The 68,394-nt window shown below is 53.4% G+C and overlaps 8 protein-coding genes across 24 annotated transcripts in view; 6 read left to right on the forward strand and 2 right to left on the reverse strand.

Moving 5' to 3' along the window:
- Positions 1-1,243, forward strand: part of cert (ceramide transfer protein) — a 21,718-nt gene extending 20,475 nt beyond the window's left edge. For both annotated transcript variants that reach the window (XM_037224047.1, XM_037224048.1), the window contains one exon: positions 1-1,243. This exon is cut by the window's left edge and continues 362 nt beyond it. The gene's annotated coding sequence lies outside the window, so the exon portion shown is untranslated.
- A 4,740-nt stretch (positions 1,244-5,983) lies between these two features.
- LOC119100889 (uncharacterized) lies at positions 5,984-8,456 on the forward strand. Its single transcript, XM_037224083.1, has 3 exons — positions 5,984-6,053; positions 7,313-7,479; positions 7,832-8,456. Exons 1-3 carry the CDS (start codon positions 6,039-6,041, stop codon positions 7,950-7,952), a joined length of 303 nt encoding a protein of 100 aa, XP_037079978.1. The 5' UTR covers positions 5,984-6,038; the 3' UTR covers positions 7,953-8,456.
- A 137-nt stretch (positions 8,457-8,593) lies between these two features.
- On the reverse strand, positions 8,594-15,928 carry CycB (Cyclin B). Its single transcript, XM_037224060.1, has 7 exons — positions 15,698-15,928; positions 15,089-15,285; positions 14,643-14,832; positions 12,814-12,972; positions 11,643-12,001; positions 11,161-11,314; positions 8,594-9,550 (listed from the first exon to the last, which is right to left on the reverse strand). Exons 1-7 carry the CDS (start codon positions 15,734-15,736, stop codon positions 9,446-9,448), a joined length of 1,203 nt encoding a protein of 400 aa, XP_037079955.1. The 5' UTR covers positions 15,737-15,928; the 3' UTR covers positions 8,594-9,445.
- A 212-nt stretch (positions 15,929-16,140) lies between these two features.
- Positions 16,141-19,605, forward strand: c12.1 (spliceosome-associated protein CWC15). 2 transcript variants are annotated; one of them, XM_037224078.1, is made up of 2 exons: positions 16,141-16,401; positions 18,212-19,605. In XM_037224078.1, exon 2 carries the CDS (start codon positions 18,235-18,237, stop codon positions 18,877-18,879), a length of 645 nt encoding a protein of 214 aa, XP_037079973.1. In that variant the 5' UTR covers positions 16,141-16,401; positions 18,212-18,234; the 3' UTR covers positions 18,880-19,605. The 2 variants fall into 2 exon arrangements, with proteins under 2 accessions (XP_037079973.1, XP_037079974.1); XM_037224079.1 differs by having other exon boundaries at positions 16,141-16,340.
- Positions 19,606-20,439: 834 nt separating this feature from the next.
- Positions 20,440-31,809, forward strand: LOC119100595 (outer dense fiber protein 2). Its single transcript, XM_037223674.1, has 18 exons — positions 20,440-20,508; positions 20,838-20,891; positions 22,125-22,181; positions 22,731-22,907; positions 23,219-23,247; positions 23,584-23,683; positions 24,307-24,474; positions 25,481-25,714; positions 26,062-26,154; positions 26,348-26,461; positions 26,703-26,843; positions 27,126-27,246; positions 27,591-27,712; positions 27,894-28,094; positions 28,373-28,512; positions 29,235-29,304; positions 30,110-30,295; positions 30,547-31,809. Exons 1-18 carry the CDS (start codon positions 20,440-20,442, stop codon positions 30,751-30,753), a joined length of 2,283 nt encoding a protein of 760 aa, XP_037079569.1. The 3' UTR covers positions 30,754-31,809.
- Positions 31,810-33,828: 2,019 nt separating this feature from the next.
- Positions 33,829-45,797, reverse strand: LOC119100875 (protein SCAI). Of its 8 annotated transcripts, none has more exons than XM_037224053.1 (16): positions 45,494-45,551; positions 44,976-45,046; positions 43,455-43,565; positions 42,617-42,712; positions 41,934-42,020; positions 41,505-41,603; positions 40,974-41,073; positions 40,342-40,499; positions 39,921-40,014; positions 39,017-39,139; positions 38,618-38,723; positions 38,033-38,187; positions 36,821-36,998; positions 35,568-35,741; positions 34,418-34,518; positions 33,829-33,969 (listed from the first exon to the last, which is right to left on the reverse strand). In XM_037224053.1, exons 3-16 carry the CDS (start codon positions 43,547-43,549, stop codon positions 33,835-33,837), a joined length of 1,701 nt encoding a protein of 566 aa, XP_037079948.1. In that variant the 5' UTR covers positions 43,550-43,565; positions 44,976-45,046; positions 45,494-45,551; the 3' UTR covers positions 33,829-33,834. The 8 variants fall into 8 exon arrangements, with proteins under 8 accessions (XP_037079948.1, XP_037079949.1, XP_037079952.1 ...); XM_037224054.1 differs by having other exon boundaries at positions 45,011-45,046; positions 45,494-45,550; XM_037224057.1 differs by lacking the exons at positions 44,976-45,046; positions 45,494-45,551 and adding an exon at positions 45,726-45,797.
- A 28-nt stretch (positions 45,798-45,825) lies between these two features.
- On the forward strand, positions 45,826-51,260 carry LOC119100885 (guided entry of tail-anchored proteins factor 1). Of its 8 annotated transcripts, none has more exons than XM_037224077.1 (5): positions 45,826-45,833; positions 46,685-46,828; positions 47,169-47,337; positions 49,452-49,519; positions 50,122-51,260. In XM_037224077.1, exons 2-5 carry the CDS (start codon positions 46,763-46,765, stop codon positions 50,308-50,310), a joined length of 492 nt encoding a protein of 163 aa, XP_037079972.1. In that variant the 5' UTR covers positions 45,826-45,833; positions 46,685-46,762; the 3' UTR covers positions 50,311-51,260. The 8 variants fall into 8 exon arrangements, with proteins under 8 accessions (XP_037079972.1, XP_037079968.1, XP_037079970.1 ...); XM_037224073.1 differs by lacking the exon at positions 45,826-45,833 and adding an exon at positions 45,849-45,877; XM_037224075.1 differs by lacking the exon at positions 45,826-45,833 and adding an exon at positions 45,849-45,873.
- Positions 51,261-61,977: 10,717 nt separating this feature from the next.
- Positions 61,978-68,394, forward strand: part of LOC119100884 (uncharacterized) — a 16,393-nt gene continuing 9,976 nt past the window's right edge. Inside the window, exon 1 of the mRNA XM_037224069.1 lies at positions 61,978-62,037. Within this exon, the coding sequence (XP_037079964.1) occupies positions 62,032-62,037 (6 nt within the window). The 5' untranslated portion in view covers positions 61,978-62,031. The remainder of the gene's footprint in view (positions 62,038-68,394) is intronic.

Here is a 68,394-nt window from a genome sequence, read left to right on the forward strand (position 1 = left end):
CACGTGTGCGCCCGTGCGCACACGTGTGTGTATGTAGAGTCGGTTTCAGTGCGGCCGTGGATAATTAGGATGCTGCGTCGCGGTGTGTCCGGTGACCTGGGCTTTGCTGCGGTGCACTTGGGCGGTGGATGATGGCAATGACCCGGTGCAGCGTGCCTGCGCACTGCTGTGAAGCTCAGGTCCAGTGTGAGGCGGTCGACGGGATGCTGGGTAGCGGAGCGTGTCTCCGGGTCTGGTGTGACGACGCAGGTGGGGAGGTGGCTGGCTTCTCCCCGGACGACCCCCGCCGCCATCTTGGCGTGCCGTGTGTATGGCTGCGGTGACTCGCGCGTGCTTGTGTCGATGGGTCGGTATAGAGGGCGCCGGCATGCACCTCGCGAGGATGGGGCCGGCCCCGGTGTGCAGGGTACGGGTCTGGCAGATATGAGCGACGCCGGGCACGCTGTGCCGGTCCGCCGATGGCTGGATTGCTGTCCGACGACGGCGTCTCTTGATCAGGGCAGCAGTCCGCCAGGCTGGCCTGTGCTGGCCTGCTGGGCTCCTTCACCCTATGCCGTGGGCTGCTGGGCTCCTTCGCCCTATGCCGTGGGCTGCTGGGCTCCTTCCCCCTATGCCGTGGGCTGCTGGGCTCCTTCGCGCTATGCCGTGGCTTACTGGGTTCCTTCGCCCTATGCCGCGGGCCGAGGACGCCGCTGCCGAGTATCTCAAAGCCCGCTGTGTGGGCTCATACATATCCCGTGGGCTTAACCCACCTATGCACTCGTCGTGGCCGCTTCCCTAACAGGCAGAGTAGTGGCAGCCTCATTTGGCGAGGGTGGTATATATTTGTATACTGAAGACTGTTTGGGTGCTGTCTGCTACACTTTCGCGTGTGGTGTATGAACTCCATTGCAGAAGCTGCTTCCTACTTCCAGTACCACGTGTTCAACTCGTACAACTTCACTTCGTACATCTGTCCGCGCGGATCTTGCATCAAATATGCATTTGTATGGATCCCACTGCATTGTGCTCAGATGCGTTCGGATGTTAATCAGTTGTGACGTGAGCATTGGGGAACATGATTATGGTTATCGTGTTAACCGACGCATAATTGCGATTGTTGTGTTCGTTGTTTACCACTGTTGATATCAGTGATCTGACGGTTTAATAGTCATTTATTTTGTGTATTTCAACTTTGCTATCGTCGCGCACAGTTTAAGCATCATATTCTTCGTTATATGGGAAAATGAAGAATACGTTGGTCTCCAGCGCGTTTTCCTCACTAAGGTCATCTCGCTTCTCTCACTCGGGAAAGTAATGATCTTTTTTTCGACACCGTAGCAGCTGGAGGCGTGCTGTGGCAATGCCGGGTGCCTTCACTTTGGAAAGGCTCTCCGACGCGTCTGTTTGTCGGCCCGTAACCACGGGGCGTCGGCCGCGACCGAGCGCTTATCGCTCCTCTCCATTACCTCTCTCTTCGCGGCGCTTTCGGCGCCGGCGCTGGCCACGGCGCGGTGGAGTCGACCGGAGAAATCGACAGCTGGCGGGACGCCCCGGGTACCCGCACGCGCGCGCGCGCCGGCAGACGACTAAAGTGAAACGGGGCGGCCGGCGGCGAGTACGACGGATGGCGAGGCGGGCGCGAGCCACAACTGGTGTAGCGGCGGCACGTGGCGCGATGGTGACCCAGGGTCGCGACCTGAGCGGCCCAACAGGGTCGTGCCACGGAGTACGACCGCAGCGTGCCGAAAACCAATGCGGCTCGTGTTTGTGTGCCATTTGTTGGCTGCCGAGCCGCCGCGATGGCGTACTTGCGCAAGAGACTGTCGCTTTCGTTCAGAACAGATGGGTCTTCGTTCCGGTTTGCGCGGCATTGTTTGCTGCTCATTACCAGCGGGTCCTCGGACTCAGGAGCCTTTTTAAATAGTTGGCTCATCTCCCCGGAATGACTTGGCTGAGTGGTTTTTCAAAAATTAATTTTAAAGTTATAAGTTATTTATATAATTTCAAAAGCTAAGCTAATGGCGACTACGGATGACAATGCGTTCTCAGGTACAATGATTTTGCAGGCGGTACTGTATAAATTTTGAAGCATTTCCATCCGCACTAATTTATCAGGCGCGGTTTTGGTATAGCGCCGGCGTGTAAGCTTATGTAGCCTTCCGCTTCAAGTAGCAAGTGAAATCACAATTTCCTATTCGTGAAAAAGCTGCCGAATAAGGGCCGGAACCGGGTTCAGATCTCCAGCCCCGGCGTCGCGGTGATCGCGGGATCAACATTGCTGGCGGGTGAAAAGACGAGCGTGCCGATGTCAGGGCCAGCACGAGTCGACGCACGCGGCGTTCGCACGCGCCTCAGCTCAAACCAGGGATCCGCTAGTTTTGGGCAGGGCCATGGGCTGACGTCAAATCTCTGCAGCTGAAGTGGGTAGAACTGGGACCGGCCGCGCTGCGTGAACGAAAGCACCGCCTACGGGTTATTAAAGCAATTACAACTTTGGCTGACCCATTCGCGCGCCAGCAATGCAGGAGGTGTGTGTGTACGGACGTGTAAAACACTGAAACATTAAGTGGCCATTGTGAGTGTCGAGTCCATAATATTTAGGGGAGAGACATGTCTGACGTACAAGAGAGACATACATGAGACATGAGGCATGGACACTCGTAGCAATGATCACACAGGAATGTATCAAAGGCACACACAAAATACAAAAATGCAATCCACCAGCAAGCAATGTGTGGGAAAGCATACGGTTCGCATTTTTGTAACGTCTGCAAAGCTGACAGGAGCTCGATATTCGCATTCAGCAGGAATCACAACCTATTCAATGTCGCTCAAACCAGGCGCACAACCAGACCATGGCACGCCAACCAGCTAAACAGATTGTACCACGGATGTAGTAGTTTGGCATATAGGTTGTGAAGGGTTCAAATCGAATTACCCCCTCTAGTTTTTTGTCTATTTATTTTTGTCTATTTATTTTGTGTCTATTATATTTTACCCCCACTACCTTTTTCACACCATCCGATTCGTCTTTGCCCGACGAGTCCAAAGATGTGTGATTTGGCTTAGTGTATTGCATGCATAGGCTTGCATCTTCATCTGGAGTGAAAAACAATCTAAGACCAACGTCATATCACGAACCACCGAAGTACCGTGCTGTCATATTTGCACTAATGACGCGTCGTGCTACGCTCTGAGCAAACTCTCATCTGCGTGCTACGCTCTGAGCAAACTCTCATCTGCGTGCTACGCTCTGAGCAAACTCTCATCTGCGTCACAGTTCCACTGATGCTACGAAACCTCCAACTGCAAGTGATCCAACCAGGGAACGGGTCAAGTCAGGTCAAGCAATGGTCATATGTAATGTTTAGGGCGCGCCAACTGTGTGGCCATTTCGCGCCCGGGAAAGGTCAAGCCGTGTGTGATGGAAAGCGGAAACAAACAGCATAGTGTTCGACGCCCTATGACATTTGTCAACTAATGATGCTATTGCATACGCTTCTTAAGCATGTAACGATGTTGGATCATTCCTTTTTGTGATATGGGGCCGTTTTAACATCACGTCCTGCATCAAGGGAGCTTTGGTGGAGCGTAACCGAGGCGCAACAGGGGAGAGGTGCGGGGATGGGCGGCATAACGTGGCGCTCAGATGTAGCTGCAAATCGTGTTTAAGGTTTTTGTCGTAGAACTTTAAGCCCAGATACCGTTGGCTTCATTTTATCACAACACAACGCGACCGTCGCTGTTTTGCAGTTCTGACTCAGTTAGGGGCCAAACGGGTATTACCTTGTTGGGACGTAAGCACGGAGCGTAACGAGTGAAGCCGTGGGTTGGCCCAGTGCGACCGTCGCGCAAACAGGGGGTAGGGATGAAAGGTGCCCACACATGCGTAATGAATTCATCAAAGTCCTTTATTGGCTGCTTTTTTAGCCAATTTCTTTACTCGATGTCTTGTTTGCCACAGAGCATTGCAGAGTGAAAGCCACGGCCCCCAAGGATTTTTCAACGTCGACTCAGGCGCAGCCCAAGTGTAGGCACGTGATTGTAGGGGTGTGGGTGTGGGTCTGCTGCATTCCTTAGCCCACGCCTTGAAAATTGCGACTTCCCGAAATCACAGCATTCGGAATTCACTACATCGCTTTTCGACATCCGCTCACAGGCCCGTGGAAACCAGCCAATTTTGACCCTTTAGCGCCTGGGGCCCCATAGTATAGCAAATCAGACCCTCCAGCGCCTAGGACCCCATGGTGTAGCAAATCAGACCCTCCGGCGCCTAGGGCCCCATGGTATAGCAAATCAGACCCTCCAGTGCCTAGGACCCCATGATATAGCAAATCAGACCCTCCAGCGCCTGGGGCCCCATGGTATAGCAAATCAGACCCTCCAGCGCCAAGGACCCCATGGTATAGCAAATCAGACCCTTTAGAACTTAGGACCCCATGGTATAGCAAATCAGACCCTTTAGCGCCTGGGGCCCCATGATATAGCAAATCAGACCCTCCAGCGCCTAGGACCCCATGGTATAGCAAATCAGACCCTTTAGAGCTTAGGACCCCATTGTACAGCAAATCAGACCCTTTAGCACCTAGGACCCCATGGTGTAGCAAATCAGACCCTCCAGCGCCTAGGGCCCCATGGTATAGCAAATCAGACCCTCCAGTGCCTAGGACCCCATGATATAGCAAATCAGACCCTCCAGCGCCTGGGGCCCCATGGTGTAGCAAATCAGACCCTCCAGCGCCAAGGACCCCATGGTATAGCAAATCAGACCCTTTAGAACTTAGGACCCCATGGTACAGCAAATCAGACCCTTTAGCGCCTGGGGCCCTATGATATAGCAAATCAGACCCTCCAGCGCCTAGGACCCCATGGTATAGCAAATCAGACCCTTTAGAGCTTAGGACCCCATGGTATAGCAAATTAGACCCTTTGGCGCCTAGGACTCCATGGTATAGCAAATCGGACCCTTTAGCGCCTGGGACCCCATGGTATAGCGAATCAGACCCTCCAGCGCCTAGGACCCCATGGTATAGCAAATCAGACCCTTTAGAACTTAGGACCCCATGGTATAGCAAATCAGACCCTTTAGAACTTAGGACCCCATGGTATAGCAAATCAGACCCTTTAGCGCCTGGGGCCCCATGATACAGCAAATCAGACCCTCCAGCGCCGAGGACCCCATGGTATAGCAAATCAGACCCTTTAGAGCTTAGGACCCCATTGTATAGCAAATCAGACCCTTTAGCACCTAGGACTCCATGGTATAGCAAACCAGACCCTTTAGCGCCTGGGACCCAATGGTATAGCAAATCTAATCCGCCCCATGATTGCTTGCATGCATACGCAGTTTTAACGTCGACTGGACGGCTCATGACTGGGGCGCGTCAGATCGGGTCACTTTTTCCGAAAGTAGACACACAGTACATATTGTCAGAGCCTTTCAGTCGCTCAGGGACCATCAGGGGCCAATTAGTGAGTCTGAATCAAGCTGTGCTGCAGATGGTCTCGAATGTTCTGCCTGCTTCACTGGTCAGCTTTTCATGCGATTTATATACGTCGATAACTACTGTTTACATGGGACGTCTTCACGAACAGCATGCGATAAATAATGACTTGCAGTGCACGCAGAAAAACCGCTGCCGACGTTTAAAAATGAAGTTAACAGAAACGCGAGCATTGTAAGGCGTCGCCCATCGATGTGCGACGGCCACCAGAACCATAAATAGTGAGCTCTCGCTGCAAGCTTTCAAGTCATTGGCTGTGTAATTAGCTGAGGCCCCACACGCGGCGTTCATGTGTATGAAGTGGGGTTCTCGGGACCCCCACGCTCAGTGGTTCACAAACTGATACGCACTGTCACGCGGCTGCGGGCGCTGCTCCAAGCCGATGCTCATCGGTTCGTCTGGCTGCCGCCTCCTCGCCAGTTTCACTCCTTTGTGACGCCCTGGTCGAACACGGCGGCCAGCCAGCGTGCGTGGTGGCTGGCGCGCAGCCGGGCTATAAAACGGCTGGTCACGGCACGTTCTCACCACTGCGTGAACGGATCCGACGGCAACATGAACACGAAACTGGTGAGTGGCAGTGAGCATGTGCGGAGGCCCAGTCGTGTGTTGTCTTTTTGATCTGATGTCGGCAAGGTGGTGATGAGTGGCACACACATTTTGGACCGTAGTGGGCCTCCTAAGCCGTTAGGCTCAGACCGGGTTAACGTTAGTTCACGTCACCGTCCAACTGATCCAAATCAAGGTTGTCTAAAAAGTTATGTTAGGCGTTAAAAGTTATGTTAAGTTATGTTATGTTAAATGCTAAGTTATGTTAAAAGGTTATGTTAAGTGACACTGCGTCATGCTGTCTGCTGTTTACTTTTGACTCATGTGATCACAGTGCAGGTAAGACCTGTGTGTATTCCAGATATGTTAAGATGTTGCTAACTATGCGCGACAGCCAGCAGTGCCGATGGTAAGCGTGAGAGAGCGGTTTGACTTGTCCACGTGCCATGCGCTGCTTACCATTTATTGACTGCCCACTTGCCTTACTCGTTGATTATTGCTGTCTCTGTGTCTTGGCGGTATGACTAACGAAATGACGAGTGCAATGATCGTTCCCCTAACCATTCCGCCGAATTCCATCATCGGTTCATACTAGCAGGACCACGTGCTCCTGGGTGCAAACGCGCTCTTGCGTTGCATAGGACATTTCGCCGTTCATATGTGGGATTGGAAACGCTATGCTAACCAGTTGACATAATGCCATCATCGGAAGTGCGCTGCTAAGCCTGCTGTCGACATTCGGGAAGCGTGCTTGATGGTATCAGAACGATACGCGGTTGGCCGCTAACCAGCATTGCCCCCCTCCTCGATGGCGATCACGTCTGCGGCCCCGGCCCGCGGTAAACGCCAAGCAGGTGCCGACCGGCAGTGCGACAGCAGTGGACTTGAGACACATTTACACCATGTATGACCAAGTAGGGCCACCCTTTTCTCGCACGGAACTGCAATACGCAAAATGCCGTATAAAGGCTAGTTTCCACCCATCAAAACTATGGGGCAGTGTGGGGCAATGGGGCGCCGGTAGCGTAGTAGTCAAGCTGCGCGTCTGGGGAAACCAGAGGCACAGGATTCAATTCCAGGCCATACCCATCTTTTGTGCCGGGGTAAGCGGCAGGCGACGCCACATAGTTTCGGCAGCTGAGTGCGTCGTCAAACTCTGATGAGCCACACACTACCTACGACGCACTACTACACCAACCGCACGGCAGGCAGCAGCACGTTTCCGTGCCGTCCGGAGGCAGCCGCGGTCGCGCCTGACCGTCGTGCCCCTCTGGCGGCAGGTTGTGCTGAGCGTGCTGCTGGCGGTGACCGTCGCCATGCCGCGGTACGTGCTGGTACCGCTGGAGCAGCTGCAGCGGCTGGAGCCGGCGCCCCACGTGCGGGTGGCCCGCCAGGCAGTGCTGCCGGACGCTGAGAGCGAGCAGCTGGTGGCTGCCTCCGATGACAGGTCAGTTCCGACCAGTGGATGTCTCCAATCGATAAAGCTTTCCACGCTGGGATCAACTTTCAAGTTGGTTTCAAACGTCAATACATTTGCGTCTTCCGTTCATATTACATTTTGCTTTTGCATGAAACCACTCTTAACCCGGCGACCTGGCGAGAGGTCGTAATCCAATGAATCGCTTTCTGTAGCTATTTTGACGCTGTGTGTCTCGCATCACTTCGTTCGTGGCACGCTATTTGTACGCATCGACAACTCGGGTGACATTTTGACGTCATTAGCGTCAGACCGCTCGTGACGTGACACCGCAGCACGGCGTCAGCAGACGATACCTGCCTCAGACGAGCCCTGTGCACAGGTTCGTGCGCCAGTCGGAGCCCAGCTACGGCGGCCCCGACCAGGTCGACTACGGCGCGTACACGGGTGGCCAGGGCGCCTTCGGCTGGTACGCCGGGTACCCGGTCGGCGGCCGGCGCTAGAGCCCTTCCCCGTCCTCCACCTCCGACCACCAGCCCACCGCGTCGGCCTGACGGCGGGGCTGGGGCTGGGGCCGCGGCCGCGCGCCCCACCGCAGGGACGCGCGGCGCAGACCCGTGTCCGGCTCGCCCCGGACCTCAGCAGCGACGTTTGAGCGCCAACGCCGGGGCCGCCGGCCGCTCCGGCAGAACACGCGCAGCCCTGGCCGGGCCCCCGGCCGGCGGCCTGTGCCAGCGACGTCGTGTCCGACCTACCATGTCTTTCAATGCTTGTTATTGCCGTGAATGCATCTTGTTTCCGCCCGATTGTGATTTCAATCGCGAGAGGTGGCTTCTGACCGTCGCGCACAACAGGCGCCTTTAGAGCGCTCGGTTGTACCTTTCTGTTACGCATAGATGAGTACATCACGGTGATTCGTGGAGGCGCATTCAATGACACCAGATATGTCGGTATCGCCATGGGTCGCAACAGTCACCCAATATATGGTCACACGACTACTGCCCGAGCACCGAGCTACTACTTCAAAAGCGGTCCAAGATGCACATCCCACTTACGTTGACCCTGCACCAAAGCATTCCTTTCCCAGCGCACTGTCTCGAAGTCGAGGCGTTCTCACCCTCGCCAAGTGCATCGCAGATGCGGCAGTCGTCTACTACGTTTATTTCGCTTGGCTCTGGGCATATATACAGCATTATTGGTAACATGCAGCATGAAGGAAGCCGACAGAACACTAAAAAACTGTAGCGGAAACATCGCGCTACCGCAGTCGGAACCTCGAAAGTGGAATCGATCGATCAAAAGAAGCACTGCTTGCTCCTTACCGCTGTCGGATCAGCTTTCCACTGGCGAAACGGCGCCCCCGACAGCCGCCGCCGTTTCGCGCGCTGCTTTGTCACACAGGTGAGCAAACTAACTAAAAGGAAAGAAGAAGAGGCCTAGCCAACATTTATTGAGCTGTCAGCGAGCGAGAGGGCGCCACACCGCCGCGACGTCATAAAACAAGCGGCTTCTGCGCTCTTGTCGCCTCTGGCGGCGCCAGGACACAGCGACAACACGGAAGACAGGGCGAAAACGGGGCCAAACCGACCACCACATCGGGGACAAGCACCCACATACGGCGAGTATTCCAAATAATCTCTAAAAGTGTGACAATCTCTTAAAATCCTCCAAGGGTAGCAATGCCTGTGAAGCGGGTCGGGCGCAAAAGGTTGCCAAAAATTAAAACGGCTCATCACAAAGGTTCAAAGACTGCACCGAGGTGGCGCCGGCAGCAGTAGAAGCAGACAGAGCGACAGCGGGCAGGGTGGCGCGACGCAGCTAGACTCGACGGCTGGTTCGGAGCGGCGCCTCGATCCCCAGCCCCGTGATCACCGGTCCGGGCAGCTCGGGCAGCGTGGCTCGTCTCGACGACTCCCCCGGAGCGACGGCTCTATCCCCAGCCCCGTGATCACCGGTCCGGGCAGCTCGGGCAGCGCGGCTCGCCTCGACGGCTCACTCAGAGCGGCGCCTCGGCCGCCAGCTCCGTGATCACCGGTCCGGATAGCTCGGGTAGCGCGCTGATACACAGGAACTTCTTGTTGGCGTACTTCCGCGCCACGGCCTGCGAAGGCGCGCCAGGTCAGCAACAGACGACGCCGTGCCCGGCGCGCGGTCGTGGCGCGGGGTGTACCGGGACGGGGCAGGACGGACGGAGGGCGCAACGGTAGACACACGCCAAGGCATCCGAAACTTACTAATGCGCCGAAGAAAGCATGCCGTTCAATGGACACCTCATCCTGATCTGAAAATGGCCTCCTTACCGGGCCGTTAGTGGTTAAACGGAGTGTTCCATATGTCCACGGAGTCTTGCACTGGAATAGTCATCTTAAAGATCGTTTGGTGCAGCTCACAGCCCTGCCACTCCTTAATACCCAAACCCCTTCTAGTTTCTGAGCTACACACCCGCAAAGATGGGGAGACTATTTTGAGAGATTACTTCGATGTCACATTGGAATTCATCACGTCATAATAACCTTCGTCATTCAAATCCTGCCATTCCATAAGTCACTCGGCGACCAAGGCGAAGAAAATGCAATGGTAGAGTCGTTCATATCTGGCGTTCGCGGGCATGATTTCCAGAATATAGTATGGCCATCAATTGACTGTCAATCAACGCTGTGCAAGGTACGATGACGTGATCCAAGCAATGGCCTATTGAGCAGGATATTTACTAAACAGACAATTGTGCTGTCCCAGAACAGCTTTTTCCACTTAAAAGTACACCAATAGCAAGTAAGCTTATTTCATTATTTCCGATGCATGTTTCAAGATCTTTAAATGTGAAACATTCCCTTTAAGGCACCTTTACACTAGGGGCACATCGTCATTATTACGATAGCGCAAGTCCTAAACCCTTAACGTAGCATCAACATCGCAAATCTCGATGTACGCAACATAGAGGTTCAGGAAGATGACACGTTTACAAACGTTAGTTTGTGCCGGTACGTATTCCACAAGAGATTCAGTGCAAAAGTGAAAAGCGCCGCACGGATGCGAGCTAACTGGCAAGTGGGAGGTGTTCGCCCGACAGAGCATGACCACCTGTGCGCAGGTGTGCCTGTGCGGTGCATGCGCTGGTCACAGTTCACTGGTTTGATCCAGCGCATCTACGGCCCCAGGCCGCCGAGTGCTCACTGCTGCCACACGCCTGTACATCAGCCGCGCGAGAGACTCGGGACAGAAACACACCACCGTACAGCCGACTCACACACGGCTGTACATCAGCCGCGCGAGAGACTCGGACAGAAACACACCACCGTACAGCCCACTCACAGACGGCGACAAGCCGGCCAACCTGTGCGGCTTCTTGCATCGACAAATCCGTAATTGTGCGGTGGGCCAATAGGCCATCATAGCCAAAGCAAAGCCAAACAAGTAACTGATTTGAGTGGATATTGGTCGTCATACGTTGTGCATTACGCATGTGTCGTTTATGCGATATCATCTTGCTCGATTAAGGCGACAGCGTGTCGCATTCGAGATCCGTTTCGGAAAATGCGGCACCGGTCGTCCCCCAGGAACGATTGCCGAGGTCGCTATGGGTTGGGCAGCGTTGGGCTGCATGGGCGGTGGTTTGCAGACGGCACTTTAAGCCTTAGGAAATCGTACGCCATCGGCGGATTTTTGCACTTTCTAATATAAGATAGACGCAAGACTGCAACGGCCACTTACCACGCGCTTGGCACGGCTGTCCGCCAGCTTGTCGTTGGCCTTGAGCACCAAGTCGGCCAGCCGGCACATGGTCGGGCGCAGCCGGCTCTCGTCGTAGTACGAGTAGTGGGCCAGCGTCTGGGTCCAGCCCTCCGTGTCGTCGTCCTGCAGCACCCTGAGACGCGCACGCCACCGGGCGGCGGTCAGGGTCGGGCAGGCCGGCGACACGGCACCGCCCGCCGCACTGCCGACGTCACACACCAAACGTCCGCCCCGACCCCGCACCAGCCGCCGTCAGCCTCGCCGGCAGGACGGAGACTCGGCCTAGGCGAGCGGTCAGCTCAGTTGGGATGACGGTTTCGCGCGCAAACAGCGTCACTTAGCGTGCCCTAAGAATGCTATGATTGCACCCCAAGCGGTCTGCACGCCGCGGCGTGTGGCACGCGTCAATGGGACCGCCCAGCGCAGCGATCGACCGGGCCGGCCCGCCTTGGCACACGTACTTGAGCGAGAGGCAGAGCGCCGCGGCCGCCAGCTGCGAGACCTTGCAGTGCGCCAGGCCGTAGTCCTGCAGACTGAGCTCCATCAGGTACTTGGCCAGCGTGTGCTGCCGGTTGTCGACGAAGCCGGCCTTGCTGTTGCGGCGCAGGAAGTGCAGCGGCAGCGGCCGGCCCAAGTCGAAGCGCAGCGCCGTCAGGATCTGACGCTCCATCTGGCGCATCTGCTCCGTGTCGAACGACTTGTCGGCAATCACGACAAAGTCGTTGACCTCGGGCGCGTAGATCTCCTCGTACTTGCTGGCAATCCACATGGCGGTGACGCCCACCATCTGCAGCTGGCTAGGCGATATGGAAGTGTCCACCTGCGGCGACGGCCGGCCTGCTTAGCATGGGCAGCACGCACGTTCAGACAAGGCACAGTTGATGAATCCGGTTTTCGACCTAACGTAAAACAAGACGGACAAAGGAGCCCCTAGTGCCAGCACGCTACACATCGTGATATATGCCAGTTAAATGGTCTTTACAAAACTTAACAAAACCTGCAGAGCACAAGTCGCATCCGCTAATATGCGGTTGGACACGTACGTCGGGTTGCGTAACTTTTCTCATAGGAAGTCACAAAAACGCGTTAAAACAAAACCCAGTAAATATCAGGGTGGGTCCCAGGAATATGTCGCATCGGCAAAGACCAAAAACGTCCTCATTTCCTCTAGCGAAGAGCAGCGACGCCACCTGGGGGTGGCCACGGGTCTCTGGCCCTTCCTCCCCAAGATCAAGCGCAGTTGTTTACCACGATACTCTAATTGACCATGGTCTGGTAATCGGAAAATGTATGCTGGCTTTAAACCTCAAAGACCACCGTGGGCAGTGACATGCCGCGCATAACAGCGGCAGCCGAGAAGGTGTGTAAGGTACACAGCTGGGACAGTTGCCTTCGCCGCCAGACCACACAAACATTGAAAGCTCATCATAAATGCCAATGAAATACCATCGGCTTTTGTGGGGTTCGTAGTTTGTTTACCGTACGTACGTTCGTGAAGAGCAAGGACTCGCACTCCATACTCGCACACACATACTTTGCTTTTGATTACCGCACACGACTTTTTCTGCTCACGATTTGGCATTCAATATTTCGTCCGCTAACAGGAGCTGGCAAGAACCGCGCAATTCTTACCTGCAAAAATCTGTCGATGACGGCCACTGTCAGGTACAGGGTCTCATGAAGCAGCTTGAATTTGAGGTGGACCTGGACAAGCCAATCGACCAGGATCTCGCGCATCTTGCCGGTAATTTGACTGTTCCTCAGATGATTTTCGCTGATCCGGAACTTATCCTAGAACAAGCGTAATGAAAGCGGCATGACGACATTTCACCAGTTAACTGGCCTAGACAGAAGTGGAACTGAAGAACATGATAAAAGCGTCTGCCACATACGCGTCATCACCACACATACATACACTGTGCATACGCACGAGGCGCAAATTAGTCATCACCGCAGTCGCAAGCATCTGTAAACAATCCAGCGCGGCAGCCCTTCTCATGCTGGCAGCGGTGGACCAACTCCCGCACCGGGCCTTTTTCTCAAAGGACTGCTTCGATCGTTTTCAAACGAGATCTACTCACAGCACACCCTGGACTTGCAAGAATTCCACAGCAGCAAACGCTTTCTTATGGAGCCCAATGGAAGCCACACAGCAAATAACTCATTTCTCCATAGGCAGCACCACAAAGGGATTTCACGTGACCTAGTTGGAGGTCTGCACTGGGTCGGCCACGATCCATAGTTCCCGTCAGTACAATGTGGGCCAAGTCAGTCATCTCACTCCACAGGCATGCCGCCTTTGGATGGACGCTATATGACCCCGCAGTGGAAGCGCCCGAAATCGCATGCCACCGTAGAGCATGCTCATAAGAAACACCGACTAGGCATGTCACCAGTCAGTCTGGTAACGTTGTACCAGGCGCTCCATCACTGACGGTTATCCGCATCTAGGAAGGACAGCCATCAAATTGGATGCAGCTGTCGGACATTATTTGCCGTCCCCTGGTTAGCGAACCTCCTCAAAATCGGGCGCTCGCTCTAGCGGTCACATCCTCCGATTCAGCGGCGCCAAAACGGAACTCCGTGTGTCACTGGGGCCTTACGACGCACTCAACTGCTGAGGCTATATGGCCAAAACGGAACTTCAACGATTACACATCTCCTACCTGAAAGCGATTTACCATCGATTTTGACGCCGTCGGAACGCGGTTGTGCGATGTCGTGATACGCACGCCGCTGCAAACACCCATTCCGGCGCACTGGGGGTCTGGTAAATGCTTGTACCCTTCCGTGCCCAGCCACCCTGGTGGCTTGGTTTACGACACATGTCCCCTGTTGTCAGGCTCAGTCCGCGGTGACCAGGGGACACCTTGAGGAGAAAACGTCGGCGGTGACAAGGGAAGAAACCGGACGGCAAGCAGCCGGGAGCAAATCTCAAACACATGGCACGCAGCGAGCGGAGCGTGATGCCCAGAGTTGTGGCTATTCCTAGCTCTTGAAAGCTTGCGCGCGCAGGTAACCATACGTGGCCACGTCTGCCGCCCAAAGGCAAAACCCCATATGTTTATTTGTACCCATTTTGCATATTGGTGTCATTTGACTGATGTTCTCAAGCTGAATTTGATTCATTAGGCCCTAAGTTGATTTTTCACAAGCTTTTAGTTAAAGAAATAACTAAAAGTTTGTAAAAAAAAATCAACTTATGGCTTAAATAACTAAATTCAGCTTAAGAAAAATCAAGTGAGTTCAAAACATTCAAAATGGCGAAAAATACACATGAGGACTTGCCTTTGCGCGGCAAAAGTGCAACGAGCAACGAAGACGCTCCTTAGTTTCCCAGCGACAAAGGCGGGGCTTTGAATATTGAAAATGTCGGGGGGGGGGGGGGTCGGACCTCTTGCGCCCCGCAAGGCCCCGACTTCGCACGTAGTCGAGTACGACACGCCACATCATCCCATTACCTCTAGAAATCGCAGATACAGATAGATGTCTTTAATATAATCGGAGACCAGCTGAGGATTGTCTGCATCTTCAGCATCGATGTCATCCACTTCCAGCAGCTTGCTGGAGTAGGCATTCAGCTTCTCAATCTCCTCCGATGCCGAGAATGGCTTGCTGGGCTCAGGTTGAGGTGCAGCATCAGGTGCTTGCCTGTGGACATGCATGACATGTGATCTAGCTAACATAATATTTATTGGGTTGTAATAACGTCTTCAGTGGCTGATGTCATCTGTCAGTACATCCCTTCTCCAACTTAAATTGCCAACCCGAATGATGACACTCCGCCTGGAGCCAGGCTTTAACTCAACAACTGTCCACACATATTCATGTGGATACATCGGGTATCACGAAGCAACAGTGTACGGGTGCAGCATAGCAGATCTAGTGTATGCTATGCAGTACATACCTGATGGAGCTGGTGGCCTTTGATCGGACCAAAGGTTTCCTGCTTTGAGCGGCAATGGATCCTTTCTTCAGGCCATTATTCACAGACAGTCCCTTGACCCTATTACCAATTTCACCGAGGACAGCTCTTTGTTGGCCGTGCGTACTTCTGGTAGCAATGCCCTTTCTAGGCATTATCTGATTCTCACTATTCATGATCTGGAATAAAAACATTAAGAACGGCTCAACCACCTGAAAATGCAAAGCCCCACCTCCAGTAAAAGACAGGCACTTTTACAGCATAACTTGGATAAAAACAGCATTGGCCAAAATTAGTCATGAAATCGTTATTCAACCACATTGACCCCAAGGAAATACAAATTACGAGTATGCTAATATTCAGAGACTGATTGTCTGAATAAAACTGACAGTTCTTGCAACACACGTCAATGACAAAATTAGGACCCTGAAATGATGTCTCACGACGGGATTGAGCGAGGTTTACTGAATAGCAATGGAAGGAATTCGGTGTTGCTACTCCCTGTCCAGCGGATTGAAATCAATATACAAAGAAGCAACAATGAAAACAGAAAAATACTGCGGAGACGCTCACATTTAGGTTCGTACTTACGTTGTTTCCCACCGGGTTTGATCGCAGTGCGTGAGACATTTCGGGTGCTCGAGTAAAATCGTCTTTCAATGTCGTTCTCTCAAAATATTCACTTCTCCACAGCCTAAAAACGTCGTCGTCTCGTCGGAAGCGAGTGGTCTCAACGTAATCCCACTCTTCTCGCCCAAAAATAAAATATCACGAGGACATCGCACGGGCGGCAAGACAGCGATTGTTGGAGTTTAAAATTTAAATCCCCCGGTGCTGATGGTCTCCGATTGGTCAGGCCTGCTGCTGACCAGGCCTCAATAATTATATTTAGACATAGCCTCCACAAAAAATTATGATTTAGTCATTTAAATTGAGTACAAAACTTATCAAAATCGTAGAAATGAACTTTTCTCTCATATATAAGTTGTGAGTATCATTATATATCAAGCAATATGGCGCTCATGTAGTTCATTTCTGGCGCAAATAATACTTTGGCGCAGTGACCTCTCTTACAGCCAGAGCAATGTAACAACTAGGGCACAACCAGCTCAAGCACGTTGTTTTATTGCGTGAGCGGTGGGGAGGCGTGGATTGTATTCAGTGTTTGACGTGTAAGACGCAAAGTCATCTTCAGGCATACAGTTGCAACGAAGAAGTCCAGACAGTGCTACTGGTGGGGATACTGAATTGCTGATTGGGGTGCCTGTTGCACGTCTTTCGGTGTATTGGTCAAGGTAGGAGTCGTGCACGCTGGTGATTGGGGTGCAAACATCCAGTGACCTATGCCTGATTTCATAAGAGTTTGATGCCTGTTTATTAAGCAGTGCATCTGTCAAAGGAAGTGTATGCCCTTACAGATCATTTATTAAGGACTTGAAACAACATGTGTTCTGAGAATGAGTACAGTAGAACTCTGTTGAGCAACTTGGCATTATAATTTCCTGCCTCCAGTCTTAAAAATTTTCCCTTATTCTAGCCACAAGGTTAGTTCTAAAAGTGCATTCTTGAAGTGCAATATTTTAAATAGCATTTCAAATAAAACCGAAGTGTCTGCCACTGCCAAAACATTGGTAAGCATCCATCCTGACAGGATGAGAGGCAACCAGTTATATATAATGTAAACAGCTGAGTGCATTGCAAAGCTGCAATAGCATGTGCACGTATTAAGCATATCTAGCACTTTCATGACTGCCTGACTACAAAATTACATGCTGTGCAGAATGTACCCTGTGCAGCAACATCACAGTGGCAATTTTGTAGCATGTGCTCCATAAATTTGAGAGTTCAGTGTTCAGCTCTCAGTCATTACCATTTTGAGCAAGCAAAGAAGCAATGCTTTAATAAATTTTCATGTTGCAGAAGTTTTCACAAGCAATCATGCCCCATAAAAATGGTGCACATTTTGGTACAACCTGATCCTGCTGTGCAATGGCATGGGGGTTCAGCACACCAATGAAATGTAAATCTTGGGTGCAGTAGATTGCAGGCTGGCTCTCATGGTATTTTTTTTTGCAAGTAAATATTAGGGTTAATTTCTTAAAGGCAAGATGCATTTGGAATCTTAAGTACATGTTTTATATTCCATACTATCCCTGCTGACTATCAGTGCACAGTTTGCCAAATTGGCTTGAGAACCAGGTGTCACTTGATATGGCTCATAAGAGTATGATATCTTGTTTGGTGTGGCTGTCTTTTATGCTTACCCTTAGTGTGAATTCATCTGAAAAGGAGTTGATACACTGCCATTGAAGCAGTTTTACATTGGTCTTCAGTACAGTAAATGATACAGTTATTATATTCAATACTTTATCCAGCATGGCTCTTTGTGTGATTGTAGAGCATATAACATAATGAACAGGATGCCATTACAATACTAGATCACCAAGATAAGCCGTGAGTGCCTAATGCTAGATGATAAGTGGGATTCCGCATGTTCATTGGTTCTTCCGTGCCATTATCCGAACCTTAACTTTTGACTTAACATCAGCTACAACATATTTCTTAAAAGTTTGTTTGCCAAGTTGTATCCCTTTTGTTTTCCCACAATGTGGGCATCTATTGTGCAAAAACAAGTTGGAAGCATTTGTGGGCTTGTATGTATCATGTTTTGATGTACTATCACCCTACACTTTTGTGTAGGGTGATGGCACATGGTACTACACAAACTTTTGTGTCATATCACACTGCGCTCCTCAAACAGTGGACTCTTCACTTTGTGGAGGCCCAGCAGATGGCAGGTTACAGGCATGATTGAAGATGCCAGATAATGCTGAGCTCTTCTGCTCTATTCCTTATTTGCATCATTCATGATAAACAGTGGATTAATGTGTTGACATCAGTGATCTGGCTGATATCATAATCAAACTGGTTTATTTATCAAAGTAATGTGCCATTTGAAGACAAGTTGGGAATATCCCAGTTAATCACTAACAGAGAGCTGATACTTTGATCCGCCACCTTGCACAACTGCTGTGATGTCCGTAACGACGCTGTGTATATTCCAGGTTGGCACCATCCATTGACAGCTGTGCTTCCTTGCTCCAGGCTAGCGCGTCGCGGCCGGGGAGATGACGACAGCGGCGCGACCGACGTTCGAGCCCGCGCGCGGCGGCTCGTCGCGCGGCGAGAAGGACCTCTCGGCCATCAGCAAGCAGTACTCGTCGCGCGACCTTCCGGCGCACACCAAGCTCAAGCAGCGCGAGGCGGGCCAGGGCACCACCGACGAGCTACGCGGCCGCGACTTCCGGCGCGAGCTGGAGGAGCGCGAGCGCCAGGCGCGTGACAAGCGCGGCGACGCGGCGGGCGGCTCGAGCCGCAGGCGCGCCGAGCCGCTGGCGCCGGCCGCGCTCGACGTGGACGACGTGCTGGACGAGGACGAGTCGGACGAGGAGAGCGATGACGACGAGGCCGAGCTCATGGCCGAACTGCAGCGCATTCGCAAGGAGCGCGCCGCCGAGGCGGTGAAGCGGGACGCCGAGCGTAAGCAGGAGGAGGAGCGCATCCGCATGGAGAACATTTTGAGTGGGAACCCGCTGCTCAGCTACAGCGGCGCGGCGGCCAAGGGTGACGCGCGCGTCAAGCGCCGCTGGGATGACGACGTCGTGTTCAAGAACTGCGCTCGCGCCGAGCCCGAGCGCAAACAGCCGCGCTTCATCAACGACGCCCTCAGAAATGACTTCCACAAAAAGTTTATGGACAAGTATGTCAAGTGATGTGTGAGGGTCGGCTTGTGGCTGCAGTGTGCGACACGTTTGCGCTCTTCGTGATGGGGTTGGAGATGGACGTCGGGTTGCGGTTTTCTGCGGACGTTCGTGAAACGATAACGAGCCGTGTCTTGTCCAATAGAAAGCCTCTGGAATGTCATGCCGCGCTATGGGCAGTGGGTCATTTATGTCGTACTTGATTTCGGTCCAATAGAAAGCCTCTGGAATTTCATGCCGCGCTATGGGCAGTGGTTCATTTATGTCGTGCTTGATTTTCGACTGATGGTGTCATGGTGTTGCTAGCAACACCTATGATAATGGACCGGCTATGTGGTGTAGAGTATTCTACATATATTTGTGGGGGGGGGGGGGGGGGAGCCGATGTGTGGCTTGTAAAGTTTGTTGGAAAACGCTGTGAAATTTTTCGCCGTGTGTAGATAGTATCATTTTCATTGACCAGTCTTTCTGTTTATCCTTGTTTCTGCGTTTCAACAAACTTTAGTAAAAGGACGAAGCATGAACAGAATCGATAGGTCAAACACCCTGAAGTCTGCATTTTGACGGCCATTTTATGTATCGGCTGTCATTGAACGATAGCAAAGGGTTGTAATGTATAGAGGTGCAAAATGGTGTGAAACGTGTCGGTATTTCTTGCCGCGCTTGCCTCGCGCATGTTTCCGTTGCTTCTCGCATGTAAACGCCTTTTCATTTCGCGCAATATACTCTGGAACGCCGGTTTTGTGTGTAATTAGCGAACCGGACGGCTGGCCGAATATGAAACATGTAAGGCGCCTTAGACACGACGCACGTATTTCGACGGTCGATGCATGGTCTCAATAGGACACGCAGTCAATTGTATGGCTGTTCATCTGAGTTACGTCAGAAGTTTTTTCCTATGCATCTTCAATATAGTCCTTTTTGGCCCTCTCCGCTGGTGCTTGTCGCTGTGCGAGCGGTCCGCTATAGTGCAGTCGTCTCTCGCGGTGAATTTGACTTCCTTTTCGTTTTGTTCGATTGTTATCGCTAGTTTGACCACTCATTTTGACTGTTGTACGCCGGTAAGGTTACCGTTAAATTGTATTACGTTTGCGGGTGTAGAGTTGCACGTGTGAATGATTTCGGTTCGTGGTCCTGACAACCTATTTGTGGCATTGACAATGGAGAGGTTCCGTGGTATATGATCTCACGAGATTCTATTACTATCTGTTTACGAAAGTCGTCTTGAACTTAAGCTATTCTCTACCATTTTGCATGTATGAAAACCGTTGTGTTTTGTGCCTAGTGTTCGTAATGTGCCATTAAACGTCTAACCACTTGTTCACAACCATTTCCACATCGTCCATTACTGTTCTATGTTCGTGATTTTAAGTTCATTGGAAATCCAGAATAGGTAATTCAGCGAGCCGAAGACCAAATGTGAGGAGATTAAGCCTAATCCACATCTGCCGGTTGAGCGATTACCGAACGAAACGAGGTTTTAGCTTCTGATTGCACGAAGGCTGCTAAGTTACACTATTTTGTCAGAAACTGCATCGTGCAGGTGGCTGTGTAAGAACTAACGTGTGAGTGATGTTTGCCACAAAGTCGCTGCAGCTGACTCGCCCTGGTCCGAAGAAACCGAAGCCGAAGAGAAAAAAGGTTAGCTCTTAAAACTGCATCTGCCTGTGCATAGCATGTAAATGGTAAAATACATCGCGAAACCGCATTGAACGGACACGTTTTGCCTGCGTCTGCGTCCGCATCGTTATTTGCACGGGTACGCATGCATCCGTGATAGATCCCATGATCGAACCGCCCGCTCCGGCCAGTCCTTCCAACAGCCAGTCCACTATCGCGGTGCGCTGACCTGCCGCCGCTTGTATGTTGTGCCGCAGCCGGCACACAGTGGCGCCGCCCTATCGGCGCGGTCCGGCTCCACCGGCTCGCTGCCGGCCTACCCGACCCCGCGGCCGGCGGCCGGCCGCCAGCGCTCGCTGACCACCGACCAGCCGCGTCTGCGCCGGGCTGAGCTCGACTCGCGCGTGCGGGAGACGACGCCGCGGCCCCGACCCGGCCGCCGCGCTGCGCCGCCGCCCCGAGCAGCCCCCAGGGACCAGCTGGGAGAGCGTCTGGTGCGTACCTGACCGGCTCCACGCGTGGAGGGTGCCTGCCACGCTCCGTATAAGCCTGCGCGATGTGCGTGAGTAGGTGTTTAAGTGCTTGTGGAACAAGAGGAAAATGCCGACTTTTGTGGGACTGATGTTCGACCGGCTGCGATGCTTGATCGGCTGCGATGTTTGGTCGGCTGTGATGTTTGGTCGGCTGTGATGTTTGACCGGTCGGCTGTGATGTTTGACCGGCTGTGATGTTTGGTCGGCTGTGATGTTTGGCCGGCTGTGATGTTTGGTCGGCTGTGATGTTTGACCTGCTGTGATGTTTGATTGGCTGTGATGTTTGGTCGGCTGTGATGTTTGACCTGCTGTGATGTTTAACCTGCTGTGATGTTTGACCGGCTGTGATGTGTGATCGGCTGTGATGCTTGGTCGGTTGTGATGTTTGGTCGGCTGTGATGTTTGACCTGCTGTGATGTTTGATTGGCTGTGATGTTTGATTGGCTGTGATGCTTGATGAGAGGTGAAAGCTGGCACTGCTTGACTCCATGAATTGTGTCTTTATTAGTTTTTGGAGAGTTTTGTCGCATCCCTTTATGTACGCATGAACTGATGCTGGTCTGATTTCAGCCCTCACTCCGAGCACGCATAGCCGAGATGAGAGCTCTAGCATCACTGTTCCCTGACTCCGAACTGTCAGTCAGCGACGCGACTGGGTCTGATACGCGAACCAACATTGCGTCCATACTCAAACACCGCGACTACGAGCCCGTCAAGCCCGTCAAGCTACGCCGAAAACCGATGAAGGCAAGGACCTTTACCGCCTCCTTCATCCCCTATCAAGTCCAAAGGCTGTGTAAAGTCCGTCGCTCATTACACAGTCTTGCCTGTACCGGAAAGTAACCAAACTATCTGTGCAAATCGTTAAGAAACTATCAATGTTTCATTTTACTGACAGCTAAGTGTTTTGCTGAGCTACGATACTAGAGTGCATGCTACTGCACTGCGACTCCTACGTCCTGGTCAAAACCTCCAGTGCTCCAAAACCCGCGCATCCTGACACCCCCACATTCCAACCTAAACACGTGCCTTTGACGCGCTCCACAAGTCATGCGACTCTCTCCGCCGCACTTGGCACGAGCGTCACGTGTGCCGCGTCTTCAGGCTTACGCGCCCTCTCAGAAGTCGCACCGGAGCAGCCACACGCAGGGCACCAGCTCGGTACGCAGCCGGCGCACGGGCGGCCGACACGACGCGTCGCGCTCCCCGCGCGAGACGACCTCTCACGGACGCGCCGAGAGCTCCGAGCCGCCCTCGCCGCCGCCGGAGCGCGCGTCGAGCGGCGCCGGCGGCGCGCGCCGTTCTGTTTCCGATGGCAGCGGCAGCGAGCCGCGCGCCGCCGAGCCGCAGCCGCCGCCGGTCGCGCATGCCGCGCAGGAGGCAGCCGCCAGGCCCCTGCTGGATCCGGCCAAGGTGACGGACGGCAGGGAGCAGGCTTGGTGCTGGGCTGTTATCGGCTCCGCCACCGGTTAGAAGGCGGGAAGGGATACGTTGATCCTTCCGATGTGTTTCTTTCTGCGCAGTGTCGTGGCATGCTTAATTTCGGAAAAATTGAAGGGACGCAGATTGTTGGTATCGGACGTGCGTCCCACCTGACCGGCGCACACCTCTGACGTCCCCTGTCGGGCAGCTGCTGGCACTACAGAAGATTGTTGGTATCGGACGTGCGTCCCACCAGACCGGCGCACACTGACGCCCCCTGTCGGGCAGCTGCTGGCACTACCGCAGATTCCCAACATCGCGGACGTCATGGCATCTTCAGGCGGCGGCAGTCCCAGGAACCTGCAGGATGTCATCAGCAACTTCATGTGGGCCAAGCAGCAGGCCAGTGCCGCCGCCAGCGTCATGTCCAACCTGCGTGGCGTCATCGAGGGCATGGGTAGTCAGGTGAGGCGCAGACCTGTGCTCTTGTACCCTCGGCTGACACCACATTGCAAACTGTCGCTGGTGGCCCTTTCGAACAGAAACCTGGTAGCGCGAGGTAAAACAAAAAAGGATATACACTGACGGGGAGTTTTACTTTGGAAGCCAGTTTACCTTTCCGGATGGGGGCATTTTTGAAACAGACGGGAATCATATAAAGTGCTTTTTCGATCAGACTGCGAAGTTCTTTCCTCGTGTTCACTACTCCACCATCCAGAGTGTCGTGTTTGTTGTATGCATGACAGGCGGTCTCACCTGGATGACATGCGTTTCAGCCGGAGCCGGGCAGCAAGCCGGCGGTCAAGTCGCTGGTGGAGCTGCTCCAGGCGGCGCCACCGTCGCAGGCAGCTCCGCCCGCCGTCTCCAGCGGTCGACTGGTGGGTGCCGCCGCCGCTCCGGGGGCGCCCAACGGCCCGGCCAGCGGCCCACTCAGCTGGCGCACGGTGTCCGGCAGCGTGGGCCCGGCCGTGGACACCTCCCGACACTCGCTGCACAGCGCGGCGCCGGCACCGGCCCCGGCCGCGGCGCTAGCGCCACGGCCGGCGCCGGAGCCGGCCGGCGTCGCCTCCCGCTGCGGCCGCTCGCTGGCGCCGGCGCCGCGGTCGGCCGAGCCGCCGAGCTCGGCCCGCTCGGGCGCCAGCGCCACCTCGTCTGCCGGCACCACTTACCTGCTGCCGGGCGACACCAAGTCACAGCTGGCCGCCAGCTCCAGACAGCTCGCTGGACACGCTGAGAATGAAGTGAGGACAACGGCGGCCGCCTGACATGCTTGGCACAACAGGATCCGACCTTTTTATATGCGATGGCAAAAAATGACGACGATGTCGAGCTATCTCCAAGGGTTTCGTGTTATAAACGTTTGCGGAAGCTGTTTGTATTTTTCGCGCTTGTGAGTGTTAGGACAACGTACTCTGAAGTGTATTTCTCTCAAACAAAGCTGGGTCGTCTTAATCACGGCATGAGACACATCGCCCAGATCTTTTTACACCTGGTCCGGTGGTAGCGTATTACTTTTGCTCTCAAATACGCCGCATGGGGCTCTCACCGACTCGCCCATGCGGTATGTTTGCTTTCAGTGACGTCCTGTTCAGGGCATTTTGGCATGTACGTATTTCCGTTGTACGACAGTACATCAGTCCGCTCCATGGAAGTATGGTGAAAAGCTTTGCGCGGGCGTGTGAAAATAATTACAATGCTTTGAGCGCTAGAACCTTATGTGGCGCAGGCCATGGCCGTACTTGTGAAGGGGAAGCTCAGTCACTTTCACATAGGTATTTCCGTTCGCCTGTCACTGCGCTGCCGAGAAGGTTGCCTGTCTGACATGTCTGCCCCAGCGCTGATCAGGGCGCTGACATGCCCCCAGGGCTCGGAGGTGGGGTCTGCGCTGCGATCGGTCAGCGAGACGGCGCTGGCGGCTGACGCGGCCGCCGCCGAGCACGCGGACCACGACCAGCCCGACGACGTCGGCCATCTGCGCAAACAGTTCCAGCTGCAGCAGGCCAGGCTCCGTCAAATGGAGCAGAAGAATTACGTGCGTCGAGATCGCATCTGTCTTTCGGATGGGGGATGCAAGGCTCCCGAAAAGAGGATGGAGGCTGCGGGGCTCCTGAGGAGAGGATGGAGGTTGCGGTGCTCCCGAGGAGAGGATGGATGCTGTGGGGCTCCCGAGGAGAGGATGGAGACTGCGGGGCTCCCGAGGAGAGGATGGAGACTGCGGGGCTCCCGAGGAGAGGATGGAGACTGCGGGGCTCCCGAGGAGAGGATGGAGGTTGCGGTGCTCCCGGGGAGAGGATGGATGCTGTGGGGCTCCCGAGGAGAGGATGGAGGCTGTGGGGCTCCCGAGGAGAGGATGGATGCTGTGGGACTCCTGAGGAGAGGATGGAGACTGCGGGGCTCCCGAGGAGAGGATGGATGCTGTGGGACTCCTGAGGAGAGGATGGAGACTGCGGGGCTCCCGAGGAGAGGATGGAGACTGCGGGGCTCCCGAGGAGAGGATGGAGACTGTGGGGCTCCCGAGGAGAGGATAGAGACTGCGGGGCTCCCGAGGAGAGGATGGATGCTGTGGGACTCCTGAGGAGAGGATGGAGACTGCGGGGCTCCCGAGGAGAGGATGGATGCTGTGGGGCTCCCGAGGAGAGGATGGAGACTGCGGGGCTCCCGAGGAGAGGATGGAGACTGCGGGGCTCCCGAGGAGAGGATGGAGGCTGTGGGGCTCCCGAGGAGAGGATGGATGCTGTGGGACTCCTGAGGAGAGGATGGAGGCTCGTCTGCTAGGCCACTGTGTAGCACTCACTCAAGCTGTGGTTGTATTGCGAAGAAGTCAAGCTGGACTTGTTTTGTGTACGTTACATATCAATTGAGGGACCTTTTTTGACCTTGTTTACCCCCAGTCTCGTACTTCACTAATGACACGTGCAAGCGTTAAGCGTTACACGTTAAGCAACGGCGCACAGCCTCCTCCCAGGTCCCGTGTTTTGTGGTCGTAGGAGAGAAAGAGACGAAACGGGCCACGAGTGACGGCTCATGCCCGATCGCAGGTGCTGAGTCTGGCCGTAGAGGGCCAGGAGAAGACGATCCGCACCATGAGTAACGAGCTTCAGGACGCCAAAGAGGCGTTCTCGCACGAGGTGACGCAGCGGCTGAAGAGGGATGAGCGCGAGGCGCCCCCGCTGGCCGCGCTGGGGCCGGCCCAGCTCGAGCTGGGCGGCCCGGACCAGCAGGGCGTCGCCAGTCAGGAGGCAGTCATCGCCACGCTGTCCACGCAGTCGTGGGTGAGCGACGGCCATTATATGTTTCGCCGGTTGTCCATTATGCTCAAGACCAGCGGAAAGTGATGCGTGGTTATAGCTCTCCGTGGTTGTTGTGTGGCTCCAGTAACACTCGGTATCCTGGTTATTTTTATTATTATTTTGAGCTGCGCGTTCTCGAATGCGATACGTAATTCGATTCCTTTACGTCCACTATGTTGCCTGTATTATACCGCAATCCGTAGCTGTTGATCGAGTGCTTCGCACACTGTGTGGATCAATAATCTGAATGGTCATGTTCATTACCAGATGGTGTGTGAAGTTACCTCATCAGCCCGACAAATAACGATGGTATGTATTTATTTCTACAGCCAATGGCATCCACCAAAACAGAGATTCTTCAAGAAGATAACCACGAAAACAGAAGGGAGGTAGACCGGCTGAATGCTATTCTGGAAAGCAAGGTAATATAATTGCCCGTGACCAATGGCTAAGATGATACGTTTTGTGCAAAAGGAAGGCAACTTATCAGTTTGAAATTTCAGATTTTACACAAGTTTGTTCACAATAATGTGTGTAGGCAGCAAGCAAAATAAAAACAACTGATGTTTATGACAACTGTGTATCGTACGGGTTTGGTTCATTATATCTTTTCAGGAGCGTGAGCTCAATATATTAAAGGCAAGCAGACAAGATGGAAGTATGAAGTCTTACTCCACTGGGAAAGCTAGGCCTATGACATCTTTAATGAAGTCCCATCTTCCAAACCAGGTGAAACAAACTGATCTAAAATATAGTGGACACTTGTGGCGTTTCCTTGCTTATTGTACTTTGATATGTCGCTCTTTGGTGCCGTGCATGGCATGATTGACGCCATTAGCTGGCACGCAGATGTGGGGTGTATGCCACCAGTCGTGGCCGTGTCCACGCAGGGAATATTAACCAGCACCCGCAGAGGATTTCTGTGGGAGCCGACAGAACAGCTGTGTGATCTGCTGCTCCGTTCCATCAGGCCGGCTTCTCGTCCGGCTGGAAAGGCCAGCTGGACGGCACCAGGACACGATCCAGCGAGCTGCACCGGCCCGCTGTCGGAGATGGTCTCCACCAGGAGCCGGCACCGCTGCGGCGGCATAGCTTCACCGTACCCCCGCCGGTCAGAGCCGTCGTCAATCGACCTTTGTCCCTTAGCCTGTTGCGGCTGAGCTTCGTTGCAATAAAGGCTGCCTATGGAGCATGGCTCCCCATTTCGTTCATGCGTGTGTTTGGTTGTGAGCGTGCTTGCTTGTGCGTGTGACTGCATGTGCATATTGCCCTTGTGCGGAACGCATCAGGCATCCATCGGTGTCGCCTGCCATGTCCGGCTGTGTCTGTGGACCCGCACGCGCTTCCTGTGTCTGTCTGCGCCGGCTCTCACGGCTCGCCGGCACGACCGCAGCGCTCAGAGGACGCGTGGCGCGGTCACGTGGGAGCCGCCCACGTCAACCCGCTGCACAGCCGGGCGCCGCTGTTCGCTGTGCGGGAGCCGTCGGTGGTGGCCGCCGGCCCCAGAAATGCTGGTGGGTGCGGAGTCAACTGGATAGAGATCTTCGTGACCTAACGATTGGTGGCGTTTGGAAATGCGGTGCTCAGCTGATTACTGCCTGCTTGTTTTTAAAACAAATTATCCACATTTTCTCTGCAAGTAGACGAACATGAAACCCGACCAGTTTCGCTTGCACGCTTATCCGTCGTATATAGTGGTCTAGTTCCTTTTTGTGCAGATGGTAGTTAAGGCATTTAAATGCATCATGTAGCATGCGGTATCGGTATACTTGGCAAAATATCTCAATCAATAACGATAAATACTTGCTGAAATTTTCAAGCTTGTTGTCAACAACATCTGCATTGTACTGTGGCGCAGTGTACGAGGGGCGGTGTCAGGAGCTGAAGGAGACGGTGGAGGAGAGTTTGGCGCGCGTGAGGGAGCTGGAGGCGCAGCTGTTTGAGCTCAAATGCAGCCGCGACCGGGGAGACAACATCGAGGTCAGTGCTCTCGGATCAGTGCGCTCCAGTTCCAATTTCTCGATTAGCATACTCCAATGAAGGCATTGGTGCACTAAAACGGCCTGCAATTCAGTTCCTCTGGACCAGCAGACCAGCGTCCGTCGTCGCTCGTGAGCGGAAGACCCGAGGAACGACGTCACGCTGTCTGTCTTCTCTCCAGACGCCGCTGCTGGGTAACATTGGTCTGCCGGGCCTGGCAGAGCTGGGGCCGCCTACGACCGGCCCCAGCGGCCTCTGCAAGCCATTTCCCCAGATCCTCCGCATGACTGAGACGAAACTGCAGCAGGCGTATCAGAGTCTGCTCACGGAACAGCACAAGAACAAGCTGCTCAACAAGAACCTGCACGAAGCCGCCACTCGAGTAAGTTCGAGTGGAGCACTATGTGATTTAATTGCGAGTGCAATGTTTGCATATGCAGATTGGTACTTGTCAATGTGTTCAACCAGCAGCCGTTATTTCACTGGCCCAACCCCGTCAAACGGTGTCATAGGTTGCGAGGTCAATGACACCGGCACTAGCTACTCAGAGCTTGATTTCAAGCACGGAACGGTGGTTGGGGTTCGACAACATTCCCTGCCTTCTCCCCTCCCTTCCTCCTTTTAGCAAGCCGCCCCCACCACTCCCGACTGACGTTTCAGCTGGACCAGCACGGCTCACAGATGCAGAAGCTGAAGGAGAAGCTGACCGTCTCGCTGGAAGAGCGGCGCCAACTGCAGACGCGCCTGGCCGACGCTGAGGCCGCCAACGCCGAGGCCCAGCGCAAGCTGCAGGAGCTCAGGTACGCGCCGCGTCCTCGTGGTGTCAGTGTGCCCGCGAGGGCGAAATGAGGTAGTTCGCGTCGGCAACGAAATGCTAAGGAAGTCTTGAGAGAGACTGTCGTTTGCAGATTAGAATGTGATGCGGAGCAGTGTCCGATAACAATGCCAAACGGGGTCGAGAGGTTGCCTGTTTTGTCCCGAGCTCAATTCGGCTGTCTTAATGTCCAGTACAATAAATGTGGTGAAATCATCACGCCTGAGCGGCATACTCTATGTTGGGTAGACGTACCGTCGCCGTCAGGCGTCACGTTGGGTAGACGCGCCGCCGCCGCCGGGCGTCACGTTGGGTAGATGTGCCACCGCCGTCGGGCGTCACGTTGGGTAGATGTGCCACCGCCGTCGGGCGTCACGTTGGGTACATGTGCCGCCGCCGCCGTCAGGCGTCACGTTGGGTAGATGTGCCGCGGCCGCCGCGCGTCATGTTGGGTGGATGTACCGCTGCCGTCGGGTGTCACGTTGGGTACATGTGCCGCCGCCGTCGGGCGTCACGTTGGGTAGATGTACCGCTGCCGCCGGGCGTCACGTCGGGTAGATGTGCCACCGCCGTCGGGCGTCACGTTGGGTAGATGTGCCGCCGCCGTCGGGCGTCACGTTGGGTAGATGTACCGCTGCCGCCGAGCGTCATGTTGGGTAGATGTGCGGCCGCCGTCGGGCGTCACGTTGTCGCTATCTCCGCCCACAGGGAAGAGCTGCACCGCAAGACGGAGCTTTTAGTGCAAACCTCGCAGCATCTGGATGACCGGATTGAACAGGTACGCACGCTGTTGGAGCTTTCAGCAATCGTAACCACTTCGAGAAATGGAACAAGGAAAATGTTGAGGACCCGGTGCCAATGAGATCAAGCCATGATCTCTAGCCGGAAAACTAGCTGTCTTTTTGTGTCCAATCAAATTAATTATCCTTGCTGACCGTCCCTTGTAAGGCCCAGCCTTGCTGTGATTTTACTGCTGCAGCAGTTTTGTATTGTCTCAATTAAAGGCATCTCATGATCCTGTTCCTATCTATGCCACTGCGTGCCGTCCATTTATTTACGTCTGCCACAACGGCGATAGTTCAAAATCTGGAAACGGGACGGAGTAGATCTCGTGCTCGCCGTTGGTGATTGGTTGGCAGCCAGACCGGAGGAACAGGCGTTCTGGTCGCAGTGCGACAGGTGCCGGTCACCTGGCCACCAACATTGCGTTCGGCAACGACTGCAGCCCAAAATGGATGCTGTGCGCATGCTGAAGTACAAGACGAGACCTGCACGAGACCTGCGCCTTCCACTGCATCCCTGAAACGACGCAGTTGTGCCGGAAGCGCACGACACTGCAAGTGGCTACGAGCTGTGTAGAGCTGTCCAGAGACCGCAGCAGTGGCTACGGTGCTGTGGCAATGTGGCGACGGTTTGTGGTGCCTGTGGTACCTATGGTACCTGTGGTGCCTGTGGTGCCTGTGGTACCTGTGGTGCATGTGGTACCTGTGGTACCCGTGGTGTCTGTGGTACCTGTGGTACCTGTGTTGCCTGTAGTACCAGTGCCGGCGTCAGGGAGGCTGTGACGGGCCGCGTCGCTGCAGGTGGCTTCGCTGAGCCGCGAGCTGGACGCTACACGCTCGGAGGCGGCGCACGAGAGCCGGCTGGCCGCCGAACGGCTCTCAGAACTGCGCACGCACGCCGGCGAGCTGGAGGCGCGCGCCGCCAAACACGAGGCCGACAGCCGGCAGCTGCGCCAGGCCAGCGAGGAGGCCAGCCACCTGGCCCAGGTCAGCCGACCACGGCCTCGGCCGCCGTGGCTGGCGGGCCGCCGTCTGTGCATAACATTGCGCCTGCGTGCACGCTCCCGCTGATGCGGACGTGATGCTGCCTTTGTGGCATAAGGGCGTACACACGCGTGGTCCTTTTAGCAACGTGACAGGAAACTGTTCATACTTCCCATGGATCGACTTCTCTGATGTCTGAGGTTTAAGGTTTCGTGACTGATTCATGTGCAGCGCCTTCATGTTTTATCCACCAGAGCGAGCGGCGGTTGCGACAGCGCGTGCTGGAGCTGCAAGGCAAGCTGGACCAGAGCACCTCCACCGCCAAGATGCTGGAGAACTACGTGCTCTTCCTCAAGTCGTCCTACAGCAAGATGTTCGGCACGCCCACGCCGGTGCCGTCGCCGGGCTTCGACGTGCCGCCGTCTATCCGTGACCTGCTGGAGCAGACAGAGGGGCACTAGGCTCCACTGGGGGCGGGTGGTCCTCGCCGCGGGCCAGTGACGGTGGCGGCGACCCCCGCCTGCTGGACGGGGTCACTGTACCGGGAGATGTGGACAGTGATGGGACGCTACCTCTCCTCCATGGCCGGACACCACCTCTCCTGGTATGGACCGGTATCACCGCCCGCGGACCGTGCGTCGTGTACAGCGCTGGCTCTGTCAACCCCGCATCAGACTGTGGTTGTGGGATGGTTGTAGTCACTGCTAGGGCTGATTTCCTGAACGCGCCCCTCTGTTCGAATGTGCAGTGGCCTCCGTCCGGACGTGTCGGGCCCTCCGTCAGAACGTGTCGGGCTCTCCGTCAGAACGTGTCGGGCCCTCCGTCAGAACGTGTTGGGCCCCCCCGTTCGGACGTGTCGGGCCCTCCGCCAGAGCGTGTCGGGCCCTCCGTCAGAGCGTGTCAGGCGCTCCGTCAGAACGTGTCGGGGCCCCTGCCCGGACGTGTCGGGCACTCCGTCAGAACGTGTCGGGCCCTCCGTCAGAGCGTGTCGGGCGTTCCGTCAGAACGTGTCGGGCCCCCTGTCCGGACGTGTCGAGCCCTCCGTCAGAGCGTGTCGGGCGCTCCGTCAGAACGTGTCGGGCCCCCCGTCCGGACGTGTCGGGCCCTCCGTCCGGACCTGCCGCTGAGCTCGCAGACCAAGCACATGCACTCACCAGCGGGGGCAGTTTGGCATTCACGCGTGGTGCCCGCTGCCCGCCCGCCCACCGGCGGACGCGGATGGACGTACCGAGAACCCGCCCGGCCTCCGGGCCGACCCGTAGCCTAGTGGACCATCAGCTCGCAGGCTAGTTCGCTCGCGCTACGTCTTCGGCGGCCGGTGCAGCACAGTGCGGTGGTTTGTTGCCTTGGGGGTTGGTGTCCGCCTGACGTTTCGACGCGCGCAAAGCCGAGCGACGTGTTGTGGCGCGCCGAAGAGGGGAAGCCTGTCTCTCGCGCCTGCACAGCCTGTGCCGTTGTGTCTATCCGCCCTCCTGTTGTGCGCTGCGGCCCGCCTGAGGCGCTCGGGCAATACAATTGGTTTGTAAAGCCGTGTATTTCGCACAGCTTGTGGTAACGGAGTGTAAGCGTGTGGCGGCCGCCAGCGCAGGGGAGTCACCATGCAATCAGAGGAGGCAAAAGTGACGGGACAAACACATTCAGCGCAAGTGCCGCGCCTGCCTGGTCCACACACGACAGCGGCAAGAGCATGCAGCTGCCACCAATAGCAGGTGCGCCTGAGCAATGCACACAAAAAGGCAACGTATAAAATCGGCGTCCAGGAGGGGCAGAAACAGGGATGTGTCTCAGTGCCACCAAGCACCACCGGAGCTCGGGATCCGGGAAGAAAGCATGCATCAGCGCCGTAGCGACTGATGCACGACGGCGGGTTCGGTGCACGTATTAGCCAGAAGAACCGTGGAGTCGCAGGATGACGATGCAGATACAGCGGCGCACGACAAACAGCTGTTGACAAGTCGGCATGAATCCTTGTAAACATGACGATGAGGACGCACTGAAGCATTCCGTGGACTGAGCAGCCTCTTCCTGAGTTGAGGAACCTCGACAGTGAGACGCATAAATTGAGGATGAAGTGCAGAACAAAGTGACAGAAGAATGTGAGAAGACGGACGAGACGAAGGGAGGGAGTGGGGAACGGGTGACCGGGCCCAAAACACGGCACGAGTCGCACCCAGTCGCGCTGAACTGCAGGCTGCTAATGTGTCATACTAAATCACCGACAATGGCAGGCCGCGAAACAAAGCAAAACAAAATACGCAAGTCATGGTGCTGCTTTTCCCTATGCATTAAAGCTATCCGCTAATGCGATAGCCTAGGTAGCCTCCTGAGGCGCTAGGTCATGGCCGGGGCGGCCAAATCGGTCGCACACTGTCTGGCTAGGCTCCAATGTCAAAATCCCATCAAACTTGGTCAACGGAAGGCCAGGATTGACATTACAATGCGTAATCGATGACGTTCACCGCGGGTTTTAACCTAAAACGAAAATGTCTTGCGCGTGTCTGTGATCTTCTAGGCAAAATCTAGCGGTTTCGGCAGGGTGTCGCAATCTTACTTCACAAAAAACATGTCTAGCAGCTCCAACTAGTCACAGGACTATACGGACGTAAATTTTAACGAATCACAACATAGAAGCAGCCTGTTGACTAGAGCAGCCACAATGGCATACAAAACTCTGCGCTACCACAAACAAACATTCTGTTTCGCGCACAAATAATCCTCAAATGAAGCTCGCAGTGCAATATCACATCAATGAAAAGCCTCCCGAGTACTGAGATCTGACAACTGATACACCATAAACGCGCCTGAGGCTGTGGCCCGCTCGTCAGGCGGCACCGCTCGCCGCCGACTGCCGGAGCCGGCGGGACCGCTCGCCGCCGACTGCCGGAGCCGGCGGCACCGTTCGCCGCCGACTGCCGTAGCCGGCGGGACCGCTCGCCGCCGGCTGCACGCAGCCTGAGTCGGCGAGCCCCTGCGCAGCGCGCGCCTCCCGCTGCCGGGCCACCGAGCCGCCGAGTTCTCGGCTGCTGAGCTGGCTGCAGTGTCGGCGAGCCTCCCCGGCGGCAGGGGACAGCAACTGCCGACAGCGGAGCCGAGCCGGCGCCGCTTTAGCCGCCATGACGAGAGTCCGCACGGCGCGCCGGCTTCACGCACCCAGGGACAGCGGACGGCGAGGGCCGAGGCGACCCGTGCCGACGCCAGCACACACCGGTGCCAGGGCAGCGTCGGCGGCGGGTCGGCCGATGCCGCCAGCCGCCGTCGGCCGGCTCGGCGTCCTCAGCTGCCGGCTCGGCGCCCTCAGCTGCCGGCGCGGCGTCCTCGGCTGCCGGCGCGGCGTCTTCGGCTGCCGGCGCGGCGTCCTCGGCTGCCGGCTCGGCGTCCTCAGCTGCCGGCGCGGCGTCCTCAGCTGCCGGCTCGGCGTCCTCAGCTGCCGGCGCGGCGTCCTCGGCTGCCGGCGCGGCGTCCTCGGCTGCCGGCGCGGCGTCCTCGGCCGCCGGCTCGGCGTCCTCGGCTGCTGGCGCGGCGTCCTCGGCTACCGGCTCGGCTCAGGCCTGCAGCAGCAGCAAGTGCCGGCTGTCCAGCAGCGTGGCCAGCTCTAGTAGGATGGCGTGCAGGCTCGGGTGGTCCAGCAGGCCAGACTCGGGCAGCGCCGGCTGCGCGCGCGGCTGGAACTGGCACCCCTACCGGTCGGCCATGCGGCACACATGAGTGCTGTGCCAGGGCGAGCCTGGAGCCGATCGAACAGTGCCAACAGTCTGCACACGTGAACCTCCACGTGCGGACGCGCTCACAGCTATACGCAGAGTAAACTTGGGCGACGTCAGGAAATCGTAAACTTATAGTCCTACATGAGAGCTGCAATCAAATCTGAAGTAAACCCAGCCTTCTGGGATTTCTCACAATCGCGAACAGGCAGATGAACGCAAAACTATGTGAGAATCCAAATGTCTACCAGCGTTTATCACCATCAATCCGTGTTTGCGACTCTGCCGTATCGCATGTCATGAACTAATGGTCCCAGTGACGACTGGCGGCACCGCCAACCAGCATCAACCGCGCGACAAAGTGCCTATCGACGCGACTGCCCAAGACTGGCCGACGCTGGGTCCCAGCAAGGTGGGGCCTCACTTTGAACGCCCTGTGGTTGCGCAGCACGACGGCGCAGAACACGTATCGCAGCAGCAGCAGCCGCAGGAAGTCGTCCCCGAAGAACTGGATGTAGGCCGGGTCTGGCGACGACAGCATGAAGCGGTGAGCGGCCGCGAGGCGTCTCAATAGAGGTGCTCCCCGTTCACAGACAGTACGGTTGCTGGACACACAGGACAACGTTCATAGGACAGCAGTAATAGCCCTATTCCTCGGAGAAAAAAAAGAGAATGGAGACATAGATGCGTCGATACTTCGGCAACATACCTTCATCGAAACCAAGAGTAGAAAGTATTTCAAAATTGCCGGCTGATGATCGTACTTATTTTCAGGCTGTTTTTTTACACAACGAGCCACAGTTTTATGGGACATCAACATTTATGGACAGGGACAGGGACAACAAGGAGCAATTTACAACCATTGCTACGACACAATGCGAATCTAACTCCAAATTGAAATGCACGAAAATACGTGTACATGCAAACGAATTCAAGCCGCACGAACAAGCATTACACATCACGCTTCATTCAAATATGCAAGCGTGTTGGAGTAAACAGGCATCACACATCACGTATCAATCATACATGCAAGCGATTTCAATTAAACAGGCACCGCGCATCACCCGTCGGGCATCACTTACACATGTGAACAATTTCAAGCCAGCACACATCACACATCAAGTCATGGTAAGTAAAAGTTAGGGTTAGCTAATATATATATATATATATATATATATATATATATATATATATATAAGTTCTTAAGTAGGTGGTGATAAGTAATCAAACATATATGGTTATACGGACGCAATATGTGCCTTGATGTGTGCTACCTTAAAATCGTTTACATGTGTAAGTGATGCCTGACGCATGATACGCGGTGACTGTTTAATTGAAATCGTTTGCATGCGTAATTGATGTGTGATGTGTGACACCTCTTTACTTCAACTCGCCTGTATATCTGAATGAAGCATGATATGTGACGCCTGTTTAATTTTGACAGCGATGCGCAGGACATAACATGGGTCCCCACACATGTCTTAAGACCTCCTAAACGACGTGCATAAGCCTATGCTGTACTTTGTCCTTGTTTAGCACCACCGCGGTGCTGGGGACTGGCCTTTGCCACTTACCGACTCCACGGGCCGAGGTCATGACCTTGGCGGCTTCGGTCAGGAAGTGGTCCACGTACGTCTGACACTTGTCCCAGACGTGCACACTGAGGTTGGCCAGGTTGAACACGAAGCAGAGCGCCATGAGCGGGGAGTGCAGGAACAGCGTGAACAGACTGCCCTTCGACTGCTCCTCTGCAGGACACAGAGGAATGGTGTGAAGATGCCACCCACGGACTACCCTTTGTGGGGACAGGATTTCATGCGTGGGACGGGGATAGCGTACAGGTGGCCCCATATCCTTTCACTGTGCAATAGATGAACAGAGTAAACATATTGTCGCTGCACTGTTCTTTGAGGCGCAGGAGCGATGTGACGACTAAACTAGGCTGGACCCCAGTCCTCTTTGCACGGCGACAGGACCAGGCTGCCAACCACCAGGCACCCTCATGTACCAGGGGGCCAGCCACCGGACAACCTCATGGATCAGGGGGCCAGCCACCAGACAACCTGATGGGCCAGGGGGCCAGGTACCGGACAACCTAATGGGCCAGGGGGCCAGCCACCGGACAACCTCATGGACCAGGGGGCCAGACACCGGACAATATCGTGCGCCTGACATTACTACACACCGCTGCTAAAGATGGGCACGGCATGCATACGTTTGTACCAAATCCTTTCTCCAGTACCACAACACTACACATAACACAGCCGCTATCGAATCGCTCGGTGCCTCAGTCAGGCTTCAGAGCGCCGAGTACCCAGCGCCAAGACTCGGCGGAACACAACGTCGCTCGGTACCTCAGTCAGACTTCAGAGCGCAGAGTACCCAGCGCCAAGACTCGGCGGAACACAACGTCGCTCGGTACCTCAGTCAGGCTTCAGAGCGCAGAGTACCCAGCGCCAAGACTCGGCGGAACACAACGTCGCTCGGTACCTCAGTCAGGCTTCAGAGCGCAGAGTACCCAGCGCCAAGACTCGGCGGAACACAACGTCGCTCGGTACCTCAGTCAGGCTTCAGAGCGCAGAGTACCCAGCGCCAAGACTCGGCGGAACACAACGTCGCTCGGTACCTCAGTCAGGCTTCAGAGCGCAGAGTACCCAGCGCCAAGACTCGGCGGAACACAACGCGTTCGGCCGTAAGCTGGACCACATCAGCGACGTCCCCGACGCCCCGTCCACGCCACCACTACTACGACAACCACACCGCCAGCACCATCGGCAGCAGCCTCACCGAAGCGGGCACCGCGGCGGCCGCACGCACCCCTACTCACCCTGGAACGGTCCCGGCACGTACTGCGGCGACATGAGAATGACCAGCGTCTGGCCGAAGTAGTTGGGCACGTTCTGGAACACGACCGAGTTGTCCGAGTCGGCGATGACGAACAGTGGCTTCCTGGTGAACGGCTGCAGGTCGCCCGGGTAGAAGCAGTGCAGATCCTTGATCATCACCTGCCGGCGCGGCGAAAGGGTCAGACTCGGCCGCAAGGGGTCGGACTCGGCAAGGGGGTCAGACTCGGTGAGGGGGTCAGACTCGGCACAGGGCCAGACTCGTTGAGGGGTCAGACTCAGCAAGGGGCAGTCCGACACGGCGGGGGGGGAGGGGGGCAGGCTAGGCGAGAGGGGTAAGACTCAGCGAGGAGGCAGGCAGACACGGCGGGGGTCAGACTCGACGAGAGCGCAACCGAGCGCGATCGGAACATGCCACGGGGAGGTGACCATGCAAGAGAAGGGAGCCATGCGCCATCACACCACCAGCATTGAGCTAATGAACTAAAGTCCGTTCGAGATACAGACCCGTGACAACATATGGGCTATGTAGGTGGGGTCGCAGACGGAAACTCGAAAGTGACTGACAGCTAGTGCGGATGAGACCACACGGACCACAGTCCACACTGCCTGAATGTGCCTCCACTATCCAAAAAGGCAAATCCAAAAAGGCAAAAAGGCACGTTGTGGGCATCCGCACGCATACGGGTTTACCCATGGCCAGTTCCAACATGCAAATACTGGTGTGTTGTGTCGCAAGCATCTTCTGTCAAAACAGCACCGGAGGCAACGTTCTTATAGCGTTGCAAACCTTAGATATCGACCAGACGTCCCACCCACCGACCATTACAAACAACAAAATACGCCTCAAAGAAAATTCTACACACTGGTTTTCGGCCCACTTCCTCTTTCAAACGGGCGACAGCAGACTAGCCATGGACAAAGTGCGCGTTTGGCTACACTGCTGCCCAGCCGCCTGACCGCGCCAGCCGCCTGACTAGCCTGTCCCTCGGCCCACCACCGACTCCACGTGCGGGTACACTGCTGCCCAGCCGCCTGACCAACCTGTCCCTCGACCCACCACCGGTTCCACGTGCGGGTACACTGCTGCCCCAACGGCCTGACCAGCTTGTCCCCCCAGCCACCACAAGCTCCACGTGTGTTCCCTAATCCATCGCCAGACCCGAGACCGCGCGCCGGCGGCTGCGCTTGCTCACCTGCCACCGGCCCTGCGTGTCCAGCTCTTTCTTGCTGTTGGTCACGACGCCGCCGAAGTCGTAGCCGGGGTCGTCGCTGTGCTTGGGCGTCGAGAAGCAGCCGTCGGCCGACAGGTAAAGCAGCATGGCGCCGTTGGCCGGCAGCTCCTTGAAGCCTGCGGCCGCGGCGACCGGCCACGCTCAGAGCGAGTCCCAGCGCCCAGCGCCACCGGCGTCTAAATGGTGCGACTGATCGGTGCGACTTCTCCAACAAACGCGTGTATGGATGTCGCTGTGATCTCCCTCGTACAAACATCTTGCACGCGTGATATGGGGTACACGGGCGGTGCTATTTCCCGCAAACGGCGGCGGTTCAAGGAGGTCCTACCTTACAATGACTCCCACGGGAGGGCGCATGAATAGTTAGAACATTTCAGGTCCCCTCATGACATGCATGCATGCCCAATAGTACCTCCAAAGGCTCTTAAAGCACCCGGAAACGAGCACAGCCCATTGATTTGGGCACATATAACTGAACCACACGTCATCAACAACTGATGCAACAACACGTATAAAACCCGGCTCCCTACACGTGATGTCACCCACCCGACGCCAGGAAGGCCATCAGCTGACTGAAGGTGGGCTTGTACAGCAGGTACTTGTGCGGGTTCTCCCGCTTGCCCGTCGGCCGGCCGTTGGAGTCGCCGTTCTCCTGCGGATGACGCCCGCGGCGGGTCAGGACGCAGCCGCCAGAGGGCGCAGGCTCTGCGCCACAGGCGGAGATGCAGCGACCCATAACAGGTCACCACGCTGAGCTCCACACCTCCGCGGGTGAGCCGGCCGGCGGCGGCGAGGGCCGGACGGCCCAGGCGCCCCAGATCCAGCCCAGCCACATCTGGGCCACGCGACCTCCACCTACAAGCGTGCGGCCAACACGGGACAACAGCAGCGGCGTCCGCCGGCGCTCGGACCGGGCGGCGGCCGGCGCGCGCGCGCGACACTGACGTAAGGGCTGCGCTGGGCGCTGGGTGACGTGTCGCAGCCGGTGTGCAGGCCCTCCTCCTGCGGCTCCCGCTCCAGGGTCTGCAGCATCCGGAACATGTCGATCGTCAGCTCGCTGAACTTGGCCTGCGAACGGAGGGAGCAGCGCGCTAGGATCTGTCGCTCGCCGCCTTCTGCTCGCCCGGGTGAAGCGCGGCAATGGACAACCCGACCCGCAGGATCTGGCCCGACACTGCACCTCCCCATGGTGGGTCGAATGTAGTGAGCTATAACAATTTCATCGCTTGCTTTAACGTTATCCAGAAGCAATCTGTGATGCTAATCAAACCAAAGCTATTACTGAAATCTCCCATCATAATGGGTCATTTGATTTGTTAAAAAATAAACATTCTGCAATCATTTCGCATCCGACAGCGTCAAAAGGCCTAGCCATCGGTTGGTCGGCCTGAGCAGGTGGCCAGAACTAGCGGTCGGCCTGGGCAGGTAGCCAGGACTAGCGGTCGGCCTGAGCAGGTGGCCAGGACTAGCGGTCGGCCTGAGCAGGTGGCCAGGACTAGTGGTCGGCCTGAGCAGGTGGCCGGGACTAGCGGTCGGCCTGAGCAGGTGGCCGGGACTAGCAGTCGGCCTGAGCAGGTGGCCGGGACTAGCGGTCGGCCTGAGCAGGTGGCCAAGACTAGCGGTCGGCCTGGGCAGATGGCCAGGACTAGCGGTCGGCCTGAGCAGGTGGCCAAGACTAGCGGTCGGCCTGGGCAGATGGCCAGGACTAGCGGTCGGCCTGAGCAGGTGGCCGGGACTAGCGGTCGGCCTGAGCAGGTGGTCGGGACTAGCGGTCGGTCTGAGCAGGTGGCCGGGACTAGCGGTCGTTCCGACCGGCCGCTTCACCGCCTGAAGCCGGCGCGGCGCCCACCTGCTCGCTGCAGTTGCCCACCACCAGGATCTCCTGCAGTGAGAGACACATGGAGGGCGAGCGATCCACCGCCGGCGCCGTCAGCTGGTGCAGCCTGCCGGCACGGCGAGCGGCAGGTCAGGTCAGCGCCGTCAGCAGGTCAGCAGCGCCCTGGTCACACCCCCCCCCCCCTCCCCCCGCCGAGGTTGGGCTATACCGCCAACGGACACCGTCCGAGAATCACAAGCTTCACGCGCCATCCAGGCGCACGGCTCCAGCGCCCCGCATACCCACCCCTGCTTCGTCACTACCTGCGACGGCGCACCGATCAAGACTACAGCCACAGCCTGCAAATGAGCGATGTGAGGCACGCAAAACTAAGCCAGCTTTTAAACATCGCGACGATCGGCGGCCGAGGCACCGGCGGTCGCGGCGCCCTTGCCTGTGGGAGAGCACCATCTGGTTCGAGTCCATGTCCAGCACGTTGACCACGTTGTCGGCCTCGATGAAGGAGTGGATCTCGCTCAGCACCATCGACCACTCCAGCTGGTCCTCCGGCTTGTACGTGCTCGTGTACTCCTCCACGTGCTTGCCCAGCTCCTGAAGGCGGCCAGCGGTACTGATCACCCGGTCTGGCGCCTGGACGCTCACAGACTTTACCTTTACGGCTGGCAGCGCACGACTGTCACCTCCACGAGCCCGGTCTGGCGCCTGGACGCTCACAGACTTTACCTTTACAGCTGGGAGCGCACGACGCTCGCCTCCACGCGGGCCGCGAGGACGCTGCCCACCTCTCCCAAGACAATCATTCATCTGCGTTGGACGCGTCAGACGTATGGCACACTTCATTTGACACAGGCTGGCACCGTAGCTGGTTGATCAGTTGGATCACCAGGACATGCAAGTTTGCCATTGTCATGAAGAAGTGGGCCCAACATTTGATTGATTTAGAGACACCTACTGTGCCGTATTTCTACTGTAGGACTCAGCACCCATGAGGGCAGGACAAGGGCCGCCGCTGACCCGCGCACATCCGTTTCAGCCCGGACACACGCACGAAAGCCAGGCACGTACCCTGACCAGGTCCTTGACCAGCTTCATCTTCTTCAGCAGCAGGCAGACGACGATGAAGCGGGCATAGTAGCGGAGCTTCTTCACCATCATATCAGGCCGGCTGGGGGGCGGATGGGGGCCGTCAGATCGGGGCGCTCCAGCGGGCGTGGCCTCAGTCCCCAGCCACTACATCCAGCCCGTGGCGCAGCCGGACCCCCAGCATTGCAGGCTCATCAAGCCATCAGCGCGTGGAGTCACTTAGGGTCACCAGAATCGTCTGCAGACTCTAGTAGTGGCAGGCACCAAGCCCACGCACTAAGAAACCTAAATAATTATGCCGGTACTGGCAAGTAACGACGGCTCGGATCATCTTCAGTGGCCGATTAGGGCAGCGATAATGGCCAACATGATCTGTTCTCACCACAGCGATAGGACGGCGGATGACGGATGACGGATGACGGATGACGGCGGGGACAGTCAGGCACGGCGGCCAGCCCCGCCCAGACACCACTTATGCCAAGCGAGCTCCGCCGGCCGGCGGCGAGCACTCACTTGTCTTCCTTGTTCATCCGACTGTAGTAGGCCCGGCCGCGGATGGCCGAGTAGAACGAGTACGCCTCGTTCAGGTAGTTGGTCTCGCTGGTACGCAAGCTGCAACGAATCAGCGGGCTGGGTGGGACGGTCGGTGGCGCGGCGGCTCGGTGATCGCAAGGCCCCGGTTTGAATCTAGGGCAGCGCGGATGCTACATTTAATTTGCCTTTAGCGACCATCGACGCGAGAGCTGCGATGTTGGCCACCACTGCGACGCTACGGCGGCAGAAATTCGAGACGTGCCATTTACACTCAGCAAACTCAGACAGAGAACCACATGTAATACAGCCCTCGCAAGGCTCTGCCGTGTTTGAGATTCACCCCGCCTTAGCCACGACCCCGTCACCGCCTAACACCGGCGGCAGTCTCCGTCGGGCCGGCATACGCACTAGTAGTGGTAGTACAGCTGGCCGATCTTGGACGCTATCTCGCCGATCTGCCATCGCTTCAGGCCGTACTTGTGGTCCAGCACCAGTCTGCAACAGCCATCCGTCAGTACTGCCAACCCAGGAGACGAAACACCCCTACTGGTTACAGCTGGAGACCCCCAGTATCCAATATTGGTGGAGTGCCGGACAACTCTAGCCACATGCAGCACACTTCCGCACAGGGAATGGTCGTGGCACTGATAATAAACACCAGATTATCGTCCTCCCTACCGCACTAAGCAGGATTTACCTATATATACCTAACCGTCTTATTTGCAGTAATAAAGGCTCTCAGGAAATCGCGTGCTAATATGAACGCAATAATGAGAACATTCGGTTACCTCTTGCAATGCAGAGCACGCAGAAACAGGGACAGAGATAGTCCAAAAATATGATAATCCCTTCACAAATATGTGTGAAGGAAGAACACAAAATACTGAAGTACTTGGTTCCCACGCACACCCAATCCACCAGTGGTTGAGGACATATAAAGTTAATAGCACACTACAAGTAGCATTTGATATTCGAGGAGTCAAACAAATTGTGGTTCCAACAAAACAGGGAGAAAGTTGTACTTCCTTCCAGTTCCCGACACTATCGATTACTGCTATGGACAGCAAGTCACAGTTAGGTCACAGTCTCACCTGTGCTGCTGCTGAAACTTCCATAATTTGGTGTATACGTCGAACGTTTTACCGAAGTACGACTGCCACTGTCGGTGTCCGTACTGGGGCAGATCCCTGGGAAATGGACGTGGGATGAGACAGTGCTCATGGATCTGAATATTTTGCATGAATACTTGCATGCCAGGAATTGGTGGCAGAGTGGTCCAACAACTTGATGGAATGGCTCTCGTTAGGACACATGGAGTTCGCGGGTGGGTCACCACCGCTCAGAGACTGCTCGTACAGAGTATGAGCTCCATGACAACTGCCAACCACAGATGTCATCCACCCGCTGGTTGATTCGCGCTCATACCACAGACGACCAAAAAGAGGGCTTCATGTTCATCATGCCTCGATGTGATTCAACAAGATCATTCAGTGAGCTAAAGCAATGTAAGAACGAGCGTAATATCGGGACCACCACAATCAACCAGACGTCAAACATGACGTCTTTGCTTAAAACCTACCACCCTTACATAGTACACCGATCATGCATGATACTTGCTGCTTCTGGAAGCCATTGTCAAAGACACTTTTGGAAAATTAAGACACTGCTTGGGTACAACCAATATGATGATGGCATCAGGCCTAGTACACTATGCTGAACTGGCTAACAAAGCTAGCCTGGTACCAATCTTTAATTACGGCACCAGAGTGAGCATCACCTGCCCTCCCACTTCCCAATGAAATGGCCATCAACCACATTGTGTGAATGGAAATAAAAGACCAGCCAATCATTTTCCATGAAAAATGGAAGGATAGTAAAACTCGGTTTCTGAATAAAACATCACAAATATTCAGCAACAGTATTTCTCACCTGAGGCCATTGAACAGCTGCTTTGACTTCTCCAACTGATGGCAGAACTCATTGACAATTTTTGTTTCGTGCTCGTCCATGTCCGCGGCCATCATGCCGCCGACTGCTTATCTGAGAACAGGTCACGTCCATTTGTTAATATGAGAGAAGATCAAGCATGTGGTTAAATTGGTAGAGCATGAAAATTTCCTATTTGTTTGAATACAACCTATTTTACCACTGCAAGGATTAGCACAACAATCTATCACACTGACAGAACCAGAGGAAATGAAAATGCGCAATGTTTGCCAACCCCAAAACCACACTTGACAAGTTAAAGACAAGAATGCTACTACCAAGTCATGACATTCCAGTATACCCATACAATGCCACACACCCACTATGATTAAAGCACAATACTAGGTGGCTCCAAAGCACACCTCACATGCTACTATCCTACAACAGCAAAAAGCTTGTAATAGGCATAAATGAGTGGGTTTCCCTCTCTGTGGTCAAGTGGAAGACCCCATGGTTCTATTGAGTAAATGACACATGCCAGGTCAACAAGGCTACCCATTCAGCATGAGAGCACCCAAATGGGTGGCACACCCCAGGCCCACATGGCCACCTATACCAGCATGGCAGAGTATGGATGGGTGACACATCCCAGGTCAAAGAGGCCACCTATACCAGCATGGTAGTGTGTGCATTAGGTGACTATTTTTCACATGACTTAATGGTGTACCAAAGGCAGTATCTCATAGCAATGGCAATCAAGGCAGCATGAATGCATGGGGTTGCTCATTTGTTTGCTTAGGAAGCATACATGATCACCACATAACAAACTTGTGCCCTAAGTGATGCTGTTAACTGTAAGCTGAGTGTAGAGGACTGTAGCTTGCAACTCCCTGCCATGAATGATCCTGAGCCACCCCAGCAGGTACTACCCATGGCTGGTGGGTTTCACTGGAGTCAGGTACAAACATGATGCTGCAGTGTTCAGTAATGGTTTATGGTATGGTGTGGGGGCACATGCTGTAATGTGAAAAACCCTGTGCAAGCAATGCAGTGGCAAGGTCAAGTGTCATAGGGTATGTTAATATACACAAAAGCATATATGCTGCTCTTTACAATGCCTGCCTAATGTCATGCTATACTTTTCATTATATGCTTTCATTTCAACATTATGATTTAATTTGATGCTAGTTAAGTTATAACAATTATTTATTAAACACAGCTCAAAATTGATATAAATTCTCTTACACCTAAAACCATTGCATTAAAATAGGCATGAACTGAAGATAATTCAGTCCCTGCATTCCTACCCACAAAACATTGATAGTTTGTAGTCTAGTTACATCACATTCAATATTTTAATGACATCATTACCAATGACCAGGTCATCATAGTATGTACTAATGTTTCAAAGTTCATGCATTCAGTCAATGCAATCATAATGTCTAATAATAATTAATGATTGCATTGACTACAATCTCAGAATTTCAACTTTAAGCTGAAGTTCAACAATCTTATAGTTTTCACCTCTTATGCAGAAAAACCAGGTTTCCAGTACTCACAAACATGCTTCAATTTGGTTTGATAGCCTTTCATATCTGTAATAAAACTAACAATACACTGTAAACCATTTGGTGTCCACAGACTTGCATTCACAATAATTTAACACCATACAAAGCACAACAATGTTATAAATAGCATATAATCATCTGCAACAGTACAGAAGCAGCTCTGTTTACATGGACATGCAGCCACAAGGAACAAATTCACAGACATGACAAACAGTTCAGCTATTTCAGGATGTCCCTTTTCAACTGCCAAGCCAACCTTCCATGAAAGACTGTCAGCCACACAAACACGATCCCGGTCTGGTTTTCAGCTTCACTGTTTGGTGAACAAAAATGACAACACCAGCCAAAACCCATACAGGTCATTTTCCACGTGCATGCAGCAACACCTGCCATAGCCAAAACACCACTTGGATATGTGCATGCAGCACATGCAAATCATACATGCTAAGCATCCTGAAAATTAGACACACCCACGTTATTTAACTGATCAATGCAACGCCACTGTTCTCGTAAAACGAAACTGCGGACACCCAACCCCGGGCCAGAAACCTCCCATGCACGTACCAACCGCAGTTCAGCGAGAATATGCTATGCATAAATCAAGATAAACGTCACAAAATTAGGCCACTTTACGAAGACAGCCCATGGTAGACAGGAAATGCAGCAATGTCTACATATAACCAATGGGAACTAGTTTTATCAATACCTGCTCTCGTATCCCGTGCTCTGATTAGCAAAAACACGCTTGCGATCAATGAAAACGGTTTTCGGAGACGGCTCTATAAAGTGCCGAAAACGGCGCAGCAGCAGCCTGGTCTGTAATGCAATTTTGGGCGAATGACGGTCGTGGTTCGGTGGGTATGATTCGCATTCATACACACCACTTCAAGTGGTGTGTATGACTTGTCAGTACTTATTAATTCAAATGTGAATTCATAAATTAAGAGCTGTATTTCGAATGTTGTGGCCTTTCTTTAGAAAAGGTGCATGGGTAGGACGCTGCTCAAATATACCGTTGAGTTTCTTGAAGACGAAACAGTCGTTCTTGATGTAGGTAGATCTGTGGTTGCATAGGAACGTATTTGTCATTGTATGCCATTGGAAGGCATTGAGTTTTGCTTCCATTGCATTAAAGATGTACATCGTTCTAAGTAAAATTGTTTTGTTATGTTTTCATCAGCTGGTGGGCAGGGATGGTGGAATACATGCACCACACCTCATTGAGAAGATGTGCAGCACCTTTATCAAGGGCAGTAGCAATGCAAAAACATGGTGCTGGGACCAACACCTCTATTTCTGGCATATACATAACACAAGTGAATTTAGGGTATTAACAGCCCAATTTTCTTAATCAATGTCCTTCAAATAACCTATATTCTAGTTTTCGAGGAAGTTGTATGATTGAAGCCTATCATTTTTGATGCCTAAAACATAAGTGATGTCTACTTGGAGAGTACCCAGCTAGGTGGGGCAAATGTGCTGTGTCTAGCTCTGAAGACGCTGGGGCAGCTCGCCCAACAAGCTGTTCAATCCACAAGGCCAGTGGATTGAACAGCTTGTCCTTGAACAGAGCTAGTAGCACCTTTTTGCAGGACTGTCCCATCAAGGACATGTAACAGCTGTGCATACTGTGTTTCTTTTGCTACCATTGCCACCTTTTTGCAGATCAGACTGCTGAGCTGGGTTTTTGGCAGATCAGGAGCTTCTAGGTTTTTCAACCTGTTATCTAATATAAATCAGAAGATGCTTATATACATGATACCTGCAATTGTGTTCCTGAGCACCATTTCATCAAAGATTGTAGCACTGGTGAGTTGATACCTTTTGAAACATGTGGACTGGTTGCATGATTTGCATAATCACATGATGGGAACTTTCAGGCATTGGTACATAGACTGACTGCAAGTGCCAACATGTTCATGATTTGCTTTCTGACACCTTCCCAGGCTGTCTGTTGTGGCCATAGTGGTTTGATGATGCACTCAGTTGGGCATTATCTGGAGTATCTCTGGCTTCCCACCTCTAATTCCCCAGGTGTGTAACTACATTATCAGCATCCAGGGGCTGAATTGTTGGTGTCTGGCAGGTTGTTGGGATGGTGTTGTCAAACCAGCCAATCCCACTGGACCTGCCATCCGTTCATTCTCAGATCGTGAAGTTGCTGCGGCCGAGCGAGTCGTGTTCGCAGGCCGAGCTTCGCCGTCAGATCCGCGAGCTGAAAGCCCGGCTCGCCTCACTCAGCATGGTGGACGAATTTGTCGCCTATGCTAGGCTGGAGCGCCAGCTCAATAAACTGCAAGGAGATTTTAATGCCCTGGGTGAGTTGCAGTATCGGCCTCAGTGTTGCCTTTTGGCGATCTTCATTCGTTTACTATAGCCGTGTTACTTCCAGCTCTATGTCAGCGCAATAACTGGTTTCTAATGAAATTGCCTTTGGTTGATATCATGACATACACCAAAGCATGTTCAAAAAGTAACTTTACCTACTGCTTACTGAATGTTTATGAGCGGTGTTTAATCCGGTTTTGGCTCAGTCATATAACTTTTTGGGAGACACTGGAGGGGCCCCCCTCTCGAAGTAAAAGACTGTTTTGCAGTTTTGGTCTGCTATTGATGACGCTGAATATGACGTCCCAAAAAACGCTTATGGGTGATCTTGAGGACATTGATGATGTTGCGGGTTGTCAAGCTCAGATGTCTTGACAAAGTGTGTTCACCTGATATTTAAATGTTGCAACCAGTTTCAATGATGAAAAGGTCGTGCATGTAATGATACTGTGTGGCCACCCCAGGTAAGTTGGGCCGGAGTGAACTGCATCTATGTTTGTTTGCGTTTGTATGCACCGAGAAACAATACTTTGGGGTTAGGACTGAGTCAAAGGCAAAGGTTTGTATGGTGACCTAATGGACAAAAATAACAATGGACAAAATGGATAAAATGGACAAAAAAACTGAGAAACATTGATATAAGCAAGAAAGGCATTGAGCTTCTTTGTATAGCTTTTGCGACTGTGAGTTTGCGAGTTGTTATTCTTACCATAATGTTCTGATGATAGTCGGTGCTTCCTTGGTAGTTGTTGTAAGGTAAATCGGGGATTAATTGCCATAAGAACGAGAACCTCGGATTTTGGTAGGCATGGTAGCATACTAAATTCTGTTTCGGGGGTGGAAAAACTTCAGTAAATGTATTTTCCCTATCCTGAAGTGGGCCCATAGGACAGACTGACCTAAGCCCACTGCCATGGCGCAATGCTCAGGAGGCGTCAAACTATTCCACAGGCTCACTGGTAGTGTCGCTCGTGTTTCGTGGTTGAAAATTGACTGGGATGCCGAACGTTATAATGCACTGTTGCTTTATCAACTTACTAACCATACAATGACTCGGGTCAATGTCAGGTGACACCGGAAGGGCGAGAAAGATTAGCAAGCAGATCCGGAAACAGCAAATATCTTTAGAGTAAAATTATGACCTGAACTCAAAACTTCTTCATAGCCTTGCAGTGACTGCACATGGTGACGTAAAATGCTGGCTCATCCGTGAACTTGCGTTGCAGACCTGTGCGATAATCGTGGAGGTCCCCCGATAGCACACATAGCAACGTCTTCTTTAATTCCAACCCCATGTTAGGTACCCATCACAACACGAGGTTAACCAAGGATTACAGAGGACGCCATATCACGCGGGAACGTGCCTCTAGTACCCGGCGCGTGACAGGCATGGCCTTAAGATTGCCTGAGCTCACCTTTTACACCCTATTGCAATATCACGTCGTGAGGATGATTATGCACATTAAAGACATGCGCTGACGACGTGAGGTGGGGTAACCTGGTCTGATGTCCGATTAGCGCTGACGGCGTGTGGTAGGGGTGACCTGGCCTGGTGTCCGATTAGCGCTGACCTGACGTGAGGTAGGGGTGACCTGGTCTGGTGTTCGATTAGCGCTGACCTGACGTGAGGTAGGGGTGACCTGGTCTGATGTCCGATTAGCGCTGACCTGGCGTTAGGTGGGGTGACCTGGTCTGGTGTCCGATTAGCGCTGACCTGGCGTTAGGTGGGGTGACCTGGTCTGATGCCCGATTAGCGCTGACCTCATGTAGTCGATTCTCGTCCATTGTCACCAGGGAGGTCATCGCATATAAAACAACACAAAGGGGAACGACCTCCAAACCATTGGGCACCTATGATGGCACTAGTGACGTCCTTTTGCATGACCCCCTGGGCGTGACTTGGTCCGCGAGGTTATGGTACAAGATAGCTGTGTTGCAAGATTGCAGAGTTCGATCGGAGTTCACGCGAGAAAAACGAGGGGAAAAAGTAGCGTTCCAGTGACTCGTGGTTTAAAATAAAATTTGTAATCCGGACTGCCGATGGTGGAATGTTTCTGAATTTTATAAACGCTGCCAGCGATTGATCCACGTTTGTTTATTCCAGCGTCTCAAAGCCGGAATAGTGAGCTCAAACTGAGGCTTCTGATTACGACAATCAGCCACTGCATGACGGTAAGGCAATGTCTCTGTTGAGCTCGGGCCGGCTCTGACCGGTCTTAAGTCACATACTCTTGCCGGGTCGGCGTAACAAGATCCTCGCATTAATGCGGTGTTTGAAACACCCTGTGGGTTCGCAGCCTAGATACCCAGATTGTTTGTCTGGGTTGGACTGTAAAACCACCTTTGCATGACCACAAACCCTTTGTGCGGAGCTTAACCGCTAAACTTTGGTGGTCTTACCAGACGGCTTGCGTAAAGCACGTATCATGGTCTAACCGTGCTACGATTTGACCCGAAGGATCAGTCGTTTTGTGTCGGCGTGTCCATACCGCTGTGCCTCACGCAAGCTATATGCAGGCTGTAGGCGGTGAAGTGTCTGTCTTGCCGCATTGTACGAAGTCGCACGTTGCGGTGGGCAATACATTACCCAAGCAGTCGAAGCGCCGTTAAACCCCGATAATTAACCGACGTGCCATGTAATGACCGTCATGCTGCGGTTATATGCCTTATCCGCGTCGAAAAGTACACTTGCTGTGGACACACCCGGTGTCGCGCTGCATGTACCGGCGTCTCGCTGGATGGCGGCGCACACCTGAGCGTCCGCCGTGCCGCAGGGCGCCGCCATGCTCTACGTGCTGTACGGCCACGGCTCCGAGCCGGTGCTGCAGCTGCCGGCGACGGCCCTCTTTCCGCTCGGCTACCTGCTGGCCGTGCCAGGCTGCGCGCCCGGCGGCGTCAGCGTCGCCTCCTGGATCATCGTGTCCAACAGCGTGGTGCGGCGCGCCGCGGCCGCGCTCATCTAGTGGTGACGTCACCGCTGGGATGGTCGGTGCTGGGATGATGACATCGTTACGAGTGCTGTGTCCGACATTGGTGCGACGGACCGTGCCCGTATGCGTGCAGAGATAACGCCCACAATGGTGTTTTGTTGTCGTGGCAATGACGTCACCTGCGAGATAGTCGTGTTCAAGAGAGTGGTGGCCGGGTGGAGCGGACCATCGCCGCTTGGGGTGGTCATGACGTCATCACCACGGTCACCGTGTAGACTGTACGACGCCGTGGTGCAGAGAGCCGCGGCCGCGCGGTTGGAGCAGCGCCTTGGTGCCGATCCCGCCGCCGGGACAATCATGTACATCGGCCGGACGCGGCGGGGCATGCCTGCATTGTTGTCTTGATAATGTAGCGCTGACGTCACGGCATGGATCACGACCTGGAGCTGTGTTGATGTCAACCGGCGGAGAGGCCGCGGGGCTGGGCTGATGTCGACCGATGGAGTGACTCCGGTGATGTGCTGATGTGGACCGGCGGAGAGGCCGCGGGGCTGGGCTGATGTGGACCGGTGGAGTGACTCCGGTGATGTGCTGATGTGGACCGGCGGAGAGGCCGCGGGGCTGGGCTGATGTGGACCGGTGGAGTGACTCCGGTGATGTGCTGATGTGGACCGGCGGAGAGGCCGCGGGGCTGGGCTGATGTGGACCGGTGGAGTGACTCCGGTGATGTGCTGATGTGGACCGGCGGAGAGGCCGCGGGGCTGGGCTGATGTGGACCGGCGGAGTGACTCCGGTGATGTGCTGATACGGACTGGCAGGAAGTGTCGTCCGGAACGTACGTTGCGCTTCAACCCAACGTATTTTTCATGTAGTATGTCCTGTATTCCCTTGCCGTAAAAAGTCCTCGCCATGTCTAACCTTTGGGCTTTCAACGTGGTTCCGCCATGAATTATTTGCTATCAGATAATGAAAGCCGAATGTGACATGGTTTTTCTCCTTGACCGAGTACGTGACTGCTTACAAGTGGGTAATTGTGCCCTCCGCTTGAAGTGTAAGGCGAAGGATCGTTGAACTCACTTGAAAGTATCCGGCATTCCAATTTCCCAGACGTTGCAACGCAGGCGTCGAAAGGGCTGTGCCACATTTGTATAGGGTTTTGAACTGGTATAGCCATTTTCAAGGTCATTTCGTGCGGTTCAAAGTTATGTCCTTTTTAAGGTTTAGACTCCCGCTTCTGAGCTACACACACGCCAACTTGCGCAGATTATTTTGCGCCGCCTATTTTGTAGTCACCTCAAAGATGCACGACGTCTTAGAGATATCAGACGAATTCCGCCTCATTGGCCATACTGCGTGCAAGATCAAGAAGAAATGTGACCATTGCATCATCGTGTCTGAAGTACGTCTGCACGAATCGCTGCATCAACGGACAGTAGTTGGCTTTCAACTGACTGAGCGTGTTAAATGCAGAATTCGATCTCGAGTCGTGTTTAATGATGCATAATACAGTGAACGGTTTGCAGATAATTACCGGCGAGGTAATTACGTGTCACAGGCCGACTAACTGCGGCGATCGCAAATGGTGGCGAAAACGTTGGCTCACCGATGTCACATGAACTTCCACGAAACAGATGCTTTCAGCCTAGCATAGGCAGCAAACGTCACTTTACTGGGATTCCGCTACTAGTATTCATATATCCACATCATCTGGTGCATGCTTGTCAGTAGTCATATTAAAAGGAGGCCTACATATAGCGTGGCCGCGACGCACAGTCTATGCAGGTGATGTGTAACGATCAGACCCCCTCAGTTATGAGCGCAACCCTGCAGCCATGCACCACGCACACCTCGAACTTTGCCCGCAGTAAATGGTAGCCACCTGGCGCTAGGCCCACCGCGGCGACACCACGTAGCCCAGAATTGTTCTCGTCATTGAATAATGTCGGAATCCCTCATCGACACGCCAGAAAACCCACATCGGCTGATAACACTTTGTCGCCAGAATCACACATCGGCACACCGGATTCCCTCATCGGCTCATATGTGCAAACTTCGCCTTCTGGAGCCGCTGTAATAATTCCAACAACGGTAACCTTAGTGACCGAATTCACCGCCGTTGCTCTGGGTCAGTTATTCATAGTCATCTTAGCAAACCCATTTCTATGGACGTATGTCAATCCACCAACGATAAAAATCAACCAACTCTTCGAACAGCCCACCACCCTTTTGCGATTTCTGCTCTCTGGTAGTCGCAAGAAAGCAGCTGAAACGTGAGTCTCAGGTTCTGCAAGTCGCGAATCCATCAACAGTATCCTACACGTGCTACTTCTACTTTCACTGGCGGCCGGTTGCGTGCAAAAATGCGGTCCACCTCATCTGTGCGTCGCGGAGAGATCGACCCACAGCCAATTTCCTAATTTATGCAGGGAGCGGGACCTTTCAACCCCCGGCTAGACAACTGCATACGGACCGCGTAGGACTTTCTCCATCGCTCTCCGCGATGAGTCACGTCGTGAAGCATTTGTGACGCGCTCAGCCTGTCGCGACAAAAAGTCTTCGACTGCGGTCCTGAAAAATTTACAGTCACCCAACGCTGCGCGTAAAATCTGAGCTACGCGAAATAACTAATTTGACGTACATATGTGGACCTGATTGCGGCGCATCGCATCTCATGGCGCGAAATTCAGCCCGCAAATTATTCATTGACCTGCTATTTTTCTGCAGACTTTTCACTGACACACATAAAGAACTGCCAGGCGGAGGACGGCACGCCGCTTAACAACACACAAATATTGTTAGTTGGAAGTGTAGGCGCCAAGCGCCCGGCAGTCGGCGCGCCAGGTCGATATGGTCTCCCGTCACTGCGTCCGTGTCAATGTCGCTCCGACAGCCGACCCTCACTGTTACGATACTGTCCGAACGTGCCCATGTACTGTTTGAACGTGCTCATACCCCGCGGGGTCGGCGTTTTTAAAGGGCCGTCCCTATTTATCGTCCTGGCGCGCGCGTCTGGAACGAGCGCCCGGGCCAAATGTAACGGACGAAAACCGTGCTCGCATATTGGGAAAAGCATGTGGCCCGCGGCGGACACATACGCCACGCGCCACAATGCTGCTGCGTCAATGAGGATTCCTGTGTTGATCCGGGCCAAATGCGTGGTCAGAAGGCCTCCCGCGTCAGGGAAGAGAACAATGTGATGTAATGTGTCCCTCTAAGGGCCTTCGGATCGATCAGGGGACCCCGCCCCGTGCAACCAGAAAGGCAGCCGGGAGACACCCCGCGATACGATGGAATGGCCATTCAGCCCTGTACCGGGAACAGTAATGTGCCCCTAGTGTTCTACTTAAGGAGCCCCTTGCCCGGAAGAAAATAGGGGGTCTCATTGTTGAATAGAGTGGGTCGAAATGAGTTTTACAGAAAAAAACGAACAAGGCCATCTCATGTTTGCCTAAGAACGTCCATGATTTTTCAGAACGGATAAGTGCAGCAACTGACATCAAAAGGCTTAAACATGCCCGCTCGGGATCCCGGGATGGCCTGCGATGGCCTGGGCTACAGCTGCCGTAAAACTGAACGGCGTCGGCCACTGCAAGTGATACCAGCCGGCAGGCGCCGTGTTAATCGGTCCTCTGAACAGATAAACAGTTACAGTAACACGAAAAATACAGATTCTACCTTTACTCTTCCAGTCTCACCATCAGACTCCAGAAAAAAATTGACTAGCCCCACCACCAGATTCCACCAACAGATTCCAGTTTCACCACAATTCCAGCGCCTCGTGGTGCTGGTGTCCTAGCGTCCATGTCCTAAAGCGTTCAACCGTACTTGCTTCAAAAACGTCATCATTTTCGTCCAACCGTTGGCCACAGCCCAGTGGTAATCGCTTGGCCGATTGCTTGGCCGAGTAATCGCTGCTCGGTCTATGGAGACTGCAACGCCTGGCATCGAGGTTTTTGTTGCTAACATTTGCGAACGCGCATGTTTAAGACTATGTTACATAATTTGTATGGCTAATCAATTCTGACTGAGTGTTACACATTTCCAGACAAACGCGGCTTGGCCATGTTTATAAAAATGTTGCCCCATTTTGATCTACACTCTACCTTCGCGGGGACCTTGATTTGTCTGCAGAGCCCAGATAAAAATCTTGATAAAGCTGCCGAATTATATTGGTTTAGAAAGAGTCCACTGAACCAATGTAAATTGGTGACTTGTTCCATGCAGTCGATTAACGTCTAATTTCTGCAGTTTACTGACTTTAAAATATAAACGCAATGCATTTCGCGGTAGTTTCTGGTTTCTGTCTCTGTTCTGTTTGCAAGGTAAAATTAGAAATAAAACGAAGAAAGCCGCGTCCGTTGTTAACAAGCAAGCTATACCCAGCGATCCGGCGATTTTTTTTTGTGGGGGGTTCAGCATCAGGGCGGCTTTTGTCAACCCTGCGCCCCCACCCGGCAAGGCTCTGGCTATGCCCCTGCCTACGTACAAAATTAGGTCAATCTGCTAATTGAAGAGTAATCGAATGTCCGTTGGACGGATTGCAAGACCGTTAGATCCGTTGGTCCGATTGGGGTGCAATGGAAAATAACCCAGAAGCAGATATTGATTCAGGTTCCAATATTTGATTTACGCAGCAACGAGTAGTAATGGTGATCCTTAGATATGCTGCAAAGCAGCCATACGATCAGTCCTCGATCCGTCATGCGGGGGACAGCCGGGCTAGGGCAGTGGCCGCCGACGGCGCGCGGAAGCAGGGCTCAGGTAAAGAATATATGGGAAAATGGCCTTCATTCTGCGACTTGTTTTTACAAGTAAAACTCAAGTTTCATAGCTTTTGCCGCATTGTTTTTTGGCAGTTGGCGTCTGAAGCTTCCGAATTTGTTTCCGCCTAAAATGCTGCGACAAATGTTACCTCTTGAAAAGCAACCGGCGAAATCTAGGCGCTTGAAAACTCTGGCGCACCATGGGCCATCGAGTCGCATTCAAAATTCTGACCAGCCTATGTCTAGGTCGTATTTTGGCATCTACCCTGTGAAGCAAGAAGCCTGCTCAATGATCCAAAGTGCCTACCCGCTCGTGGAATTTCGCCTCTCCAGGGGAAGCAATGTTGCAATGGCCGAGCGATCCTGGGACGTTGGATAGCCTTATTTGCCGAACGGCATAAATGAGTCGAAAAGGCAAGACTTTGCGCCAGTGAGAAACAACTATAGATGTATATCCAGCATAGCAGCCATGACATTCAGGTATTTCTAAAATATGTGATGTGAATTAAGAGCGGACAATAAGCTCCGTCCCTACCCCTCTCCTCTCGGTAACCGGGCTTGCTTCCCAGGAAAAATCCCTGAAATCTACTCTGAGCCCACCCCCATTTTAAAAACGTTCCTACGCCTATATCTTGATGAAGCAAAGGGTCTCCTGAGCCCGATTTATTGCTCTGCTCTCTTGCTCACTTATGGGGGCTTTCTTAATCTGAATCTTGGTGGTCTACGTGTAGCTCTAATGCCTGTGTTTGAAAAAGCGGCTTCCAAAAATAGGGGAGGGGCGAGGACATGCTCTTGCCCCTCCCGCTGCCTGCCAGTAGAGGGAGGAGCTGCCTCTCTTGCTCTCTCCCTTTCCGCTGCGCCGTCCCTGCGCATAGTTACAAGTGACCTCTTTTAATTATGTCTGATGCTTACCTCCATATCTTCAACCGCGGAACTTTTCATTTCACGAGGATGTGACGGCCGCACCACACTGGCTGCTTAGATACAGAGCGCGCCGGCGTGTGACCGCCCACGTGCACCATGGGCGGTGTTGGGCGCCACCGTGTGACCATGGGCGGTGTTGGGCGCCACCATGTGACCATGGGCGGTGTTGGGCGCCACCGTGTGACCATGGGCGGTGTTGGGCGCCACCGTGTGACCATGGGCGGTGTTGGGCGCCACCGTGTGACCATGGGCGGTGTTGGGCGCCACCGTGTGACCATGGGCGGTGTTGGGCGCCACCATGTGACCATGGGCGCCACCATGTGACCGCCTATGTTCAAATTGATTTCGGACGACGGTACTTTGCGCTCGATGTGAAAACGCAAAATAGTTCAACGTTCTCATATGGGAGGCCATTTGTTATGTCCGCGAGGTCAAGAGCGGTGATGTGGAGGATGTGTAAACATATCTGCTCGCTCAGGCCCATTTTTTGTGGAAGGTTGTTCGTGGGATGTTCAGCAGGAACTTATTGTATGTGACACATTAAAATGGTAGGCGTTCTTGCCAGCCCAGCTTATAACTGTGGTAGTTTGCCTTCAGGATGCCCAGCCTCAATGCCAGCAGACAATACCTGGGGTAAGATGGGGCCTCGTGCTGCGTCGCGTATGCGCGAGGCATATGCCAGATTTCGAAATCAAACCCGAGCTCCGCAACTCGATCAGAAATCCGACGAGCTAAGGCTTCCGCGTTCCGCTGGTCTGGCCGAACTCCCCACGCCCGTCTTTTTTGCTAGCGGTAAAAAATCGACCTCGACAATCGTGAAGATAGAACTCATACAAGGGTGCGGGAACTATGTCCAAGTGGCGGGGGGGGGGGGGGCAACGCCAAAATGTCAAAATGGGCCACCAAGATTAGTGTGCCAGCTACAGGCCAGAATGAGACCTGTACAGGTCAAAATTGGCCCTCTACAGACCAGAATGCTGTAAAGGTCAGAATGGGCACTCTTTAGGGCAGAACGGGCCTTCTATTGTCCAGAATTGGCCCCCAGCGGTCAATAATGGACCTGCTAGGCACTACAGATCATAATGGTACCTGTAGGGGTCAGAATGGGCTCTTTAAGGCCAGCATGGCTCTCTTCAAGCCTGAATGAGCCCCTCTGCAGGCCAGAATGAGCCCTCCATACTCCATAATATGCCTTCTTCATGTCAGAATGGACTCTCTATATCTAAGCACGGGCCCGTAGCAGACCAGAATGAGCCCTCCACAGTAAATAATGTGCCCTGTACCGGTCAAAACCCTGCCAGAATGGGCCTTCCACGATCGGTAATAAGCCTTCTACAGGTCAAAATGGGCCCTCTGTAGGGCAGAATGAGCTCCCGACAGATTAAAATTCCCCCTCCCCCAATACGGGGTCTTCTACAGGTCATAATAGGCCCTCTACAGGCCCTAATTGGCACTCTGCAAGCCAGAATGGGCCCTCTACAAATCAGAAGGGACCACAGTCAATATAATGTGCCGTTTACAGGTCGGCATGGGCCCCTCTATAGGTTTAAAATTGCACTGTTTTGGTCCCATAGGGCCCTTAACATACCAGAATAAGCCCTTCAGCCCTCGACAGCTTAGAATGGACTTCCTTAGGCTTGCATGATCCCTTTACAGCTAAAAATCGACTCTTAACACACCCACATGCTCTCCAAGTTGGGGGGGGGGGGGGGGCGGGCGGAGCCTCTAGATTTTAAGCAGAACGGGGGACTGCCCCCACTGTCCCCTCCCCTGGTTCCCGTGTCCTTGAATATACGTGATGTCACACGCTGACATGATGCTTTTGAAACGAACAGAAACCGCCTCATTCCCTAGTAATGGTGTAGGATCAGTTATGTATATTTCACCCATTGGGAGAAACAACTTTAGCAAGAACGCAACCGTGCCAGCCGCTACATTTTGACGATAATGCTGAACACGGTGAAGTATTTCAGTGGCATCATCATCAAGGGCGGGTCGTTTGACAACAGCGCTGGCCGACATCACCAGCGCTCAGCGCATCACCAGGCCCAAATGTACACCGGGCCCGGGGTGCTGCGCAGCGAACCATTGCAAACGTCTGGCTCGCCAGCGCCATTCTGAAGGCTGCCAGAACAATTTCGGGATTGCTCAGTTTACTTGCAAGTGTTCCTGAATCGCCCAGAGAAGCAGTACGAAACAAACCTGGTGTCGAACACCTCAAGGGCAAAATGGTCTATTGGCAACTTGGGCATAACCTGAATCGGCATGGGTTGCCAGAAGTTTCTTCATAGCGGCTGGGGTAGGGGGGCTCTGGCTGCATCAGATTCGTGGTGTGCAACATGGACCGCATTTTGCAAGTTTGGGGTCCTGACTCCCCCCCCCCCCCGACCTGCCAAATCTCAGGAAGTGCATGGATGTCCACTTTGATAAAAAAAGGGAGGCGTGCTAGTCACTCGAAGGTACAGGAACTTGGTGTTCATCCCCACTGGATTCACGGAAATTTGAAGAAAGGGAGCGCATGGCAAGACATCCGAGGAAGTGACCGGTGCTGCTTGAAACGTTAATTCAAACCCTGCGATTATTAGCATTATCCACATGTGTTTACCAGGAGAGGATGGGTAAGGTGTACACCAATCAAAAGTCGCGCAGCCGACCAGGCTTTGTCATCACTCCGGGGCACCGTAAGTGTCGGGGCACTGGGCACGGGATTGCATGATTTGGCTCTATAATGAGTTTCACTCATGTCGTGGGCCCACATGGTCCAAGGACCCTACCAGCCGCCGCATAAGAAATCCTGGTTTATTAGACCACTGCACGTATCCCACACTCCTCTTCACTTGAGTAACCCACCCACGCTTCATCACTGTCATTGAATCACCATACGCTGGAGGAACTCGGCCATAATGGCCCAATAAGCACCAAGCAAAGAACTGCATTTCCAAATCTATGAAATGTTTTAGAACTGTTTGCGTGTTTATGTACGCCGGGCCGATACCATTATCGATGACACCAAAACTGTAGGTCCGAAACCTGCTATCACTGACGGATCCGTGTGTTTCGCCACCCTAAGCCCTGGGCGCTGTTTAACGGGATATTCAAGGCATCCTCCAAGCCAAGCCCTGTCTGTACCGTTCAGCCATCTGGCACCGACGATCAGAAGGAGGCGTGCAGAGCACGAGAAGCCGCCGCCTTCAAACCTGACCTCCGCTCAGAAACGTGGGCTCTTCCCCACCGCATGACTGTGAAACAATCGTTCTCACTCGTCGCTGTGCAGCCCACCCCAGAGGTCAGCGTCACAGCTCGGTTAGCTCCGCGCTCACATTGTCCGGCTAGTCGATCCCGGCGCGGGTGAAGGCCGCAGACGCCGCGGGGCGGGGGTGAACGGCCCGCGGGCGTGTCGACGTTTGTGGCGCACCGCCGCGTCTCAATGGCCGCGCCGGCGCGGCCGCTGTCTTCCGCGGCGACTCAAAGCGCCGGCGGCAGCCGGGAGGCGGATGGACTGGCCATTGGCGTCACAATCAACAGGAAGGGCCTGTGTGGCGACGAGACGGGCTCAGCGCGGGACGGGACAGTAAATCATTAGCGACGTGCCGGGGGTCCGACAGTCGAGACGCAGCGCCTAAGGGCCTCTTTCGTCACGCCCAGTTGGTGTCTTCCTGGTCGACTGCCGGAGTTTTAACCGCTCAATCTGGTCACTACACTAGACAGCTCTGAGCATCTGAATCTACTAATTCAGACCAAAAGTATGATCTACTCACAAACTATCACCTCTGAAAATAACGTCGTCTTTGGCTATCTCAGTAGTCGGGACGTAGTTGCTTGGTTGCCATAAGCATTGACGTCTGGCGTGTAGGAGGAAATGCTCCCATCGTCAGTGTTCAGCCACGCGCTAGTTAAATAATGTCCACGCACTACGACCGTGTCAAACCGTTTGGCGCGTCAAAAGGCTCTGAAATTTCCCAAATAGCGATTTCAGATCTAAACGCACGAACTGCGTTCCACGAACGTTTGCACTTCATCGGCTCTTTTTCCAAAGCCACAGTCGGTGGTCTCAAAAAATCCGCTGACCTCCATCGGCCTCCATTGCAACTACCTAACTCCAAGGTTCTTTGATACCTTAGAACGTCTTTGGTCATCTTTGCCGTCACCGGGTGCTTGGTGTGTCCAGTCTCAGTACATCTCAGAGATGTCTGACCTTCTCGGATGATGTAACCTCAAGAACACGGATTCTGTGACTCTGTCATTTTCTCCGAGTGACTGAATGCCCGGGCAGATAGTGACGGCTGAATTGCGATTCAAGAAACTGTTAAACAGCCATGCGGCAGCCAAACAGCCCAGGATGGAGGGCAGGCTTGTTGCATAGAGAGTCGTGGTGCAGTTGTGTCGAAGAATGGCGCTTTGAGGCGATTTGAGAGCTCTTTAGTTTATCAGAGTGCTGGCAAGCTCTAGCTTATGGACTGCAGTAGTAAATACACTTCCAAATCATCCAGGACGCTAAAAGGGTCATGGTGTCCCTGAAACGGTCATGACCAGTCACTGATCACCCATGACCACCCGTCATTACATCTGCAGGTTTTTCAGACTTAAACGAGAACCAACGCACTTCATTTGGTTCTCGAAACGGTCTGTGACATTAAAAGGTGCATGGCCAACAGATCCACCCGACAAATTCACGCGAGCAGTCTTGCTGTGAAACGTTGCGCCACTTGAAGAATCGCTTCGATCTTCGCCTCGTCTTGATTCGACACAGTTAGCGCGGCTGCTACAGCTGACTGTGTGCCCCAGGTGGAATGAGAATCCAGGCTTCAACATGTCATTGACGGACGCAATTAGAAGTGACAGTACTTCATAACAATGTCATATGTGGGCTTGTCACGCTTGGGCTTAGTTTTTGCATTCGAGCCAGTGCTTCATGACAGTCAGCTGTCATGCATGCTCTGTTTCACACGCGGCCTGCTTGTGTTTGTCAACCGTCGTCCATAATTATAGTTTTTCAGACGCTTCGTCTCGCCTCTTGATTGCAGGTTGACAACGCTCACACTGGACTGAATAGATGCCTGAATAAAGGGTGCATACGTCACAATCTCGGAAGCGAGGTAAAAACACGGAGACGATGCTGACAGCGGCCATCGCTGTGGCCTGCACTTTGCTGAGTGTGGAAGAGTGACCTCCGATAAGGGAGCGGAGGTTCATGAGGCCCGAGGATGAACCAGAGCATCGTGTCCGCGCACGACCGTGGACTTTATGTGTTGTCGCGTGCAATTGCAGGCTCCGAATGAAGTAGATGAATCGTGATGCAGTATAATTAAGCAGCCTAGAACAAATCTGGACGGGCAATATTGAATAGAGATACAAATGTTGATATCTACCTTTTTCTTGCATACCGCGTGAACGAGTTTTTTGAATTGTTACTGAACTTCGCAGATGATGCCATAGGGAAAGTAATGAGTGCGAGATTACAATAGGTTGCTAAAACGCATGTATGGTTCGAATATTTCACCTTTCGTCAAATGGAAATAGATGTTGCGCCCCGGGGCGGAAAATAAGCCTTTGCGGCCAGGGCAAGGGCTTATTAGGCTGGAATGTTAGCTTGTGCCTACCCCCATTGGTAAAAGACCGCGACGGTGTCCCCAACGCTGCCCGGAGGGATAAGCGGACCTGGGTGGTCCCATTCGGCGCCAGATAGGCCCGAGGTCTATTTCGGTGGTCAGTAGGTCCACACAAGGGGTCGACGGATCCGTGTCTACGTGACTGCCAGGCATGGCTGGCTACTTTCAAGTGACCTATTATTACATTGGTCCGCGTGTTTCCCACGTGACCTACAGACCCATGTGCCCCCCTCCGTTAGTGGCCTTAAGACGTGCGACACTGACCCACGGCCCCAGACATCCTCATCGCTCTCACGGACCCCGAGTCTGGCCGGCGGCGGTGACAGGGTGAGTCCGGCGGAGGCTCGACCGTCTGGACGGCCGACTATAAGGTGGCCTGGCAAGGTCGCCGGGCCGTCATTCAGTGCCTCGTAGTCGCGGCGGTCGAGTGCCCAGCTCCCCAGCGAGACGTGGTAGGAATGAGGGTGAGTACGCGCCGCCGTCTCGGCCCGCGAGCGGCCGCAGTGCGGTTGACTTCGGTCGGGCTCGGTCATCCCTCAGCTGCTGGGATTGCCGTATCGCACCAGGCCACTGGGCAGGCGGCACCTGATCCGCTTATTTCAGTTTTTCTTATTGAATCGCCTCCAATTTTCGGTGAGTGCTTTAATCATGTGAAAGTACATACCAGTATACGCCCCAGGCGCGTTAGATGCCCCCTGTCAGAGTAGTGAATGTTGCGTCAATCATGTATCAATTAATATTGACGAATGCCGCGCTCGCTTACTAATACATCTAAAGGTGGGTGATGGGCGCCTGCGGAACTCCTGACGCGCTGTGGATTCTTACATGTCTCTTTGCTCCAAGAACCAGCGGTATAAATTCGGTCCGACTATGGACATGACACAGCCGCGCGACGAGGGGAAATGTCCCGCTGCCATTAAACATCTCTGCTCGACATGTGCTCGGGTACCCTTAGCGCAGTTAAATAAAACACTACATACACTGACTTCGTGCAGCATAGAACATCGGCCAATGAATATTAATGAGCGGGGTGTATTAGAACTCCAAAGTTCCTACAGATGGCAATCTATATACCTCGCAGTGAGTGAGGCCCATTAGAGCTCCACACCTCGTACTGATAACAATCAATATATCTCGCGGTGAGCGAGGCCCATCGGCACGTCACGCGTTACTGGCGCCAAATGATCACTGCAGTCGGCATCTTTAAATGGTCACTGCAGTCGGCATCTTTAAATGGTCACTGCAGTCGGCGTCTTTAAAAACCACGATGAACAATACGCTGCTGACGAAAGAAACCATGCCTGTGCGAAGGTGGGGTTGCCAAAGAAGCTCGTAAGTGCTTTTTGCAGCGTAGGCTTTGAGATTCTGATCTCTAGCAGCATTTCCGTTTGAATCTATTGGAAACATTAAAAAAAATATTAGCAGAACATCACAACCATCGTTTTTGTAAGATTGGCCTCGCGATGGGGCAAATGATTCCCGCTCATGATTCGGTACGACGCCATTTCCTCGCACAAAACCACATCAGACGTGCCATGTTAATCACACACATGAGTGTGCTTGTAAATTACAACAGCTGCATAGCTCTACAACTTATTAGTTTGTTCTAACTTAATGTTTCCTAATTCTAACGTTCATTCGCAACGGAGACCATGCTTGAATATCTTATGAAATAAGGCACACTCTTGACGGTGCAGCCCGGCAAATGCACATCTATTGACGTGTAGACCATTGATGACGTCACAGGGCAGGTTACCGGCCAACATTTTGTGAACTCCCATTGAAATGAAACACCTTTACATTCAACGTTCGTGTATCAGCAGATATATAAGATAGCTAAATGCTGAAAATAATTAGGCAATTCAAATGTCTCCTCCGTGATGGATGCCATTCGTCCATACAACCTAATGCCGTCAGTCAGGTGGCACTGCATTATGTGTGCGTTTCTTCGTAAGCTTGCAAGCGCTTCCTAACTTTATAGAGTACTCAACTAAAACGCTACCCACTTATCGGGAAGCACTTTATAAAACGCACGCTTTGCAGACAACTGACTTGACTGAATGTACTGAAACTAAAGGCTACGGCGGGCTTATGACAGGCTCCAAAACTAAAGATACTTGCAACGTTTGATCGCGAGACATCACGCAGAAATGACAGAAAATAGCTTAGGCGTGGACGGACCTACCTTTAATTCGTAACACGTACTGTGAATAACCAGCAAGCTGAAGTTTCAGTTGCAATAGAGCATACACAAATCTCAAGTAACCTCAGGGTTGTAATTTGGTACCTGACTTCAATTGGTGATGTTTTTGTGCTTTGCCTTGCGATCCCTTGAACTTTTTGCCAAACCATAAGTGCTCATGACGCATACCAAGCTCACAAGCAGTTGCTGCAGGCCCGTAGGAAACATGCATGGAAGTGAAACATGATCGGAAGCTTATAATCAACTGTCGCCCGTCGCCCTGTGACGTCATTTTGTCCCGAGAACATGAATAGAGCTTCAATTTTTGACACGGAGTTTATACGATTTATTAGTATTATTAAAGTGTCGCGTTAGTTGTCTCCGACCAGCCAGTCTGTAGGCCAAGCAAGACTTAACCTCGGGTAAGCATAGATAGTGCGGCTTCTTTTGCCTGACCCTGCCTATCCCGACCTGGCTTAAACGGGTCAGTCACGCTTTTGATGTTTTCAGATCTTTGCAAATAGTTTTCGTTCTGCCCTGAAGTTTTCAGCAACAATAAGCACAGTTTCTTAAAAGAAGATATACCGCTAGATTTCCAAACTATTTGCGATGTCATCTTTGGATCAGTCAGGAAAGTCTGACAGCATTTTAGCACTAAGTTTTAAAATACATCCATAGATCACGGAGCAGTAATCACAGCAAAATGCACTCTGACTGAGGATCGTGCTGGCAAAAGTGTGGGTCGGCGTGTGCAGACTGCCATGCGCTAGCGGGCCGAAGCCATGGCTTTCTCCTTTCCAAAAAGCCTATGTCAGCGGCAGCTAAACCGGAGAGAGAAGTAAAACATTATACAGCGCATGCGAATATGCTGTCTTCAAAATGATTGCCAATCTCAACATTATCCGGCCGCTTTGTAGGCCAGCAGTGCCATTTATTAAGAGCTGACCAATACTACCCTTTCGAAAGCGAAAGCAGGCTATAGATAAAATACAAGTACGCTTGCAGAATAGCCTATCCGACTACTGTATTTGTATTGCTTATGTACTATGTTATACCCCATATCTATGTAGATCCCTGAGAATATTTCGACATTTTTTTCTGAAAGGTGTCCAAAATGTCTAACAGTCAGTCATAAACTTGGCACCAGAAGATACCTGCTATTACCAGCTGTTACCTGTTATTTTCGCCAAGCACCGCCAACAAAGCTTATCATTCCACCGCGAGTTGAAACACATTTGTGATTCACATAACGTTACGGTGATTTATCTCCGTTATTGTCAAATTTATTGTAGAAAAAAACTAAGCAGGCCTCCGTCCGAAATTTTACGGTCCTGGTTAGGCATTACGTTATCGCCAATCAACCGCTTCTGAGCGAATGCACAATAAAAAGATCGATAAACGGCCGCGGCGCAAGGGTGTCTCATAAAGGAGGAGGTCAAAAACGGCCGTCGATTCTTTCCATGCATCGCCGTTGGTTTAATGTTAACTTTCAAGAATAGAAAGAAAGCCATGTCCCCTCCCCTCCTGACGTTCGTATACCTATGGTGGACACACAGGTACCTTGGTCATCGTCAGCTGCCTTGGCACCGATGAGATGCGGTGCTTCCAGATCTGCCCGCACTTACAAATGGAACAGCGCAAATAAAACCCGATGAGCCTAGCGTGACACTGCACATGGTCCGGGCTTGATTTTTGGCAACAACCAGAAAAATATCACTGGATAAAGACCGCTAACGCGTTCATGTCTAGACCGCCTCTATTTCAGACAGTATGACATGCATTTGCAGTGACTTAAAAAAGCTGGCATTGTCTTGGACGTGAGGTCTTCGCATCAATCCACACGTTTCTCATCGTTAAAGCCCGGAAGATGGTTTAGAACTCTTATGCTTTCTAAAGCGTTTCGAGTCGGAGCTGTACTAGGCGCACAATAATCTCCATGAACTTCGGTCACAGCGTGATACGACACAAACACGACTTGTGATCTCCCGGGAGGATTTGTCGCCGCTGTTCTTAGTAATCTTCTGCCGCTGTGACAAGAGCAGACACGAGTCATGAAGGGGGCCTCAGGCTTCTTGGTCACAACACATTCCAATACGAACTGAGCGTCATGGGGTTACGCCGCACAAGTATGCGTCACGGCAGATGAAGCGCCAAAGGGAGCCCCGCCACGCATGCGCAACAGGCTAGGATGTACTGCGAAGTAGGCACGTGTCTCTGGCCTTTATAGGTCTTGAAAGTACCGACCCACATTCCAAAAATACACCAATCGGAATTCGGAACAAAACAGCCCTACGCAGACATTTTTGTGGGGATTTCTTTCGCGGTTTTAATGAGCGAGAGCGATTCCAATCGCTCGATGATTCAATAAATGCAGTGCTTCAAGATTCTTGACGCTGCGCAAACAAGTTAAAGAGGATTACGAAGAAGCTTCGCCATAGCACGTGAAGTATCAAGGAAACGTGTACAAGGGCGAACAAAAATGTCACGCGAAAAAGAAACTACAGCCCACATCAGACAAAACGAACACTTACTAAATGATTTACGAAACCTTCGTTGCCTGTCGCACATCGTAATTTGTGCGCATTTTTCATTCCCCTTAACTCAGAATTACTTCGGTTCGGCTCCTCACCGCGACATGCGGAATGGAGACCGAGCTGTCTCACTGTTTGTCCTTTTCGGACAATCCGTTGCTCGACTTCCCTCTGATTGTCATACTTTAACCTATCGCCCCTTCCCTTAACGTCACTGCACGCTTACCATAATAAATGATACCCTTGGCGACCGACATAAGAACAGCCACGATGTGTGGCGAATATGTCGATTAGTCTAAGGCGAATACAAACTACAGCACAGTGCCGTCTGAACATCCCCTGTGGAGTATCAGTTGTCTGCATGTACCATCGTACTATTAAAACTTCATTGCTTTGCGTACGCTAACGACTTGCCAATATTGGGCTAGATCCGTGCGTCGGCGGTGTGAAGACGGAAACGAGCACGCAGCCTGCCGGCCGGTCCTACCCCTCCCCAGATCCTCCGCCGGAGGGCCCGGCCTCCCCACCAGACGGCGGGAAGCACGCGGGATCCGGGTGCCGGCGGCGGCAGCGGCGGCGGCGGGCATCTGCTCGCTCCCGAGGCCGTCCAGCAGGCGGCGGATCCGCCGCCCAGCTCGCCCAGCACCCCCGCCCAGCCCGCGGGCGGCCCCATGAAGGCCGCGCCACGCGTCTCCCCCCCCCCCCCCCCCCCCCCACCTGTCCGTCCGATCAACGACCGACCCCGACCGCTTGAGCCGTCGCGTCCGCCTGCGGCCGCTCGCTGCAGCCGCGCACTGTCGCCACGGGCCAGGCGTACTCGGCGAGGGCTGCGTCACAGCCCACGTCTACTCGGCACCACCGGCGGCCGTGACGGGCTGAGGCGGGGCGCGGAGAGTGGAGCGGGCGCAGCGAGGAGCGGCGCGCCTGCAGCGGCAGCGGCAGCGATGGGCGCCGGCCAGCGATGTGCCGTTGATCTGGCGCTGCAAACGTCAGTTATGCCCAGCGCAGATAGCGTTTTGTGCACTGACGTACTTCGGCCGGGTTTGAATGCTCGGATAATTTTGCCACGTTTTAAGCCGTTAGGGAGGTTAGTTCGCTATTAAGTCAGTTGTTAAGTGCATTTGCGAGGAACATTATTCACATAGATAAGACAGTAGTAATAGCCTTATTCCTCGGAGAAAAACCAGGAGAATAGAGATAAAGATGTGCGGTATTTCAGCAAAATGCCTTCATGGAAACGAATAGCAGAAGTGAATATCTTACATCATTAACACGAATATGGAAGTGCATTCACATCCGCTTTTCGTTTCGATGAATGCATGTTGCCGAAATATCAACGCATTTACATCTCCATTCTCCGGGTTTTTCCTAAGGAATTAGGCTATTAGTACTATCTTATCTAGGTTAGCTCGCTTTCTGTCAAGCCAATAAGTCCTGACCCCATGAGCTATCGATCTTAAGCCAAGCATTTCTCACTGAGTTATGACGAAACAATCCTGTTGAACACAGAGTCACCAAGGTTATTGGCGTTGTGGGAACTTCCTCCATCACACATTTGCTCGCGGTGACGTCATTATGGGCGGCGACGGCCTGGTAACAGCTGTGATAAATCATAGGCCTGAGTGGTCCCAGCTGTAGGAAGGCTGGCTTCTGATAGCCCGTTGCTCATGGCGGTGGTTGACGGAGCAACCATTGGAATGCCGATTATCAATAAATCATTGATATAACGAGCTCACCACGTGCCATGCCGGAGCATCGATGGCACGACCAGCTATCCCCAACGCGTTCGAAAGGCAGCGCCAAGAGTTTCCTCTAGATCACAAGCCACAAATTTACGACTAAACACGTTGAGACACGGCCTTATCAGGGACGCATAGGTACTGATCAACATTGACGCCTTTTGTGTGCTCCTAAAAATTGATGTTTACGTTCTGTTCTTCCTTTAAAATGCATTTTCGGGAATTTTAGGTCACTTTCCAATTTCATTTTATTGAGGCTTACGCCTTGTATTTTTCTGCACATGTAGTGCACTGTAACCCAAAATTCGTGCATTCCACAGTTTGTGCCTCACATTCATAACGGGGTTGTCAAACGGCGACGGTCGAGAT

Source organism: Pollicipes pollicipes, unplaced genomic scaffold, assembly GCF_011947565.3.
Source record: "Pollicipes pollicipes isolate AB1234 unplaced genomic scaffold, Ppol_2.1 Scaffold_4881;HRSCAF=5763_pilon_pilon_pilon, whole genome shotgun sequence".
Taxonomy (NCBI): Eukaryota; Metazoa; Arthropoda; class Thecostraca; order Pollicipedomorpha; family Pollicipedidae; genus Pollicipes; species Pollicipes pollicipes.

Excerpts from the sequence above, each read along its gene's own strand:
- LOC119100889 (XM_037224083.1), top strand. Across the intron at positions 7,480-7,831 it reads GTGGCTGCCTCCGATGACAG|GTTCGTGCGCCAGTCGGAGC; the intron begins GTCAGTTCCGAC and ends CCCTGTGCACAG.
- CycB (XM_037224060.1), bottom strand. The coding sequence starts at position 15,736 with ATGTCTCACGCACTGCGATCAAACCCGGTGGGAAACAAC. Across the intron at positions 12,973-14,642 it reads TGTATCTGCGATTTCTAGAG|GATAAGTTCCGGATCAGCGA; the intron begins GTAATGGGATGA and ends CGCTTGTTCTAG. Across the intron at positions 11,315-11,642 it reads GCGCTCTGCCTCTCGCTCAA|GGTGCTGCAGGACGACGACA; the intron begins GTACGTGTGCCA and ends TGCGCGTCTCAG.
- c12.1 (XM_037224078.1), top strand. The coding sequence starts at position 18,235 with ATGACGACAGCGGCGCGACCGACGTTCGAGCCCGCGCGCGGCGGCTCG.
- LOC119100595 (XM_037223674.1), top strand. The coding sequence starts at position 20,440 with ATGTTTGCCACAAAGTCGCTGCAGCTGACTCGCCCTGGTCCGAAGAAA. Across the intron at positions 28,095-28,372 it reads TGCACGAAGCCGCCACTCGA|CTGGACCAGCACGGCTCACA; the intron begins GTAAGTTCGAGT and ends CTGACGTTTCAG. Across the intron at positions 29,305-30,109 it reads TGGATGACCGGATTGAACAG|GTGGCTTCGCTGAGCCGCGA; the intron begins GTACGCACGCTG and ends GCGTCGCTGCAG.
- LOC119100875 (XM_037224057.1), bottom strand. The coding sequence starts at position 43,549 with ATGATGGCCGCGGACATGGACGAGCACGAAACAAAAATTGTCAATGAG. Across the intron at positions 42,713-43,454 it reads CAGCTGTTCAATGGCCTCAG|GGATCTGCCCCAGTACGGAC; the intron begins GTGAGAAATACT and ends TCCATTTCCCAG. Across the intron at positions 41,604-41,933 it reads CAGCTGTACTACCACTACTA|CTTGCGTACCAGCGAGACCA; the intron begins GTGCGTATGCCG and ends GATTCGTTGCAG.
- LOC119100885 (XM_037224070.1), top strand. The coding sequence starts at position 45,978 with ATGTTGTGGCCTTTCTTTAGAAAAGGTGCATGGGTAGGACGCTGCTCA. Across the intron at positions 46,070-46,689 it reads ACGAAACAGTCGTTCTTGAT|ACTGCTGAGCTGGGTTTTTG; the intron begins GTAGGTAGATCT and ends TTTGCAGATCAG. Across the intron at positions 47,338-49,451 it reads AGGAGATTTTAATGCCCTGG|CGTCTCAAAGCCGGAATAGT; the intron begins GTGAGTTGCAGT and ends TGTTTATTCCAG.